At 38.9% G+C, this 72,089-nt stretch overlaps 1 protein-coding gene across 3 annotated transcripts; it reads left to right on the top strand.

Annotated features, from left to right (window-relative positions):
• The first annotated feature begins 22,096 nt into the window (after positions 1 to 22,096).
• ATP2A2 (ATPase sarcoplasmic/endoplasmic reticulum Ca2+ transporting 2) lies at positions 22,097 to 71,802 on the top strand. Of its 3 annotated transcripts, none has more exons than XM_067306869.1 (21): positions 22,097 to 22,465; positions 23,610 to 23,627; positions 23,719 to 23,801; positions 31,669 to 31,773; positions 34,898 to 35,036; positions 47,372 to 47,452; positions 49,338 to 49,423; positions 51,159 to 51,623; positions 54,686 to 54,774; positions 57,867 to 57,969; positions 58,490 to 58,621; positions 58,711 to 58,833; positions 59,026 to 59,244; positions 60,573 to 60,908; positions 61,160 to 61,380; positions 61,716 to 61,918; positions 63,188 to 63,273; positions 63,673 to 63,806; positions 64,857 to 64,974; positions 65,086 to 65,206; positions 71,502 to 71,802. In XM_067306869.1, exons 1-21 carry the CDS (start codon positions 22,348 to 22,350, stop codon positions 71,558 to 71,560), a joined length of 3,039 nt encoding a protein of 1,012 aa, XP_067162970.1. In that variant the 5' UTR covers positions 22,097 to 22,347; the 3' UTR covers positions 71,561 to 71,802. The 3 variants fall into 3 exon arrangements, with proteins under 3 accessions (XP_067162970.1, XP_067162971.1, XP_067162969.1); XM_067306870.1 differs by having other exon boundaries at positions 70,667 to 71,802; XM_067306868.1 differs by lacking the exon at positions 71,502 to 71,802 and having other exon boundaries at positions 65,086 to 71,463.
• The last annotated feature ends 287 nt before the right edge of the window (positions 71,803 to 72,089 follow it).

Raw genomic sequence — 72,089 nt, 5'->3', positions numbered from 1 at the left:
GATTTAGAATAACTGATTCACAACACAGCTCTGGTAACTATTAAATCTGGTTGAAAAGGAAACCCTTATTGGCACCAGGTACAAATAAAATTCATATCCTTTCAAAAACTTCCATACTAAAACCTATCGACCAGGAACATACTGAGACACATAAGATCCTTCAGAAGGATCAGAAGGCCCTCACACTAGCTGCAATTTTTTTTCCCATTTCTATGGCATATGTTCTACCAAAAATCACAGTAAAAAGAAATTTCGTGCTCAAAATTGAAATCTTTTCTCACATTTAACTCAGCCAAAATTCCTGTGATGGCAGAATTAAATTTGGGGTTGTTCTCAAATGGTAAGGAAGCTACAATATGGAAGAATTACCAAATTTTTTTACTCCTAACTACGAAGACTGTTACTTCCTCTGAACATTTATAATCATCTTAGAGAGTCATCTGTAGCTATTAGATAAGACCACTGTCCCTGCCCAGAATTTTTTATGAATTTTATTAGAGGAACTTGAGTATTTACTGATCTAGAAGAAATGATTAATCTTCTTTGGTTTTATAAAATGCAATGTGTATAGCAGATGGGAAATGATATTCACTTACAAACATTTACATACAAGCAACATATTCACCTCACCTGAGACTCTCCTTTTCCTATGGCAGATAAAAAGGTGGATGGCTACCTTAGAGACAGATCAGGCACTACATCTAAAAATTAAATTCCAGACTGGTCAAACTCAGACTGAGGAGAGAACAATTTCAGTGATTTCAGTGTCTCCTGCCAATATTTTTATTTTCTTGCAGTAAAAATATCCCTAGAGGCAGAGATCTTGCTGAATGTAACTGTTTTTTGCTGTTGAGTCATTCAGTTAGTTTATGTATCCTTTGTAGAGGTGTATTTTCACAAAATGCCTACTGCATGCAGGAAGAACTCCCCTCCGAACATCTCTACCTGAGCATCAGGGAAAGAAATGAACCTGTAACTGATGACATTTCAAGGGCAAGGAAAACTACTGTTCAGAGAAGAATTATCTGATTTGGTTCATGCTTGTTTTTACTTATATCTACCAATCTGCTCTCCAACAGAAGTTGCTTATTTGGGGAAAAGAAGTCTGTCTCCTCTCTGGACTGACGCCCAGTCTGAAGGAAAAGTGCCATCAAGGACAAGAGGTATGTTGTTAACATGTGTTAGTTAATATAATAGACTCCTACTGTTGGCAAGGCAATTGTACGGGTCATATATGTTAACTAGCTAAGGATAAATCCTGAATTTCCCATCATGCTTCTTATTTACCCACTAACATATGTTAAATCTGCCTGACTCTCAGGAATACATATTCCAAGCTAAGAGTTTCCACATGTGCAATGTTAGAATTAATTATTCCCAAATAACTTGTGTAGAGAAGCTCTAAGGTACAGCAAGGTTTACACATGCTTTATAATTTCACAAGAAATCTTTTACTTTCAGGAACAGTTTGGAGAAACTCTTCCAATCTTAGCATCCTGTAATGAAGGTCTGAATAACTACAGGTTGCAAACCAAAGTAAAAGAGATTGTAGCAGACTGCTGAACAGGTTAAGAAGCAGAAAAGAACTGTTACGTTTTGCTGCAGTTGAACAATTTAATAAGAAAAATGCCAAAGGATAAATGCAACTTCCACCTGTGTAAGGCTCAACCTTTACTTCCAGTTCGAGGCATTTTCTATTGTAGTGATTTTGCCTTGCAAACTCTTGTATGTTAGATATTAAATAATATTGATTTTCTGATGTACCAGCTGTGGTATCCAGTAGTTACTGAATATAAACCTGATTGCTTGCTTTCTCCAGGTCTGTATCTCAGTAATATCTTTAAACATAATAGTCTCTGCCTGTTGGCTTGATTTCTCATGTGGAGGGTGACAGAACATTTTGTGTTCTCTTATCTTCAATAGCAATGAAACAGGAGGAGCTCCACAATGCGAAACCAAATCTACTGCTATTAATACAACATCCCAGACACAGAGAAGAGATTTGTTTATTTACCAAAGCTAGAGATGCCTCTCTCTGACCTTTCCAGAGCTTCTGTGCTTTAGCTGGGAATAGATTCCTCAGAACTGGATGCTCTTTTTAAAAATATACAGTAAAAAAACTCCCCCCAAAACAACAGAGCCAAGGCTGTGTCCCCAAGAACATGAAATGTCACATAACTTTGAATATTTAGACTAAGACTAACCAGGGCAAGAGTCCATATTCAGCTTTGACGGACTTTAACTTGTACTGCACAGGGATTACTTAACTTTCCAAAGCCCACTTGCTTTTCTTACTGCCACTCAGAGACACACTCAGCTGACTATAACCATACATGGGCCCACTTTCTGCCTGAGGCCTAACATCTGTCTGCAGCCTGAGGAACCTGTCAGTAAAGGGTTTTTTTTCTTGCAGAATTAAAAAGTGCTTCAGATTGTACAGTGTTTGTTTTTTTTTTAAAAAAACACAACTAAGATTTTCTTCTGGAATTCACCCCGCTTTGCCTGTGCTTTAAACCAGTGAAAATCATTACATACACGAATCCAAATTCGTTTAACTATATTTTTCACAGTTTACTGTATTTAGTGACTTGCCTGTACAACCTAAAATAGACCTGCAAGAGTTAAATCTTGCAGTAAGGATTTGACCTGGTTTAACCTGAGAGACTTAAAATCCACTTCATTAAGTTGCTACATCTTTAGGATAGAAAGAGCCTCAGAGCCTGAGGCTAGCTTTGGTGATCCATGCTGGACAGTTTTCAATTTCAGTTCCCTGCCTATCTGCCTGCAACCCTGCCAGAAGTCACCTCCCTGCAACACAGTTGGCAAAAATGAATGTGGGCTGACTCCTCAGCCATCTAGTCCTCTAGCTCAGCGTATTAATTCAAAACACCACAGATTTTGGTACCTGCTCCATGGACTATTTTGTATTTTAGTCTAAGCAGACAATTTATAAATTACAGAAGCATATCTGGGAGTAGGAACTGGAAATGAGAGAAGGAACTGGCCCTGTGTGTCCTGATTCCAGAGCAATAATCACAAAACAATATATATACAAGGAAAAGTTGTGCCACCTCCTCTTCCCCCAACAGAGTTACAACAGAGAGCAGCACACAGTCCTACAAGGACGCAGTGTCATCTGATTGTCGGCTGTGCTTTGAGCGTGCTTGCTTACCTGAGCCCTTCCGAAGACCAAGGCTGCAGCTGACCTTCTGAAACCTTACGGTCCAGGTGTAAGGCACTGCAATCAGTCCCCCCTCCCGGCCACCGCCCCTGCCCTCGTGCAGCCGCGCCAGCCTTCAGTCAGGCTGGCACCCGTGCTCATGCGGCAGGACTGCAAGCCCCATCACAGAGCTGTTCGCTAGAAAAGTGATAGAGGAAAGAAGTTCAGCCAGCCTAATTCGATATTCAGTTCACAGTGTGACTGACCTGCCAGCTGTGCTGGTAAAATTTCTTGTGGGGCTGAACATTGAACATACCTGGTTAAAACCAACTTTTTTTCCTGGGTAACTTTCCTGCAAGATCAGTTCCCTGGGCCTGGCTGCCCCATAAAATGAGGTTAGGTAGAGGGATGGACACCAGCAGTGAGCTGTAAGGCAGGAGCATGACTGCTTCTTTTGGCTGAAGTACCAGATTTTGGGCTGCTCAAGTTGTTTGTTGAACTACGTCTTATGTCAAACTCTCATTTTAAGTATTGTGTTACTTACTGTTTTCTAGGTGTTACATGTAGGGTCCTGTGGTTTGTCAAAAAGAATCACCTGTAGAATTAGAAATAAAGGCCAAGAGTCCGAAATAACTTTCTTCCCTCCATAGCCATCGAGCAGTTTATCTATAAATAAAATCTTCCAAATATTGTTCTGAACCATATAGCATCTTGGAAGGCCAAAAAACTGTCTTCAATTACTCTAGAAACTACTTCACACTTTTGAAGGAACTGGTTTAGCAGTGATGCATCCCCTCATACTCTGACCAACTTCACACTTCATTTTTTATCTAAATCCAAGTAACAGCCTTTGGGGACCTTGTCTGTATTCCTTCCTACTCAAGTCTGTTCCCATCTGCCTGATCCCCTCAGTGACTTTATAACACTTTTTTCATGTCACCAGAACTACTGCTGCCTCCCAGTCAAACTTCCCACACTGGTCTCTAAAACTGCACTCTGCTTTTGCATGTTCAGTTTTTAATCTGTAAGTGCACGAATAAGGGCTTGTTTGTGTGCACAAAATTTACTACCACCATTTTACAATTTGGGTTTAGCCTAAGAACTCTATACATATAGCAAATTTCTGTCTCCATGGAAAACTGCCAAGGAGCGTCTGATCCCAGTAATTAGTGGAAGGTTAAGTGAGGAACCTGTGCAAAGCAGTCCATCACGATTCACAGCTGGGATTTCTCGCTGGCAGTTGAGACCGGTGATGTGAGAGGTTACTCAAGAGAGGGAGCAGATTCCACGACTGTGGGGCTTCACCAGCCAAATTCCTATCTAGCAAAAGGTTGCTACAGCAACTCTGAGCCTCCCGCGATACAGAAATTACTGCAATGGCTGCTGAAATGGCTCCCTAGTGCTCTGAGACAGGATAAGGGAAATCCAAAAGGCTTACCCACTGCCATGCTTTTCTATCAGCTCTGCACAGGAACCAGGTTTCCTGAAGTTGTTCAGGAGCTGATGGTTGCCCTCAGCCTCCTTACCTTTCATTCCAAAGCAAGATCCAGCTCCTCATTTGCATCTAATGCAAACATAGAAATAATAAACCAAAACACTACAAAATAAATACTATACTTCCAACATATTTTTCTCATGGAGAGAATGAGAGAGAGAACAAATAACGTGACAAAAATTAATACACTACTGAGTGGGCTAAATAGAATATAGAAACCTGTACGAAGCCAAAATGTGTCTTTTCCTGACTAGAGTTTGCGGTTTTCAAAAAACACATAGATATGAAAGACCACAAACAGAGCAAAAACAGGACAAAACCCCTCATAGCTTCTCAATGACGGTCCAGTAGTTTTTTGGCTGCCTTCAGCCTAAGCATGTTTTTCTCTGGCATTTTGCCTGCTCACAGGTCATTCAGTCCACTGGACTATGCAGTAAATACCAGTCAGAAATGATGCTTTAGACAGAATGGGAACACTTGTGACCTAAACAGGACCTTAGTCTAGAAAGGGGTGGACTGAGGATAACTGGGGCATGGATCCAGCAAATATCAGCATATTCCACAAGCACAAGAACGCTGCCTAAATTGCTCTCATTTCCTTCCCTTTTTCCCCTGAGCAACTCAATCTGCTCCAGAAGCCAAAATGAAAACAGCACAATCAATTATCTGAAATAGAACCTGTTTATACCTGAAAATAACTGAATGACTTTTAAAATTATTTCTTTTAAAGAGCAGTCATAACTTTTTTACACCTGGTCTGGTTAAACCTGAACATTATATTCTGGTCACAACAGAGAGGACCAAATTTCTCTGGGTACAAATGCAGTAAAATCGATGGAGTTACCTTCCGGCTGAATTTGGCCCAACACGCCTAGAATATCCTTTGGGATTGTTCAGCTCTAAGTATTGGACTAATGGAATCTCCTGCAGTTGCCAAATGTTGTAATGTTTGGTGTCAGCACGTGGCAGTTTCTGAGTTTTTGACACAAGCTGGGTTTCTTCTTAATAGACCGTATCATTGGTTTCTTAGCTTTTGCCAGGTCTGTGAACTTTTGGATTAACTCTGAAAAGATTGAGAACAAACTATGCTTTCAGTATGTCGAAATATCTTGCTCAAGTCAGAGGAAAGTATTTCTGCTTTCCTCCATTCAGTGTCTATGTGAAGATGATTTTCAGAGATTGAGAAAAGCACGTAATTTTTAAAACAAATCATTTGTTAACTAAGGATTTCCTGGATTTCTCTGCTTTATTATTTACACTATGTTCTGGACCTTGTGAAATCACTGTTTAACTTCCAATATTATTTATGGAAGCCAGCCTGTTGCTATTTCCAGGTCTTACAAAGAGCTTTCAGTTCGCAGTTTCAATACCAGGTGCATAGTCCTGGCTTAAATTAATCAGCTAAAAAGTAATCTACTATACATATTTAACTCTCTCCTACCCTTTCTGAATCTCCACAGGTAGAACCTTTCCTACAGGCTCTATGCTACCTCGGTACAGTCAGGTTCCTAAGTCCTCAAAGCTCCTTTTCGTGATAATTTAGAAATCATGATTGTACAACCTTCTCAGTGCAGCAGGGGTAAATGCTAGTTTTGGAGTATATCTGTTGTGCACAGAGAGGAATCTGAAATATTACCATCTCCCTTGCCAATACAAAAGACTAAATGCCTAAGCATGCAAATAGATTTTAGGAAACGGACAATTTTTATGAGGCTTTAAACCCTGCCACTATTGATCAAAACTCTTCCATCCACAATAGAAAGAAGTAGGCAAGGAGCAATGATTTAGCAAACTGGATCCAACTTCTGTGCTGCCACTGTGATCACTTTGACTTAGATCCATGGTGAAAAAATCAGTTTAAAGTGTAACCCTTCTCAGCATACAGGCCCTGGCTTTGCATGCTATAGCACTATGTGCTACCATTCACAGATGCATTAAGTGAGTAGAAAGCAGCTTTAAAATGCTAGCAAATCAGAAAACAACTTTTTAAATTAATTTTGCACGAGTAGAAATGACCATGCATATGGTGCAAGGCAGTACAGAATCAGGTCAAAGAAGTTTACGTGACTGCTGTCTAAGCGAGGTTGTTAATGGTTGCACAATACATACTATTAACGAGCAGAAGAGGATGAGAGAGCGCAATAATAAGTAACTTATTTAAAACTCAGTTCAGGTTCTCCTTTCACTTACAGTCCTCCTGGCTGACACCCACGGCTCTGTGTCACATGATAGAAGACACGTGGCATCACTGCGCAAACTTCGCCATCACGTTACCATCACGGTTACAGCCGCCCCGCAGTCTACTTCTAGGATAACAGGTAAAAGTTACAATCTGCGGATGACCCATGTGGATGTTAGTAGGATGGAATATCATCAATTGCAAACGTTTTTTGGCAAACCGAGAGAAATATATCTCCAAAGGCTTTTCTTAGAAAAGAAAGTATTAGGATTAAGATTGCACAATCAAATACTTGCTGAAGTCAGAAAATTTCAGGGTTAGAAAAAGAAGCTAGTAATGATGTAACTAAAGATTACCGTAGGGCATATGCATGGAAAAGCAACCTTTATTCTGGCATTTTCTAACTTCGGTGTGCTTGATTTTGCAAATTATTCATATTTTGGCAGAGATTTTGTATATGTAAAATGTATATATTATATATAGAACTGCATTCATCTCTGATAATATTTTTGCCTCATAAATACAGTTTTCTGTTTCTACGTTAAAATTGACATATTCAGAGGCCAGTTGCTAGATTTATTAGTTTCTTAATAATCCAAAGGCTGGAAGGAATGAACTGTAAATGGAGCCTGGATGTGCTCAGCCCACCACATTTCAGCCTTACCTAACATTTTTTTCTAAGCCACTCAGATAAATTATCTCAATGTCCTGAGGTAAAGCGATTGCTAGATTCTCTTGTCCAGCAGGTCTGGATTGCTCCATTTTTTTTCCCTTCTTCTGCCACAAAATTAGGAGGTCAAGTGTTAAGACTGATGAACAGAATGAGTTTTCTGTTTCACTAATTTAAATCTAATTTCTCAAAAAATGCAGTGTTGTACCACTAATTTCTAAATAATAGAAGTAGATTTAAAAATGCTTCTTTAGCAGAAGCATGGCCTATTTATTTCAGTACGTAAGAAGCCAAATGCAGACTACACAATGAAAGAGTAACACAGTAAATCTGAAATACTCTTCCTGTAGAATTAGAAAAGTGGAAGGAAGAGTGGAGAAGGAGACACACTAATTCTTCTTCTTCTTCCAAGTCATATAAGAATGACATATATTTATTTGCACTTGAACAGATTATTTAGTTCTTCAGAAGAAAGCAAAAAAAAAAGTTTCCTATAAATTTTTCCCCGTAAATGCTTGAAAAATCCTTCCAGTTAATAAATTGTTGTAAAAGCGAAAAGAACATATTTAACTTCTATTGCATTTGAATTCTGAATTATACATGTGTTTATAAGATTCATTGGCATGCATGTTCTCTTTCTGCAACGTAAATGATCTGAGAAAGCAGTGAAACACTGCTGCTCTTTGTTACTCTGTTACTGTTCATTATCTCAAAGTACTTCAGAAATAAATTTCACTGTATCTGTGCATACACTTTAGTCCCATTTAATTCAATGCAAAACTGAGACACACAGAGGCAGGCACTGAGACTTCTGTTAAATCTAAGAACAGAACACAGAGCCTGTATATCCATTCCTAAACCTTTCTTCTTCTTTCTTGCATATGTATGCACATGCATATATATCAGAGAAAAAAAAAGACAAGGCACTAAACATCCTCTGACACATTTAGAGAACTAATGTGTCCACAGACAACATGTTGAAGATGCCAAGAATGCTCAACATGTTAGTATCAGGAAATCCTGATTGCCACTGTTGAGAGGTTAATGAACAATAATTGTGTACATTTGCTGTTTGTTACTCAAATATCACTTCCTTATGACAATATGCATTACTTAATCTGCAAAGGTCAATGAATTACTCTTTAATTCCTTCCAAATGCCTGCACAATGAACTTTGCCATTTTTAATAGAGATTTCTTGGTAAAGAACTGGTGGTACAGGTTTGAGGCTTACAATGCCTCTCAACCTGAAAATACCTTTCATCGCAGTGTATTTCTAGATTTACCCATATAGCTTCATAATTATCAGACCCAAGCTGAGACTTCCCTATAGAGTTCATTCACAATTCGCACAGGACCTAGCACACACTAAGCACATAAAGAGTTGAATTATTGATGTCTGAACCCTCTTGCAATATAAATATGATCAGCCAATGTATTGATCTCCAAGCACAAACACAAAGAGCTTTAGGAAAAGTGAGATATGCTACCATCTGACATGTGATATTGGTTAACCGTGATTTGGGTGAACAACCTATTCTGTGTTGTCAATTGGATCACCTAAAAAAAGAGGGCCTAAAGTGGAGATATTGCAGATAAACAGTTTTATTGCAGATAAACAGTTTGTGAAAACTGCATAAACACACAGAGAATGGTATGAATAAGTGCAGTCCTAATCCTGCAAGCCATGCTGCATAGCTGCTGACTTTCCCTTTCACTCATGTGGTGCTCCATCAAAATCAGTCACGTTTGTACGGATACTCAAAGCAGCTTACAGGTTTGGGGGCTGTATTCTGAACCAGTGCGGATAGTTGGAACAGCACTAGAAATCTCCATGTAGAACCAGGACAGCAGGGTTTAACTTAGCAGGTAGTGGAATGTACAAGCACAGCACAGAGACAAGACTGGGGAATTAGGCTGCTGGCAAGTAGCAGCTGAAAGCTGATTGAATACAACAGATTGGGCTTTCACACTGGACAGATAGGCAGCAGCTACTTAAATGGAATATTAACAGTTTTGCTATTCATTATTTCCAATCCTTCCAGCTCATGCAACTCAGTACGACATGTATTTTGGCCTCAATTAATTATTTTCTGTTTCTGTATCAACCCAGTTAAATGAAAGCTGAATGGTTTGTTGAAAATTTAAGTCTATTTAAAATCATTTTCTTCTAAGTGTTTGGCTTCTTTCTTCAAACAGCTGTCATGTAAGTAACTGAATATATGCCTCAAAAAATGTTTATTTTCTCCATTTCAAGTGGAATTTCTTTCTGAAATGGCACTACCCTGCAAGCCAGAACAAATGTTAGTCATTGTGGCCCCACGGCAGGTGGAAGGCCATGAAACTCTAGAGCTAGACATGGAAACTTTATGCCTTCAGGAAATTTTCCTATCTTCCCAGTTAGGTATCATTTACTTCTTGGTCTGGAAGAACCTGAGATTGTGGCAGTTCTATGTATAGTTCAGCTTTTTCTAGAAGTTACTGAAAGCATATTAGTTATAAATTTTATCTTAGATACTTGTGTAGTTAAACTTGTGATAGCCAGAACAGCTGGTTTACACCTCAGAGAATAAACAATTACTAATAAAAATGCTAGACCTCTCTCAAACATCGCTGAAATAATAAAATGACCTTCCAAAGTCATATTTCATCAGACTGTTTTAAACTTCCAAAAGTGAGCACTTGAGCCTTATTTTCATATCTGTATTCTTTTTACACCCTCCATGATACTCTCTTTGTATGAAGACTGGGATCCCTTGTCAATACTAATTTGATCTGGATCAAGGGTGGACACACAATAGCATTTGTGACAAATGGGACAGTACATATTGTATGACATTTATTCAGCCTGTGAGAGGACAGACACATAAAGATTATAGCAGCCCAAAGTAAAAAAGGTTCATGTAGACAACACACAATCTAGCATAAAGACTGCCTGCTGGCACAAAGCTAACCCATCAAAAAATTTGAAGCATATTTTTACTGGCACAGTGAATTTATAGCTTGAGATTTTTGTATTCCCTTTATAAAAAATCTCGGTATCTACTTCTTATTTCATCATCATTGGGAAAAGAAGAATGTCACCAAACTGTAGTTAGAATGAATTTAAGTGAGTCTATTTCTTAATCATTATAAATTAATTGATTCTTCTCTGAGCCAAAATAGCAAAAGAGTAAACTCCTGGTACCACCTCAGTTTACCACGGTATTCAGGTCTCTTTTTGGATGGTTCAGAAGGAATGCAAATATGCAGAAATACTAACAAACCACAATCTCATATGTGTCAGCCAGGATCAAACAAAAGGATTAACTGGAAAAAGTCATGGTTTCAGCTGGTAGCCGCAACTTTCCAAGCAAAATTGTACACGTATAGGAGACAAGTGATTCCATCAAAAAGTGTGACTTGCCACCTAGCAACAAAGAAGATGAGTAGCATACCTCCCTAGCCACGTGGCAAGAAGTAGATCTTTCTCTTTCTCTCCATCAGCCAAGATGTCTGTACAGAAGGAAGAAACACAGAAGCAACATAAGAAGTTAATGGCTCCAGCACATTATATTCAGCACAATATGGCTATGAAATGGACAATTTTAATTATATTTCAGGGCCTTAACAGGTGTCGCCATGTAGAACAAGGCTAAATTTGTCTCGGCGTATTATGGTATTGAGCTCTGACCATGACTCCAAGTTTTCTTATGAAAGATGAGCATCCACATGCTTTGACAGAATGCCTGCAGGAAGTATGATTACTATGACTCAGTCTGTGTGGATGTTTTGAAGAAAAAAGGTACTTCCATCTCTTTAAGGGTCAGTCTAAGCAGTCAGGATCTTCCAGCTTCACACAGCAGCATGGAGTTCTGCATAGCAAATACGAATTAGCTCATGTGCTCATCCCTTCCCACAGCTGTCATAAACAGGTGCTATATGAATACGGACCAGAAACAATTCAGGTATTTCTCATTCTCAATGAGATTTTCATTCTGTCTTCTTGGTCTTTTCTGTGACATTTGAAATGTGAAAGCTCTCTGATGTGCAAAGTAATCAAGCTCACATTTGGGAATGGTACATGAATTCAAAATACAGCCCTAAGGCTTAGGCCTAAAGGAATTTCAATTGTTCAGAGATCTGACAGAACATGAAAAAGTGAAGAGAGAAATATGCGGAACATGTTGACAATACTAAATGTGAGAATAGATGGACATTATTAGATTGATAAAAATAGCATGGCGAGGTAGAGGTGCATGTGAGATATGAACAGGAACAGTAGTGATTTACACTTGTTTTGCACAGGTGTGAAGAGCTACATAAGCATTGTTCTAGTTAATGCTGCCATAAGACTCCCCAGATGAAGGCAGCACCAACCAGTGCAACTGAACCAATGTGGGGTAGCAACAATGCTTGCTGTATTCTCTGAATAACCGTTGCAGACATTCTGGCTGTCACACCTAAATTATTCCTGGAATACCTGGTGCTCCTCCTCCACCGGCTGCATGGTTGACTGAAGCTACAGCCTGGCCCTAATTTTGCAGCTAGTCTGAACAAGTACAGTAAAACAGTTCAAAGCATTCCTGGCACCGTGGAGCAGACATAAGCAAGAAATGTCTTTTACCAGTTGATATCCAAAAGAGACAGAATATATTTTCCAGTTATGAATTCTGGAAAAGAATTATGAGTTATGAACTCCAGATAGACAGTTTGTACTGTACCTTCCATTTCAGCCAGAGATGTGAAACAGATTCTTGAATTTGCAGTCAGAACAAGGTAGGACAATGCTTGCTAATGCTTTTGCTTTCTGTTTGTAAAGACCAGAAATGAAAATCGGTTTTCTCCCCAGTGGAGCAAATTTTAACCCAAGCTTCAGTTTACTATTCCAGTGAAGACAATGTAACACAAACAGGTCCAAAGAGCATAACTTGGGACTGTATATGTTTTTCACTTTTTCTGTGCTACAGAAAAGAAAATTAGATTACTTCATTTTTCATTTTACTTAATCATCCTCTCATACCTCATATTTATCTGGCTGGCTGGCTGTATATCACTATGCCATCTGTGATGGTTGTAGCTAAGTGCCATTATTTTTGTTTTACAAGTAGGGCACAGAGAGACAATATGCTTATCCACATAGGCCAGGGACAGACTTAGAAACAGAATTGTGGTTTGTTAGTTCTAATCCGGAGCTTATTAACAAAAAATGCAATTATAAACCATGCAGCATTTTCATCTGCTATGCACTTGGATTTAAAACGTTATTTTGCCCCCATTCAAAGATACATTATTTCTCCAGTTGGCTTCTTCTCAGAGCTATACAGCTGGAGTACAAAAGTGTTCTGAAAAGTCCCAACTGAATTTCAGATGAATATCAGAAATAGACAAGGATATACATGATACATGCAGAATATGTATCTAGGGAAATCACAGAAGATCTAATTTCCACTAGTTGGTTATGCATAAATTATTTAGGCAATCTTAGTAAGCCTGTTTAGCTGGAGGCAAAGATATCTATTTTAGGTGCACTTAGGGTCAGGATTAACTCATGAATCTTGGATAGCATTGCTCATAAAACAGCTAGAATCATATCAGCAACCTCATTCACAAGTGAGGCAGTCTCATTTTTATTATTACTTTAAAATTTTTTTTTATTTTACCTTAACAAAGAGGACAAGTTTTTTGAAAATCATGTGATAAGTGTCTTACAAAACTATACTAGAAACTATTTAGGGTGACTGGTGAAGGAACAGGACTGAGAGCCAGGAGACTATTTCTATTTCTAGTTCTGCGTAGATTGTGTGACTATGACTTTGAACTTCAGCTCCCGTTTTTGTGAAATGGGGATGATAATACTTACTAGTCTCTCAGGGATATTGTATAATATAATTATCATTAAGATTTATGAAATCTGTGAGATCCTTGATTAGAAGAAGTTGCAAAAGCAAATTATTAATCAAGTAATAGTAATCACAGTATCAGAACTAGTATTAATAATAATAATATTTGTTAATGTTATTAATATTAAATTATAATCTTGACAGCACAGTTCTCTTAAAAAGCCCAACCTGCTCATAGCAAGAAGATCATAGAAGCACATTTCTAAGAACAAGAATGCTGCCAGTATAGTTTCAACATGAGAGTGGAAAAGAATTCTTGAAGTTCTCAGTTTGAGTAGGTGGTAAAAATGAATGCCTTTTCAATAATGCTTTGTGACATAGGAGCAGAAGTGGCTTTAAGAGCTTAACAGTATTTTTAAAATATGACTCAGGAGAGGTGTTTTTTTCTAAGGGAACTAAAAAAAAAACAAACTAGGAGTCAAATAATCTTTTAGACACCCAGAACCTTGAAATAGAACAAGTATTGTAGGTCAAGATAATTTGAGTGAGCATTTAACACATATAGACATAGAAGAAGTCTATGCACAAACAATAGAGAAAAACAGGTCTCTTCTAGTAGAAGCCTTGAGCTCTGACAAATTAATAGTAAAGATTTTTGTTCTTTTAGTGACCAAAACCTACTACAGGTCATTCATGAGGTTAAAGCCCCTGCAACAATATATCATCTTCATGAAATAACTATATTGATTGTATTGAATGGTAGAAATGAGGTGAGGAAGTAGTAACATGAATATGGCAGTTATTTCACTAAAGAAAATGTGTTCAGATTTGGTTATAGTCACATTAACAGAGCGCGAAGGCAGCCCAGCAGTTCCTCTTTTCCTCCCGAAAAACCCATGTTAGGAAACAGTTGCAAAGATCTTAAGAGGGGTATGGGAAGCTGACAGGCACAATGTAATTGCACCCATTAATCTTACCACAGAAATACTGCCTTTTTAAAAATAAAAACCACATATGCTGTGTGAATCAATGATTCTTACACAGATTTCTGATAGTCCAAAGCAGAAGCATGTAACTGGTAAACCAAACAACATTTAATTTTCATCTCTAAATTTGTCTTATTTCATGGGAGAAAAAAGATTAAAAGGATTTTAAAATATTTTGGAAATTTTCAATAAATTACATAACTAATAGAAGAGCTTGTTTGATGGTATAGGAGGATTTTATTAATGTGTGAAAACCCAAGTGTGTCACTTCACTATGTCAGTAATAACTATGTATGAGTTTGGAGGAAATCCTTCACAAGACACACAGAAAGTAACTTCAGCTTGTGTCATATCACAAAATGTCACAAGTCTAATAAAAGTGGTAATCATGTGCCATTAGTCCCCAACAATGGTTGAAAATGAAGTAATCTCTATGACTAAGAAAGGCTTTTAAATTTTGCCTTATTGCTACTCACCTACATGGAGCATATACGGATGTCTTTCTTTCAATCTTGGAAAGCCACAGTCTGACTTGTCAGTTTGATTCTGTAAATACATGAAATGACAGCCAGCTGTTGCATAAGGGAGTTGTTTGTTATACAGTACTATAACACTAAAATAAAAGAAATATGTATTATTTATACCACCTTGATTATAGTCACTGATAGAATCAAGAGATGTAAAAAGAAAAGGTTTTAAAATTCAGATGGTTCATTCTAATCTAAGAGTCTTACTATACAACGCCTGAGTAAATAGCTTACGTGCTCAACAGCTCCATAGAAAGCGAAAAGATAGAAAACTGCCACCACTGAGCTACTTTCTGGTTGCCACTGATGTTCACAAAGTAGTATGAACACGCTCTATAAGCATGGCTGTTGTGTACTTTCCTTCATCCATCCTATCACAGGCAAGACCACACAAAGCACAGGGCATGAGTGCTCTCCATTTTGTTTTCCTGTCACTGCAGAAGACTTTGGTTCTATCCCCATAAATATCTATGAAGCAGGAAAGGAATCTGAATGTATTGTGCCCCTAGAGAGGGATACAATGGTACTATAAATCTACAGTAATTATTGCCCTGCCTTGCAGCTGCTGGTTTCCAGGACTTGTCATTATCCCATTAAGTATCAGACTAACTCACTTGAACCTAATGAATGTAAGCATCAGTGTGTATTACATGTTCAAGAGACTGCAAGGTATGCTCTGCACCATGTTAGCATTTTGCGTCTAATATACTCAAGAGCCACAAAAAGAAACCATCCTATATAGTTAAATGATGTATTAGTACTATATGAAACTTGGCTGGGTTATACGTGTGTATATGTGTCCAAGACAGAATCAGTACTGTTCTCCTGAATACCAAAGACCATAAACTGATAGCTTCAAAATTGGATTTTCTTTACTCAGGAAGTGGTATCCCATGGTCTATAGCAAGATAATTCAACTGTCATTGTGCTACTAAGTTCCATGGGGAAGTACTGTGTTGTATGACAACAGCTATGACATCCCAATTAGCCATCAATTTGTTACAGATATAAAACATAGGGCAGTTCTATAACACCTTGCCAGCAACAAACTCTGTTATTTTATAAATGTCATTGCTGACCTCACACATCCCTGCAAGCTTGGTAGTATCCCTAGCCCCTTCTACAGAGAGTGAAATTGAGATCCAGAAGCACACGAGGGATATTTCCAAAGCAAAAAAAAAAGGCAGCTGGCTGCAAAACTAATCAGAATTAGACCTTAATTAGATGGAAAATTCAGGTCAGGATGAGAACAGGATTAAAATCTCATGGGCACAGACCAGTGCTTTATTTCTAGAGTTGTTGTGCATTTTTTAAGATAGCAGTCAAGCTGATTTCCCTTTAAGAGAATTGACTTGGACATCGAATAAAGATAAAATTATTTTTTCAGATATGCATGACGGATCTCAGTTCCGATATAATGTTGCTCTCTCCCATACTTCTAGATCTCCCATTGACGTCACTGTTAGGATAGACAGATTTTTCCAAACAGGGGAACAGAGAAGATTGTGGCAAATATTCTAATGAAGTCTTCAGTGAGAAACCAAGTGACTACCACTAGGACACAGAAATAAAAGAAGAAAAGACATCTACCAAGCCAAACAGTGATCTGTTACAGCTAGTGCGACTGAGATCAGAATCCAGCTCACTGTCTCTTTTACACTGTCAAGGCAGCAGGCAGCTTCTCCGTGCAGGAACAGTGATCCAGTTCTAGAAATCTCCCAGCTGCCACACCATCCTTTGTGTTCACAGTCTCTGGGACTCTGTGGCTGTCAAATTCTACCTGCTGGTAGATAAAGGATACAGAAACATGCCTTGCCTAGGAATAAAAATGATAAAGAACAAAGTCAGATTATCTTAATTATCTAAATTCAAACTTCTATTTAATGACTGAATTTCCTACTGGGTTCGTACAACTGCTTCATCTCAATATTTTAAGCATTTTGCTGTTTAAGCTATAAGCTTCTTAAAGGGGGAGAGGGGAAAAAAGCCTTTGACATAATACCATGAAATCAAAGAGCAAGATGACTGAAAAAAACAGTTACTATATTTAAACTGCATTATCCTATCACAGAACTGCAGTTTTAAAACCTTTCCACTTTGATACAGCACTTTTGTGGTATTTTAATACATTTTAGTAGATTTCAAATAGCTGAAACATTTTAATAACTGTAATTTAAGAGGAATAAAATAGTACTGTAGGAGGAAGAAGCAATGCCCTCATTTGTCACTCATGAAGCCTCGTATTTGAAATCAGCAGGGGTACATAAGAGCAATGAGTTTGGTGGTCTCAACCTAGGTCCCATTAGGCAATTAGCCAATCTGCAAAAATCACCACGTAATTTGGCACAGTCAAGCAGAATGGTAAAACTTTGTCCACTGAAAGAGATCCTGGCATGAAATAGGAAGGGTACTGCAGGTCAGGACTCAGGTGTATTGGCTCAACAAACTGACATTTATTGCCCTGCTGTGTTGCTTTAGCTGTAGTAAAAACTATTAATCTTTTTCTTTGAAACTTGAGCTACAAAACATAGGTTTTTGTGTGTAGCAAGAGACAATTCACATTATGACCAGCAGTTCTACTGTGAATCTGTTTTGCAGCAATATGGATGAATTAATGTTATTGCAATTTGAAGGACCGCATCCTGCAGTCCTCTCTCAAGCCAAATTCCCATTTACTTCAATTAGTAAGCACTGCAGGAACAGTTTTAATGCTGCTGCCTGATGTGTTGGCTTCTTATTCTAATATATTACAGTGAAAAAAGATAGTGGGCCAAATGTGTGAATGGTGTACTTCCATTATGTGAATGGAATTTCATCAAGGACAAAGCTGGCCCATTTTGTTGTGTTTCTTTCCAAGGTAACACTTTAAAAACAAACTGCAACTTCACTTGGTAGTAGCAAAATAAATTGGTTTCCTTTTTCCTTGCAGATGGAGAATGTAAAATCATCTGCACCTGCTGGAAGCATTCATCTCCTGGGAAGCTTTCATGGACTTGTGCTGCTTAGTAAGAGCTGGGATGCCTTCATTCTGATTTAGGTCAAGATAATCATCTTCTTTAAGATACAAGACAAATTTCTTAGGAAACTTTATGAATCCCTGGAGAGCAATGGGAAATAACACTGATTCCAGTTCACAATTCTAAATTTATGTGATATCAAATGATGCCAAAATTATCAGGTACTGATTCTGCTACAGTATCTGCATGGGTATTTGTAGTTCATTCTGCACTATGCTGTCCAGACCAAGCTATCATATCTGTAAATGTTTTTTAAATGTGCAACTGTCAAAAACGATTTGGAGGGTATCACCTGCATAGAAATCCCCACTGGTCAACTAACATCAATCTTGCACATCTGCGGAAAGGTATGGAAATGATCATGAGGGAAATGCAGAGCTGCCTTCTGCAGTGACACTCTGGAGGAGAAAGACCTGTAGAACAGTCTTCAATTTAGTCATTCTTCTCCCAAAATTCACTGACCTGTAACAGCACACAGGGCAGAAAAAAAAAAAAAAAAGGATTATACTTTCAGTTTCATTTGAAATGTTCAAAAGATGCAATACATCTTTTCTTTCTGTTCTCAATGTATAAGAGAAAAAGAAGAAAAATGGGATCATTAAACTGTAGCTGAACTAGTGAATCTCACAGAATCCTGGAGAATGCTAAGAGTTCCCCAGCATTCACTAGAATGCAAACCATTTGAATTCCTAGTAGCATTTCCGCCTGTTAACAAGTTAGACTTAAAGGACACCACATCTACTTTATCATACACTCTGCCAAGTTCTAATTGCACATGCCATGGTTCTGGCATGCTTAAAATAAGTTTCCATAAGCCTTTTGAAGAAACAGTCACAAAAAGGAAACTAATAATGACATATGAAGTGTACTATCTAACACTAGGCATCTAACATCTTTTGTACTATCTAAAAATTATGCTTAAAAATGATAAGAAAATGAAGTGCAGGCTTTTCAAGCACTTTACAGGGGCTCTTATATATGAAGGCTAGTAAAATACGCTTGTGTGTAAAAACATTGGTGTGGTAAGTGTATGCAAAAAGGTTACATACAATGCAGACCACATGTTCATGTGCTAGAAGACAGCGATCTGTACAGGCATAGAAGCACTGCACTGTTAGTCGGTGAGGCATGTTAATTCAGGTAGCTTAGGTTATTGTATATACATTAACACTGATTGTGGGAAATTATGTATTTTTTAATGTTGCATATGCACATAATATGGGATTGACATTGAGTTTATTACGCAGAGAAGTATTTGAAGCTGTACAGAGGTGCATATGTGTATACTTATATGCTGGATGATACTGAAAACAGGTCTGGGGTAGCTAGGTTTGTGACAGGCATGGGTCAGTGTGTTGGTGTTGAGTGCGTACTTGCTGAGGCAGATACTGTTTTGTAAGTCTTAAATGGCAGATGCATGTGCACCTTGCAATTTCATATATTTTTGTTGTTGATGGGGTCACATGGCCACACAATTTCAAGGAAAGTATTAAAACAAGATAAAAACATACAGTAAGCTGCACATAAACTGTCATGTTGACATTCTCTACCTCCGTGACATAGGGTGTGTCTAATGATACATGCAGTGCCGTGTGGTGGTACCAGAAGCAACATCACTGTATTCAAGCAACATTTGGCCATGCTGATTAATCCTGCTAATAGGCAAGGTAAAATTAATATGTGCAGAGCATGGAATAAGTAATTCTCATACCTGAACTAGGTCATCAGAGCTAACTTAGAATTTTTCATTCAGCACTGCCCTCACATTCACAGTAGACACGCTGTCAGTTTATCCTTATCTGGGTATCAGCTAGTTACACAGCAATTTCTTTTGAAGTAGTCACACTTTTGCTAGAAAAGACACAGGGCAACACATCCACTAGAACTTTTAATTTTATATTGGTTGTCCCTTGTCCTTACTCCTTTTACCAATTTAGAGGTAAGACTAAGATACGTTTCTTCCAGATCAGAATATAGTTTCTTACAGCAAGCACTATACTGTGGGTGGCTTGTAATAGTGATGGATGTAGGGACTGTATGTAGGATTTGCATTTATGTAAGCCAGCACATATGTGAAGATCAGCTTTTATATATGCACACGCATATATAAAAGATGCAGAACGTTGACTCGCACCAAGTGCTGTTAGGGGAAGGTGTTCGTACTGTGACTTGTATTGTTTGCTGTGTGTTGTGTATGCACCGCTGGTGTCATTAATGTCAATTGGTGCTGATCTTTTTACAGCTTGTGTTGTGTTCGTTGAAGTTTCCGTGAGTTACTGAGTGCCTAAATCAGTCTTTTTTCTGTGTTCTAATACTGGTTTTTGGGTCTGTATCAGTTACTGAGATACTGCACAGAGGAGAGCTGGTGTCTCACGCTGCACACACCACTGAAATCACACTGCGCAGTTCATACCTCCTTGCCTTATCTCCGTGCAAGCCGGGGCTGAGTGTGCATGTTACTGCTATGCTGGCGGGGCAGGGTGCATGGCTGCAATGGGAATTTGGGAAGCTGGGTAAAAAACGTCGCTCAGGGTCAGCGCAGGTCTCCCAAAGCAGGGGTGAGGGTCTGGGGAAGGGACCCCTTAGGTGCTGCGGTGGAGGCAGACGGGGCACAGCACTCCCGCTTTTCACATGCCCCCTCTCTCACCCCCGGTGGGCCCACAACTAGACGGGGCTCCTGTCGCGATAGGGGTGAGGCAGCCCCACACTCACGCTTGGCTAAATGGGGCTCCTGTCGTGACAGAGGTGGGGCAGCCCCACACTCACCCTTTGGCTAGACAGGGCTCCTGTCACGACAGAGGTGAGGCAGCCCCACACTCATCCTCCGCTAGATGGGACCCCTGGGGCAACAGAGGTGGGGCAGGCTCACACTCACCCTCCGCTAGACGGGGCTCCTGTCGCGACAGAGGTGGGGCAGACCCACACTCACCCTCAGCTAGAAAGGGCTCCTGTCGTGACAGAGGCAGGGCAGCCTCACCCTCACCCTCCGCTAGACGGGGCTCCTGTCGCGACAGATGGGGCAGCCCCACACTCACCCTCCGCTAGATGGGGCTCCTGTCGCGACAGAGGTGGGGCAGCCCCACACTCTCCCTCCGCTAGACGGGGCTCCTGTCGCGACAGATGGGGCAGCCCCACACTCACCCTCCGCTAGACGGGGCTCCTGTCGCGACAGAGGCGGGGCAGCCGCGCTCCAGGCTGCCACTCCTGTCACGACAGGCGCCGGGGGCGGCTCCGCGCCACCCCCCGCGCTGAGGCGCCTACCGCGACACGGCAGGGAGCGAGGCAGCGCGGCCTCCCGCCTCCTCAGGGCTCCGGGCGGCCCCCAGCCCGGCCCGACCCGACCCGGCCGCCGCGCTGTCCCTCGGGCACGAGGCGCGGGTTGAGGCCGGGACAGAGGGCGGCCGCGGCGGTTCACGCCGGGGCAGGGGGGGCGGGAAAGCGGCCTCCCCACCTGCAGGCCTCTCCCCCGGCGGAGCGGAAGCGCCCGCGCCGCCGCACGAGGCCCGCAGCGCCCGCCTCCTCCTCCTCCCGCGAGCAGCGGGCGGGAGCGCAGCGCTGCGCAGGGCCGCGCCAGGCGCCGCCGCCGCTGCCGCCTCAGCGCCGCGGGCGGGGCCGCGCCTTCCCCCCGCCCCGCGGCCCGCGCCCCGCCAATGAGCGGCGTCCACATGCCGCGGCGGCGAGAGGGGCCCGGGCGGCCCAGCTCCCATAAGTTACATTAGAGCAGCCGCCGCCGGTGCGCGACCGGAGCGGAGCGGGAGCCAGCGGCGAGGCCGGGCGCGGAGCGGGCCGCGGCGGGGGAGGGGGGCGGCGGCGAGCGAGCCCGAGCCGTGTCGGCGGCCCGTGCCGGCGAGGGGAGGATCGGGCTGCGGGGGGGGCGATTCGCACCCTTCCCGACGGAGGCGAGGCGGGCGGCGGGGCAGCCGGCGCCCTCTTCTCCCCCCGCCCGCGGAGGCGAGCGGCGGTGAGGCGCGCCGTTATCGCCCTGCGCGGGGGCGGCTCGCAGCCCCGCGAGGCGACAGCAGGAGGGGCCGCCCGGCCGCGGCCCGCCCCGCGCAGCGCCCCGCAGCCGGCGCCGCCGAGACCCCCGCGCTCGCCGCCCCTGAGGCGAGAGCGGCCGCGGGGGCCCGCGCCTCTGCCCTCGCTGCCCGCCTGAAGCCCGGCTCCTCGGCGCCGGCGAGGCGGCTCGGCTCCCTCGGGGGGCGTGTGGGGTGGGAGGGGGGTGGGGGCGTTTTTTATTTTTTCGGGCGGTTTTCGCCTTTTTTTTTTCTTTTCTTTTTTCCCCCCTCCCCCGCCTTTTGGGGAGAGCGGGGCGCGGAGCCGGGCTCGGGGGGCCCCTCTCTGCTGCCGGAGAGGTCTATGGTGATAGCACGGGGGCGGCGGGGCAGAAAGCGAGGCGCCGAGGGGGCTGAGGAGGGGGCTCGCCGCCGCGCCCGCCGCCGCTGAGGAGGAGGAGGAAGAGGCGAGGCACCATTTGCTGCTCCCTGCCCCAGCCATGGAGAACGCTCACACAAAGACTGTGGAGGAAGTTTTGGCTTATTTCGGTGTCAACGAAAGCACCGGGCTCAGCCTGGAGCAAGTGAAGAAGCTGAAGGAGAAATGGGGCTCCAACGGTAGGTGCCGCGGCCCCCCGCGCCGCCCGCCGCCGCGGGGATGCTGCCGCCGCGAGTCGCCTCCTCGCCCCTCTTGCGCCTTTTCTTTTTTTCCTTCTTTTTTTTTTTTCTTTTTTTCCGCCCGTTTCTCCTTTCCGCCCGTCCTTCGCGGGGCCCTGCCCGAGGCCTAGCGCGGCCGTGCGCGCGAAGCCGGCATCTCTGGCAGGACGCGGAGCGAGGCAGAGAAGATGGCTGACTCGAACTCCACCTCGTGGGCTCCTTTCTGAGGCGGGCGCGCAGGGCCGCTCCGGCGAGGGGATGTCAGCCCGCTGCCTCCCTTGGCGGGGGCACGTCTCCGTTAGGGAGCGCGGCGCTGCCGGGCTGGGTTTCTCCCTCGCTCTTCTTCTTTTTCGGTCCGGCTTGACCTTCATTTTCCCCTGCTTTCCGATACCCTTGTTTTATATTCTTCTCTAGAGTCGGGGAGCAAAACTCACCTGATAAGATTGATTTTTTTTTTTATTTATTTAGAATCTTCATTGCTTAGCCGGCCTAGTCCCTTTTCAACTCCCCGTGCCATGGTGTAAAAACAAAAGGCTATGAGAAGATTGTATGCTTTTTTTTATTATTATTATTTTTATTATAGATTTTTTTTCCCCTGTAACACCCCTTTTGTGCCTTTTGTGTTACTAAATCTGGCTGTGGAGAAAAAAAAGGGGAGAGCAGAAATCAGAAAAATATTCTCAAATTAAGAAAAGAATTTGACATATTTTGAACCAAGTTGTGTGGCTTTTTTTTTTCCTTTTTTTTTTTGATGCGGAGGAAAAGCCTTGTCAGAAAGCCTTTGAAAAGCTTTCTAAGCCTTTGACCCTTTGTGTGCAGCAACAGCAGAAGTCACACAGCTGCCTGGAGTGATGACTTGGCTGAATTATAACCCTTAGCAGATTCCTGCGAACCTGTATGTTAAAATGCAAGATTTTCAGGCCTATTCAAATGTTTCAGTTAAAAGAGCCACCTTAACAGGGCTTTTAGTAAGGCTCTCAAATCCAGACCAGTTGAGTGTACAATTCAGAAGCAATATCTGGTGGATGCCTTAAATGCTGTAATATTTCTTTAATGATTTCTTTTTTTTTTTGACATGCTTCCTGGAAAAATCTGTGATTGACAGAATTACCAGCTGAGGAAGGTAAGCATGTTCATGCAATCTTCTGCAATTCTTGTCAATAACTCATCATTTTCTTATGTGCATAACTAAGTGACTTTGTTAAATATTGCAGGAAAAACCTTACTCGAGCTTGTGATTGAACAGTTTGAAGACTTACTAGTTAGAATTTTGTTGCTGGCAGCTTGCATATCTTTTGTAAGTATGAATTCTTTTTATTTCCTAGGCTTCTGTGTCTTGGGCTCAGGAGCAATGTATGTTCCAACTTATATAAACTATACACAGCGCAGTTATTCTGCTCCTCAAAAGATAGAAGTATAAGATGCAAGTTAAATTGCATGCTGTCTCTTAAATTAATTATCTTGTGGAGGGTTTTTTTTGTATGCTGAAAAACATAATTTCAGGTAATCTTCCACTGCGTGAGCTAGAACTACATAACTACACTAGACAGGTATTAAAAAGTATTTCTCATTCAGCACAGCTTATTGACTCGAGGTGGGATTTCCCAATGCTTTTGTTGGCTTTAAAAACTAACCTTGAGTAAGTAAGCATTTAACTGGTTATTCTTCTTGCCTTTGAGTTAATCGTTATCAAGCTCAATGTATAATCATTGGAAGACATTTTTGGATGCAACGCGGACTGTAAATAGAATTTGCATGGCGAATATTCCAGTTGCCTTCCCTTCCTGATAATAGCAAGGTGACAGTTGTTGCTTTTGACAGTGACAAGAATGATGACGGCAGTGATGGCACCATTGTTGACCAAATTTGGTAACTGACCTTTGGACAGTCTAGTCATAAAATGGACATCTTGCCTTGCATACAGGATTAAAAGAACAAGATCACTAACTTAATTTTGAAAAAGCGTGTTTAGCCAGTCTCTTTACGTAGTGTGTAAAGGATGTGCATTTGCTGAAAAACTGGAAAACTGAATCAAAGGTGAAGTGCAGAAAGGGAGGTGAAGGCTTGTGTGGTTTGAGGAGCTGGAGAGCAAACAAAAAGTGTGCAGAACACTAAACTGTTTAGGTAGAAGTTTATAGGACTTTGCCCTGGAGTTGTAATTGACTACTTAAAAAATGCTAGAGCTCTTAAAGGGGAAGAGAAAGGTGGAAGCTGTGCTGACGCTTTAGCCAAAGGCGAGGTAATCGTGATGGACAGAGCACTCTGAAGCCGTTCTGCGTGTTTGACGGGGAGGAAGGGGAGATGGAGCAGGGTCTTGCTGCGGTGCTCCTGGTTGCTGCAGTATACTGTGTTGCTTGGTCTAGACCAAGGGAGGCTTCAGCTATCCCCGACTGACACGTTGTTTCAAAGCGCTTGCGTTTTGGTATGCATATACTGTTACCGCTGAGCAATGATTGGTGGCATTGATCTTGAGCATGGAGTCAGATGCGCTTTACTTGCTGTGCTATTTCCTGGGGAGGAAATAGGGCTGGCCATAGAAAATTGAATAAACAGGTTACTCAAGAGCTTCTCTCTTCTCTTCCCCGTTCTCCCCTTCTAGCAGATGAAAAGGGGATGTATTTTTGTTCCTGAAAAGTTGGGAATGATTCTGTCATTAAATGAGATAAGTGACAATACAGAATTCTGTTAGCCTTTCATTCTCACTTATGTTGTTTTTGTTTTTATTGTAACTAAATAAGTGAAAAATCACATCACCTATCTTTAAGTTTTAGACTGCTGAATCTGAATATTCAGTATGGTACTAACCTGACAGAGGTCATATAACAAACACTGCCGAGCACACTTTGCAGACTTTATTAGCAACTGGATTAAATTCCTTTCTTCAGTGTGTTTAATTTTTCCATCCAAGTAAGGGGAGACTATAGTCTAATGGGGTGGGATAGATCTAGGTTCTCTGCTTTTCTGACAGTGACCTGTTGTGTGACCTTGGGCTACTGCTTTGCCTTTTTTATGCCTCCCATTGAAGAGTTATGGCTACCCACTGTAACAGCAGGTTGGGAGAAATGAGCATTTTTTCTTCAAATATATTTTTAATCAAATCTAAAAGAAGAATGTGACATTTTAATTTTGGCACTTTTAAAAGCACTTCCCTCCTTGTTTTTCCGGCATTTTCCCTGTTCAGAAGATGATCATCTGTTGTCTGTTTCTCTTAGGGTTTTGACACTTGTTCTTGATGAAAGCATATTAGAGGCTTTTGTAATAGCTGTAAGGAACTGCTGAGTGTGTTGATATAAAGATTTTATTGCTGCAAAAATTGCATGTAATTAACCTGACCTCTGGTATTTCTGGAAATGCTTGAATAGAGTATGTAGCGATGTTAGGCTTGTGGACAGTAATTGCTCCCTGAGAATACTTGAAAACAATACATAAAGACTGGAATTGTATATAAAGATAAGATTATAAATTATGCTAAGTCAGTCTTACGATAGAACCACTTAATGCTAAAGGTTAACTTCAGTGTGTGTATTGTACTGTCTTTTACAAGCCTTAGACAATTCAATTTTGCAATTTGTACTGTTACAGAGCATGCAAAACTCCCTGTACCTTAAGTATCTTAGAATGGGTAATTAGACTTAAAATGGAGTCAGTCAAGCTTGTGTTGGTTTTGGAGAGTGAATAATAACAATGTGGAGCTTCTCTTTAATCTAAGCCAAAAGTCAAGACTTTCGGCATTTTTTGAGGGCAGCATCAGATCCTCACAGAACCATATCACAGAATTTGGTGATGTGCTGACTTTCATTTCAATGACTGCTTTTTACTGTAATTTATTATTTGATCGATCTTAAACCATAGTACTTGAGTAGAAGGTGGGGCATTGTATTGCATACCAATAGAGGTAAGATTGGATAATGCCTCTTCTTGGAAATAACTGTCAGAAACTTTCAGCTAAAGACTTTTTAGGCCTGGTATACATACAAAAGGGAATTTTCCTCAAGATTGCTTAAATGAGTAGCTCAGTTTCCGTTGAATGACAATGAATGGGAAAAATGGCTTACCAAGGACTTAAGAAAACAAATGCCCCCAAAAGCCCAAAATTGTGCTAAGCCTTTGAGTTAGGGGAGAGAGGGTTGGATGTTGAAATTGGGTGTGAATATAGCACTGACTTTAAGGTTTGGTGTTTTGGTTCTTTTTTTGTTTTTTTTTTTTCTTTTGAGTATGTCAGTGAAAATTTGTTCTAAATTTGAGTTTGAGAAGTTGAATTTTCTGAGAATTCTGTGGAGTATGTATGTTGTGTTGCTAATGGCAGTGGACTAACAGTGCATGCCTTCAGGAAAGACACTGGTGCACATCTAATCTTTACAAGTTTTTTCCATTGCTGATAGGACAGTGAATGTAGCAGAGTTCTTCACTAGCTGTACACCTCCAAAATTAAAAGCTGCTGAACTTAGAGGTTCAGGTGTGAGGGGCCTCAAGGTATGCAGGTTACTATTTTGTGATATGGAGTGCTTTTCTGGTAATTGTTTGTGTTAGGATCTTAAATCATATTAAAATCTTATTGTTGTGATTATGTATCTAGATGTTAAAGGACAGATATGGTTGTTTCTGTGCAATCATTCATCTGCATTTTTCTGTAGAAACGTTACCCTCTTCGATATCATATGAACTTCTGTGTTCAAAGTGCAATTTGTGTCCTCTAGCTCTACACCCCTTGTCAGGTATGTGTTGGTAAAGTAAATCAGACTAATGGCTGAATCTGTGTCCCCCTGATTGTAGGGGTCATATGCGTAGTCAGCATATATTAGCTGTAGATGCTGTGTGCTACATTCCAAGTCAGAACCACTGTTGCTAGCTAGCAACTGTTTAAATTCTTAGACCTCTGTTTTTTTTTCTTTCAATATCTTCATTGGCCTTAAATATATTTTTTAAGAGGGGGGGGAAAAATGTAAATCGTTTCTGATTTTTATAAATGGATCTATAGGTTTGGGCCTCGCCTTAGTTCTTTTGGACTATGTGAAACCCCTGCAGAGAGTCTATTGCAGCAATTGATGGGCCTTCATAGTCTGACTTTCTAGGTGCAAGTAAAAGGATGCTTAATTTTACATTAACTTCAGCTTGAAATTCTTGCTACTTTAGTGTGTGCTCAGATCTGTGGTATTTACACAGAACAACTATCTTTGCCCTATAAGTGACTCTGACAGGTTGCAAAATGTTACTGGTGCAACTGGTATAGAATAATACTTTGATAAAATATGTATGTGTTAAACAGTGATGGATGCTTAACAGTGCAGTGCTACCTTTGCATCATTCTTCTAGTGAATTCCTTGTACTAGGTGCAGTGTAGGCTAGACCTTCTATCTAAAACTTGAAGTTTTAACTTTCTTTTAAATACCAGACTCTGAGAGTAGTCCTGTTTGTTTCAATTATTTCTTTAATGCCTAAGCTAACTTAGTGAATGTTCTGGGAATTTCTTCTACTAGTAGATATGTATGTTTAGATTAAAACTGTATGCTGTGATTTAGTCTGAATATGTTGATTATAGCTTGTAAATTAGCAAGAGTATAGCCTAATCTGTGTTAAGTGAGCAAAGCTATTGTTGGAGAGAATAATACTTGTTGGAGGCAAAAGATTGCAGGCTTTGCCCTAAAATCACCCAAAAGCTACATGTTAAGGTTAACAGCAGTGAGTGTGTGGCACAAGATAAGTATTGCTGTAGTGTATTATGCTGCCATGCTTTTAGCCAAACTCTGAATACTCAGGAGCATCCAAGATACCATCTGATAGGCAAGGGTGACAAAACTGTAAGAATCAGTTGTGACTCCATTTTAATAGTTTTGTAGAAATTTAAAAAACTGGGTGCCATATGTCTTTATTTTCCCTTTTTGCTACATTAAGAACACAAAGCATTTGTGTATTCAGAAATATGGAGTAGCTTATCTGATGGGTGCTTACAATCTGCTAACCCGATAAAATTCTTAATTTCCTTCTCATTAATGGCCAAGCTCCTTTCTTTTTTTTTCTGGTGTCAAAATGAAAAACAAACAGAAAAGCTTGTTAGGTTGCTGACAACAAAATGTTTGCTTCTTCTCTGTTAGCTGTAAGTGAGTACAGACTGCTGGGCAACAGATTTTTATCTCAAAACTTCTATTTGTTCTAATTCAATTTTTGTTACTTTATGATAAATAGTCACCTGAGACAACTTGCCTCCATGACTTATCTTGGAATACAGAGATGCTTAATTTGTAGAAGTGCAAAAAGCTAAAAGGACATTTCTGTTCTCTTACCCGTGTTGATTGCTAATCTACTTTATTGCTGACTAACTTCTGCATTGTACCTCTACCTCCTTTTTATAGATAACCATGAAAATTAAGTGCTTTTTGCCTAGTGTTCTGCAGGTCCGCCCCATTACGCTTTGGTTAAAACAGGCTTCTGCAAGCCATAACTCTAGCAAAATAAAAGCGACCCTAAATCAAATATGCTGAATGGAAGTTGTCCTCTAAGCTACTTACTCTGACTGCTGATATGGTAATATTATGTCTTGCTGTTAGTTATTTCCCTTAGATTTTAGACTTGCATTTCTCTTAACCTATTGTTTTATTCTGTTTATGATAACTTTTCCTACAGACCATATTGCCTGAACAGTACACTGGAGATCAATGATCTTGTAATTAAGCTGTTACACGTGTGAATCTTAACATGGTTAGGACTAATATACAGTGTGGCTCTTCTGAATAATAGTCAAATTAAAGATCCCACATCGTCAGTCTCTCCAGGATCTTGGAGTATACTAATGGAAACTTCTGGCAGAAACTTCATGCTTCTCACAGGAGTTGTCTGGTCTCTACCCAGGCTTCAGCATACAATGTTCTGTTGTCACTAAAAACACCTAACTAATACTTCTAAGCTTAAATGGCTTGCTATGTATTCCTTGTTCTGCTTTCTTTTTGTATTTGTTGCGTTTTGGCTGTTATTTACAGGCTACTGTTAAATAAGAAACTTAATCTGTTACTGCAGTATGTGTATTACGGGTATCCTAAATGGAATGTTAATACAGCTTTAGTCTGCTATAGCAAAACCAAGAACTCACTTATATGTATTTTGTTATTTATATGGCTATATTTATTAAAGCATTCTAGAGCTAGAGTCCAGAATTTGTTCCACCTTTACTAATTGTGTGGAAACTATTTTTAGTTTTAGTGCTGTTACAGGTTGATAATTTTGCCAAAACAATAGCGAAGATCTGAAACTACCAGATTTGTGCTGACAGGATTTCTGATCTAAGTTCTCCTGATCTTTTTGAAATAATGGCTGATTGAAAGAAAAATCCTTTTAAAACTTAATTTTGGTTCTCCTTGACATAGCCAGATCTTCTTGTCTTTGTAGCTACTTTCCTTAACTCTTAATGTTTCAGGCTTTCTCAATGTTGTTTTACAACCCACATGGTCTTCAATCTGTAAAGATTATAGTTTAGTACTGTGTAAAGCAAATGTTTTATTCCAGTTAACCTGGCAAGTAGCTGCTCTGTTAAGAATGCTACAAAATTATTGAATTCACTTGCTCTTTTGGAAGCAGGATTGGCTGTACAGAATTCCAGTAAGGAAAGGGAGGGAAGAAGTAGATGCTAAGCAGCTTTTTTTGATGTGCTAAAGAAACTAGAGTGTACCATTAGCCGTTTCTGTAGCTCCATCAGAGGCAACAATGCTGGTGCAGAGTAAAAGCTATTTATGGTATAAGGGGCAATGTGTAAAGTGAAAAGTACAATGTAAACTGTACAATTGCTGAATTGCTCCAGCAGGTCAAACGGCACAAGCTGTTACTGTAGATGCATTGGATTAGTGCTGCAGAGGAGGGAAGAAACACTGGGATGTAGCAAGCATAAGAGTTCCTAACTAAATCTCTTCTCCAGAGGGATTACAAAGATCCTCAATGTCGCATTGCCAGTTGGAACATTTCAGTTATATTAATCATAACCTGGATCTTACAAGTTTATTCTTTTGTAATAAAATTTGTTGTTGCACTGGATTTGCTTGACAGTTTTGGTTTTCTGCTTGAGGCTTTCATGCTGCTTCTCCTTCTTCCTTTTAACATCCTGGAGTGTTTCACAATTGAGCAATAGCTCTGAGCAGCATGTTAGTGGAATTACGGTGCTTGCTTTAGTAACGGTTTGCTTGCTGCAGTCTTCTAGTGATTCAGAGTGCTGTTGCCTGACTACTGGCCCTAATTATCTCAACACGTTGTTCCTATTTACTGTCACTTTCCAGGCTTCCTGTTGCTCAACATGCTGACAAAAAAGCTCTTCCTCTCTGGTCATGTTAGCTTGACTTCAGTAACTATAGAACTTTTTAGATGAGTAAATGTCAAGGCCTCCGCAGTCTCCAGAAGTCAAGTGAATGGCAGAAGCCTAAAACTTAGAGTGTAATTCTAAAGCAAATGGATTTAAAAAAATCTCTTTGGAGCCTTTTATGCAAGTTCTAAAGTTGATTTATTAAAAAAAAAAAAATCACTTTTGAGTTTTATCAACTACTCAGCTCAGAAGTCAACTTCTAATGTGACCACTCAATTCACTTAGAAGCTTTAATAAGTCACCACTTGTATTTAAATCAGCACATGGTTATTTTTCAGATCTACTCACTGAAAACATCTAAAGCTATTTTCATTTGTACACCTAACTAAACTCACCAATAAATAAGTTCTTTTGATAAAGAACAATTAATCTAATTAAGTCAGATTCTGAGTGTGCATGAAACTCAATCTTGCAAAGCTGTGGTGTTTTAAGTACTGGCACTAATCAGTCTGAGTCCTGTTTTAGACAGTAAGGAACAAATTTTTGCAACTTTTCAGTGCTGTAGCCATTGTCGCATCAACTTCTGCTTTCCTTTGTGAACCAAAAGTAGCAATGGGCTTTCAAAATAGTGTGTTTCTTTAAAAGAAGACCAGGCTTGTGAATGAACTCTGCACTACTTCAGTAAAGAATTTTTTTTTTCCTCCTCTTTCCATTGCATATTGCCAACTCATTCATGAACTGCACCTTGGAAGATTAAGGGTTTTTTCAAAATCATTCAAGTCTAAGGAGTTGAAGCTACAGCTGAAATTTATTGGGTCTTAAATATGCAAGCTGTCTTTGTAAATTCCTTTAGTAATTTAAATCCTCATGTTTTCTTTCACAGGTCCTGGCCTGGTTTGAAGAAGGTGAAGAAACAATCACAGCATTTGTAGAGCCTTTTGTAATCTTACTTATATTAGTAGCCAATGCAATTGTGGGAGTGTGGCAGGTAGGCAGATATTTTTACAATGTCAAATCTCAAATGCTTTGGGGTTTTTCTGGTTTAATAGAAAGGACTGTACAGTGCAGTGTCAGGTGCTTCAAACAATGCGAGTAATGTATGCTGTAACTTTTAATTCCTCAGAATCTACATACCATATAAATTCTGGTCAGAAAGTGTTGACTTAAAGATAAAATGAAAACTTTCAAACTATGGCCCATGAGGCAAAATACCTCGTCCATGTGTTTGGTCACATGCTGAAAAACATGTTAACTAAATAGTCCAGAATAAAGACCTAAATTCAGGAGACAAATCAAATATTGGAAGGTTAAGAAACCATATCAATTGGTTCAGTTTGCCCAAAAAAAAAAAAAAAAAAAAAAAATGGTCTCAACTAAATAACAAAGGAGGAGATGCTTGCTATCAAGTTTCTTGTGGCTCTTTCTTGTTGATAACAAATGCTATGTTTTAATAAATTTATTAATAAATGTAATACAGTATTTTTCCAATTTAATTACTACATTACCTGTTACATGTATGTGTAAGATGCATGCATCTATAAAAAGTAATTCTTATTGATGCATGTCTATAATAAATAATTCCTTTGAAGACTTCTAAATGTCACAAAACTCTTCCTACATTATCATTTGCGAGATGAATTAGATGGATTTTTTTTAAATATTATTGACAGTAGCATATTCTGACACTCCTTGAGATAGTAAAGTTATACCAGCAGTTTTGCTTTGCACATTTGATCATTTCGGACAGTGGTGTAAATCTTAGTGTCATCTTCTTGCAGAGGAAAAATATTCTAGGATTTTAGGGTGACTTAAGTTCTTGGTAAATTTCTTTTAAAGGGATAGTATTAATGCGGTTACTTGCTAGCTTAGCAGGTTAGGCTTAAGGCTTAAAACAAACAAACTGTCCAAAATAACGATGAAAATTAAAAGAAGAAAACCTATTAGTAAGTTTAAACATGTTAGAGAGGAGCGTGCACACTGGAAACTGCCAGAAGTGGCTTTCAGTGGGGTTGCTGCACATTACTACTCACTGCTTTGTGCTACCACTAATAAGCTAGTTGAAGACTAACTCTCAAAAGATTCATTTTTAGTAGGATCCAGCTTGCTGCGCGACTTCTAGAACTGGTACAAAGGAAGAAGTAATGCAGAGAGAGGGAGGGAAGGAAGGAGTGCCCCTTTAAGTGGCATCTTCTTGCACAATCGCTTTACAGATTTGAATAGAATTAAACTAATGCTTTCACATAACTGGAAATTTGAGTTAGAATTGTACGTGTAATAATTTGGAGCATGTAATGTAAGATAAAGGTATCTGTACAGTTTGGGAGTTTTCTTGCATAGTTGTGTACCCTGCCAGAGGAAACAACTAATTTTTCAAACCTGATAAAGTATGCAAAGAATCTCAATATATACCTACATGCAGTGAACTTAAGCTGTACAACTCTGTTTCACAATTAAATGAGTCATTTGCTTGCTTTAATGGGCATGGAAAATAAGTTGCAGTACATAGTCTCCACCCATAAATGTATCTGTTTCTACAAGTAGTAGATGTGAGCAACTGTGAGTCATGGCCTTAACTCTGCCCTCCTCAACCTTGCCTTTCATGTGCCCTTCTCCCAAAATGCCATCTCCTGATACTTCAGTGGTTGGCAAGATAGTGTGTTGCAACTCCCTTGACTTCCAGCAAACGGGAAACAACGCAATATGGTCTAACGCACTGAGTGGGCTGTCCTAGCTGAATCATGTTTAATTCTTTCTTATTTCTCTTTTCGAAGGAAAAATCCAGTTTAACCTTTTATTTAAGAGACTTTTCCCTTGTGTTGTTAAGGTTTTGCCTCATGTTAACTCTTAGTCTAAGTAAGAGCACTATCTGCATTCTTGTGCTGAGGAGCAGAATTAATTTACCTAGTGGAATATGAAGCTAGTATTTTAGGACCTGAGCTGGTATCTCTGCACTACCTGGCATTGAGTTGTGCCATGTAAATATAAGTCCTTAGAGGTAGCTTTGGTAATGTTGTGTGAGCTGAAGCGTTATAGGGAAATACCTAATATCTCAACCTTTGAATTTCTGAAGATTAAGTGTCTGCTTTGACACATGCTTTGAGAAAGTTTTTATCATCTGGAAAGGCTGGTACATATTTGAAAAACGCAGGTATTCTAAAAACTATACACACCCTTAGTGTTATCTGTAATCATCAGGATTGTAATGACATCTGTACCTCTCAGTAGGTTAGGAAATGAGAAATAAGTTAGTTTTCCTTGAGCTAGAGAAGGAGTAGTGATAAGCTGTTGGTTTCTTATGCTGTCCTCTGTCTAGGTGGCATCAAGATGTTGACTGCAATCTCCAGTAGTACTTAGCTGAGAGAACTGTACTTGAGAAAGCTATTGCATTAGTGCTTATGGAAATAAAAAGGTCTTGTCATGTGGGGGGACTCATCTCAATTTGTAAATTGTTAAAGATTCTCAGGAAGAAACTTCTAATCTATATGATCTAACTTCACTAAATTTCACTGAAATCAAGTTGATAATGTGCTTTTTGAGGAATTTTGAATTATAGCTTCTATGGCTAGCCCTGTGGTAAAATCTAATTCATCTTTAAATAGCTTAACTTTGAGTTTTGTCTTAACTTAGCCTTTGATTTGGTACCTCTAATTTCTGTCAGTAAGTGAACCTCAGTACTGCTAGCCCATTCTAGTCTGAGTCTAAGATGCTCCAGCTAGTAGTTTGCAGTTGAGGCAAGGCTATATCCATTAGTTTTAAGTCTCGATGCTTTTTTTTTTTTTTTTTTAATATCAAAAAGCATCCATATGACACCTAAAACTGTTTGTGTGGCCTCCCTGTAACAAGACACAGTGAATATTCTTGATGGGAAATGCTACAGAGTTTGAATAAACAGCTTCTAGATTCTGAATACCCACTAATGTCTGAATTATGTTGAAATGATTTCCAGTTAGGAACCTCATAATGGGGTGGGTCACATCATTCTCTGTGTGAATAAATGTAGCTGATCAGTCAGCAGTATTCATATGGTGCTGCACTTGGAAAATCAGATCTAATGTACTTATTTTTCCTTGTAGCGAGGGCTTTAAAAATTACGCATTTTTGTTGTCTTCTAGGAAAGAAATGCTGAAAATGCTATTGAAGCTCTTAAAGAATATGAACCTGAAATGGGCAAAGTATATCGGCAAGATCGAAAAAGTGTACAGAGAATTAAAGCAAGAGACATTGTCCCAGGTGATATTGTAGAAGTGGCAGGTAAGTTTTACTTATGTAGTACATACGTGTTTGACATGTATTTTAAAATTGTTAATGATCCAAGGCCCTAGAGGGGATTTTCAAAGAAGCTTAAGTGTATGCTTTACTTAGGAACAATCTTGCTTCTGTTCATCTGTAATTACCTTAAACGTGCATTTGCACTGAGGGATTGTTTTTTAAATTGCTGCTTTAACTGGTAGATTTAAAAGCAAATCATCTTAACTGTAGAACAGGTTTTAAAATTTTAGAATGGTGACAAATGTTATTGTCTAAATTTAGGCTTCAAAATGTTTTATATTACAACTCATCTGCTTTCTATTAAAAATATTTTTTTCCTTGCTTTTAAATGTGTTCACTTTAGTTTCTGGAATGCAAAGATTTCTTAGTTAGTTGCACTCTATCCTTTATTATTAAAAAAAAAAAAAGGCAGCTGTTCTTTTCAGCTTCTTTACAAACTTCTTCCTTTGTCCTCTAAGCTAATATATGGCTAGCATCTGATGTCATTATATTCTCATCATCTTTCATAATTCCTTAGTGCATCTATGTTTTGCTTGTTGCTCTGTGGGAGACCACAAATAGAAAAATGGCTGTACAAAGTAGAACTTCCTGTTTTTCAAGTATACACATTTGAAATTCTGTTTTCTTAAATAAAACAAAAAAAATCCTAAATTAGACTTTTGCATCACAATTTTTAATAATTTAAGCTTGCCCTAAAGGAGGTGTCTTTATATGGAAGGAGTGCAAAAATAAAAGTGTTGGATACTTCAGAAATATGTACTACTTTGTTTTGGTGATATTGTCACGGCAATAGTTTTTCTCTAAACTGGCTTGGTCAGTGACTTCTATGTGGGAAGGAACAAACGAACAAAAACATTAAAGTAGGTGATTCTTGTTAAATGTCAGGAGTAATTTCAAACTCATATTTTGTAGGTCATTATCAACTGTTAACTGAGTGATTGTTCCTTTGGGAACAAGTTAGGTTGTACATCAAACTTTCTTTCCGCTAGTGTCACTTTGCTTTTAGAGGTGGTAGCTGTCTCGGGAGGAGATAAATATATATCCTTAAACTTGACTGTCCTGCTATTTTAATTAGCAGGCAAAGAGAGTATGCACTCAAAATGAAGTTGGTTTTGGCTGTCTGCCCAGCTTTCGTTCCCTGAGAAACTTTAATGTTCCCTAACCCTGTCCTGAGCCTCTGTTTTGTACATAGGATGATTCAATTGGAGCAACCCTGGCTAGGGTAATTATGAGTGAGCGTGAATCTCATGAAGGCGGAAGCTAGTTTCCTCTTAGTATCTTTTGGTGAAGAACGAGTACAAATACAAAGTACTGACAGCTGAAATAAAGGGTGAATTATGATACCTTGTCACTTACTCTGCTGTTTTGCCTCTCTATTTCTACTTCTGAAACCATAAAGTCAATTTTACATCTGTGACTTTTGCAATGCCATTTTGTTTCAGCAGCTGAAGCTTTCTGCATCATCTTGAGGCAAACAGAACTGTATGAATTACAGATTTTGCAACAGGCTTCTAATCCAAATCAAGTGTCCTGATTTTAAATGTCACCAGTAGAATGGCAGTTTTGGAAGCAGTTTTTCTGTCATGGGGAATATATTGATTTTGTACTTCAAAGCAGTTTTGGTAGAACAGCAAATAGGGGACTGGTGTTTCATACTGCTTTGGGGTATCTCACTAAGGGAAAAAATGCTGGATTTTGTTCTGTGAGGTGGCTAGAGCACAGAAAAAAAAATGTTCTGGTTGCTTCTCTATTTCAGAAATGGTAAAGGGATAGCTTTTTCATCTTATGGAATAAAACAGCCCTCAAAGTTGTACATCAAATACCTAGGGGATGTTCAGGCTTTTACTCATCTTGCAGTGCATTGTCAGTATCCATAAAAATCAATTGCTTGACTTTAGACATCTCTTTAGAAAGCCTCAATCTGAAGCAAGAAATGAATTGAAAATGAACTGCTGACTAGCATATCTATAACACTAGGCTGTCTTTTTAACAAACATGGCACCCAAATTTTAAGGGTACTGTTGCGTTATTTTTAAATCTGCTCATAGAACAGTGTCTGATAGTCCAACATTTTTGGAACGAATTAAAAAGGCACATTTTAAAACTAGTGTGCTCAAGTAGAGAAATAAAAATAATTTGACTTGTATTGCTGTCCTTTCTTAATATAGATAGTCTAGCCTGTTGGTTGACTGAGTATTTTAAATAGCATGAGCTTCTACACTTGTACTGGTGGGTCAAACGGTCCAGTCTTAAGCACTCTATAGTCATCATTTTTTTTCTTACTGGCAAACACTGTTTCAAGCAAATACAGCTTCAAGCAAAGGTGACTACATAAATGTTCTGTTTAAGGATAGGTGATGTGGATATTTAGCACAGAAAATAAGTGCTTCAGCATAATATGAACTCTGATATTGAAACAATACATTCTAACTTGAAGATAGACAATGATGAAATTGTAATTGTAGCAAACTCAGAAAAGCTCCCAAGTAGAGAAGAGCAATACAGTGTGTACCAGTGTTGGTGTCGAGACCTGGAGGTGAGAGAGACTCTGTGCATGCCTCTGTCTCAAGTGTAAGAGTATTGCGATGGCCTTTGACATGGTGTTCGCAAAAAGATGACCATGTAGGGAAGTGACAGAGCACTTCATACTAGGATACATATCTGGGTATGGAATTCTAGGCAAAGTGCCAATGACATTTGTGTGTCCAGGCAAATATCTTTCAACTGAGTGGCGTAAATAACCAGGTGATGGGTCTCTCCCCCATGTTGATACCTAATTTTGAGCAGCTTTCTACAGGTCTTCATTACAGAGTAATTGTGTGTAATGCTGTATCAGCTTTATTAATTTTAAGTAACTATATTTGGATTGACAGAGAATGCTCTTGCTTGTAGGATTTCTACTGTGGACAGGTCTTGCAATTTATTTGGGGGGGTGGGGGGTGGGGAATGCCTCTTTACATTGTAAGAGTTCCTTGAGAACAAGTTGCAATGAAATGTTTCCAAAGTTTCTTGGTCTTTTTAGTAGCCTTCAATCCTTTAAAGGCACTTGAGTTGCTGAATATGTCCAAAAGACAATACAATAATGGTTTATACTATTACTTTTCTTTCTGGCTCCTTAGGCTATTTTCAGAGTTTGACTTCATTCCATAGACTGTTCAGTCTTTCCCATGGACTTCTAAAATAAAGCTACTAGAAGAGATTTTTTTTTTTAATTGTTTTGTCAGAGTAAACAGAGGCTGTGGTGTGTGTGTGTGTGGGGGGGTTGTTTGTTGCAGTTTTTTGAATTGGAAGTAATAGGGGGAAACTGCAGGTCTATGTTGTCACCCTACAGTAAATGTGCAATAACTTCAAGTAAATTAGATTACCCTGCAAGCGATGGGTAGCCTACTTGCTCATGTTGGGGATCACTGTGCATACGGATACTGCAGAACATTTGAACAACTACTGTTTACTATGCCTGGTAGCTAACAAATTCAGCATAAATGCTGCCCTAAAACTTCACAAATGTAACAGCAGACACCACACAGGCTCCAGCCATTCAGACATGAACCACAGACATTATTTCCTTAACCATATCTGTTTAGGAAGACTTTCTTCCATGTCCACTTAAGCAGAGTTGGTAGAAAACATACTGTACAACCAGCAAACTCCTTGGGATTGAGTTGGGGTTTAGGGGGTTGGGATATATGCCTTGAATTTGTTTGCTGACCTCTGGTGGGCATAGTTTTCAGGACTCTGGTGTCTAAGGGTTACTAAGCTACACTGTTTGTTTCTTAGAATTGATGAACTGAAAAAAAAATCCAGATGCTGTCCTCAAATGGCTTTTCAGTTTGTCTGTCTTAAAAAGGATTAAAACTCTGCTATAAAAGCTTAGTTTCCTGGAGGATGCACTCTAAATCTGTAGCTAGTGGCAAACTTAATAGATTAAAGATGTCATTTGATGCTTTGGTTGAATTTTTTGTTTACCTTGGTTAAAGTAACGTTTTAAGGAGAAACTTGAAACAGCTTGGCTTTAGTTCTTAGAAGTTATGTAAGTTCAGTCTGACAGATCGGGATATACTGGTTTCAAATCGCTTATTTTTAAACAATGTGTTTGGGAACCGAAATGAACTTTGTTCACTTTCACTATATTTTCCTGTCTAAAATGTTCTCCTTTTAGATATATTGTATGTAATTTTCCTATTTTTATAAATTAATACTCATTCGCTGTAATCTGTAAGTGAACAAATTGGAGTCACAAGAGTCCCTCTTTCCCTGAAGTGCCGAACAATGATTCCTATCATCTGCTGTTACGCGTGTGGGTACTCAGCAGCTTAATAATGCACATGGAGTTCCCAGAAGCTGCTGCTTATTAAGTTGGTGGATATTCTTGAAGATTTAGTTTTAAGTTTATACCTAGCATAAAGTGTGCTAGAACTACTTTACAAGGCTTGATTTTTCAGTATTTAGTATTCTGACAGATAACTTTTTCCTATGTGCTTTGTATCTTTTGTTTTGCATTTAATTCTGACTGTAGAGCTGTTCAAGCCTCTTCCTAAAGCATAGCTGCTTTTACAATTAAGGGAAGGTACATTTTGAGGTGGAGAAAGTTAGGAAGGAGGATTCTTAAGGTGTGAAATATGTCTGACTCCAGTGTGGCTCTGAAGAGCTATAGATTCTCCCTCTTGGCATGAGCAGCAAACACTGTTGCGGATCTTGCTCCAAAGTACCTGGGTTCTTGTGCCTATGGTGTGTTTTTGTTTGTTTGTTTTTGTTTAATAACTAGAACTGATCTTCAGACTCTGTGCTAAAGATATGGGTTTACTTCTTTTGGAATAGTACTTAGTTTGGAAGAAAATACATAATTTTCAAAACAGTGGAGTGAGAGGACAGTTAAGCCTAGAATATTGACCTGTTGGAGGTTTTCCTAAGAGCATGTTGCTGAAAGCATCTCTGATATGAAAAAAGTGAACTGCAAGCTTTTTCTTACCTATTGCAAATTGTCAGTGGTTGTTTTTTTAATAAGCATCTATGTTGCTTTTTCCATAAAGTACTGCTTTTGAACCAGAAAAAACATGACAGTGATTACTGGTTAATGCATACATGTGGTGCATAAATCTGTTTCTGTGGACTTCAGTGAACATTTTGGCTGTCAGACTCGTCTGACACCTCAGAGGCAGTTTTGAGATAACCAGATGCAGTCCAAACTTCATTCCCTACCCCACTGAAGTCAGTGGAGTTATGCGAGGTTCAAGCCAGGGCACAACCTAAACTCATGTCACCTTCAGCACATATTTGAGAACTTAGGAAAGGCATCTCAAATTATATTTCTCCTAATTCTTGTAGCATTTCCCTTTAGAGCTACCAAACTGTTAAGCTGTAATAGTGAAACTAATTCTATTTTCATTGTTGGAATTCACGACGTATCTGCTGCTATATTCTCTGAATAGAACTGATACTTCTGTGGGGATTTATTATCAGCACAAACAGTGCTGAGCAAAATGCTTGAACATAAAGATAATGTTCTGTCAATACCATATCACCTTGGCAAGGCAAGCTTTTATTTGGAGGGAGGGGGAAAGGTGGTAAAGAAAACTTGCTCTTTGGAGCTATGCTGCACTGTCAAAATACTTGCTGTTTATTCCTGTATTATCCAAACTCAGTCTAATTTGGAAACAGGACTCCTGCTTCAATGGGAAGATATCGCTGTCCTCTACTTAGTCTAGCAAAAGTTGTTATTATTTTAAATTCTACCCCTAACAGTTTTTAGATTTGGATAACTGCGCTTCTGCATGCACTGTACAATAAGCTCCAAAGATGCTTTCTGTCCAGAATGCAACAAGGTATATGATAGAGAAGGCTATTTTGTGAACATTAATTCCTTGCATTTAAAATGTAAGGAATTTCTCATTAACTTAGGTTGTTCTGTCTTCCTGGCAGTAAGTGCAAACACTGTTTGACTGTACAGTTAAAACTGAAGGGACCATTGCTTTTATCCTCATCTTGCTGAAAAGAGATGCTTCTTACTGTTTTTGAATGAGCCCAGGTTTAAATTATATTTCATTGTGAAACTCTGCTCAGGTTAACCATTTGACATTTTTGGCCTTGGATGAGAGTGTAGATGGACATAATCTTCCTGTTCTGTAGAGCTTCTGATTTTTGGTAGCACTTTAACACTTCCTGAACAGGGAATAATAAATACTTAAAATCTGTTATTACGGAAGAAAAATTAAATTTCTGATGGCATAAGGAAATCAAACACAATAGAAAGGCTAGAGTGTATATATGTGAGGAGGGAAGAGGAGCTAAGCTCAGCCTGTATTAAGGAAGTTTAATAGCAAAAACTATTATGCTGCAATAAATATATTTCCAAACAGAAGCAGTCCATGTATTTTTACTCTTGTTCAGGTACAAATTTCAATTACTGTCCCCCAATGGCTCAGTTCTGGTTGATCAAAGTGTTTGGAGATATGTGGGTTGCTGTATGTGTTACTTAAGCCTACTCATTTCAGTTTTTAAAAAAGCGTAACTATTGCCCTAGGGTTTTTAATTTTTTTTTCCAGTTGCTTGAGTTTCAGCTGCCTCAGTTTCAAAGACAGTTTATTGGTAAATGTCCCCCACTGACGTGTACTCTAAAATGGAGGATGAGAAACTCATTTTTAGGGGGGAAAGGGGACTTTGGCTCTTTAAGAGGCTAAAGATCTCATTAGGAAAAATGGCTTAAATAACTGTATCCATAATAATGTGTAATGTTGGAAAATCTGAAGAATAGTTGATAACACTTAATGCTCTGGCAAAAGAATTAATATGCCTTCTTTATTTCTTTTGATGGTAACAAACATCAGAATGTTTGACATCGGTGTATTTTGAACCAAAGGTGATGCTTTAATAGCAGTGTAGTATGTTATCTATGCTGAATTTGGTAAGATGCTCTAACTCCAGGCGGAGATGGAAATCCTGACAAGATAGGAGAAAGAATGTAGTGTCTTAGGAATTAAAATACATGGAATGTGTTAACAATGAACCTTAATCTATTCAAGTATTTTAATTTAAAAAAATGGGGAACAATTTTGTGTGTTTCTGCAATCTCCATATGGTGTTGGATGGAAGCTGTTCTTTTGGGGATGTTTTCACTCACTTTCAAGAACTTTTCTTTCCAGAACTGTTCATCCGTGTGTCGAAACAGTATCCCAGTTCTTCAGAACTTCCCTGAAAATTCTTGCAAAATGAGGCAACAGTGGCAGAATAGTTCAGAGCTGTGATGCTGAACTTCATTTCAAAAGTCCAGTTCCACCTCCCTCCCCCTCCTCCCCCCACGATGCCACAGATAGCAATTATAGCCCGTGCTAACTTTGGCTAATGTTAAACATGGATAGGAAGGTGCTGGATGCATGCTGTACAACCATTCTGACTTCCACATGAAAAACTACTATCATTAAGCATGATCGTTTAGGTATATGTTCTTTGCAAACAGGTCACTTTCTTTATGAAGAAGTGAATTTTGGCTTAATTTAAAGGGGAAACAAAGGTTTGGTTGGTTTGTTTGTTTTAAAAAGGAAACCTAAGTCTACAAACCTCCTCTTAGCAAGTCTTCGATTGTAGGAGGGATCAGAGTCAGTTAACAGAACTGATAACAGTGTTCAAAGTACATGTTTGAAGTAGTGGCTTTGTTTTGAAGACTCTTGTACATCAGAATGGCTTTTGGGGGGTAAAGCTAACACTGCTTCCCGAGCCTACTCTCATCCACAATCTTCATTAGACCTGTTAACATCCTTTGAGACTTGGAAAAGAACTATGGTCCTCTTGCAGTCTAAAGTTCTTTGACTCCTAACTGTAGCTGAAAATATAACAGGGACTGAAATTCAAAGAGCTTTAATAGTTTCTCTTCCCTCTAGCTTCACTGATCGTAGAACAAGTGCCCAATCACTTCTTAGCTTCCTGGGCTGGTTAAATCACGGACTGATTTAACCTGCAACACGCTAATAGTGCGTTTCTGCTCTAGAGGTTTTTCACTGAATTTCTTGGCTTCTAATGGGGATCCTGAAAACTAATGTTTAGTATTACTGCTGTCTTGGAAACTGCTGAAGTAAAAGGGTACGTTATCAATGCCGTCATATAATATCTAAATAATGAACTGATGATTCTAGTCCAGGACTTAGTCACAGTAAAACATTAAATCAGGACTAATGTTTCTTAATATGCTCTATACTTGAAGTCAGTTTGGAGACTTAAATCCTCTTCTCATTCAGGGAAACTTTCCAGGTTGCATAGGGCAATCTGTATTCTGGATTGTCCTACAGAGGCTTTTGTTTGCGAGGAAGCTCTTTCGAGAAGGATTGGAGTTGTACCTGTGTTTAAAAATGCTAAAACTGAGAATTGTAAGTGTTAGCAATGAAATAATTCCAGGGTTTCAGAGATGCCAAGATTCTGTATTTTCACTGAAATCTGTTGAAGGGTTCCCTCCACTGAAGGGAGCTAGGTGCTTAAATTCATTTTGAGGATCTAGGCTGCAATATCTGCAGCCATTTTAGTGGTTTAAAACCAGTATATTCCTGGCCTAACCAGCCCTTAAGAAAATTGACAAAGTATCCTGCTGACTTGCATGGTGTTAGACAGCAGTCAATTTTTAGGCGTTTCCAAAGTATGACTGATTAAAGTAGTGCCAGCTCACACAAATCTGAAGATTTGAACCATTTTACTGAAAAAGACCAATCTTTAAGGTACCGCAGTCATTTCTGCAAACACTTGAGGCACTTGTTTCACTTCAGGCGTGCTCCATTGATTAAACAAGACTGTTCTAGGCTTAAAATTGAACATAAGTGTAAATGAATGCAAACATGGAGTGGCGATTGAGCTGTAATACTGCCACAATACTGGGAGGAATAAGGTAAGATATGGGGAGCTTTGAACTTGAAAAGAAAGACTAGAAGGTTAGGTGTAACCAATGGGAATCTTGGCAAATTAACATTGCTACGTATTTACAGGTAGCTGAAGAACCCAGTATTTTCAGGTATTAAATTGTCCATATTTTCATTGAAGGTATATGGCTTGTTTAAAAGGAAATAATGGTTGACGTTAACCTTAAATTCATATTAAAACTAAATGTGACTCCAATTTTTATCAAGAAGTGAAAGCTGTAAATTGCCAGCTTCAGAATAGACTCAGGCACAGTTAATAAAAATGGAATTTTTTTTGGACTCCCTTATAAGGGTTAGGCTGTTTTTAAACAGATTCCTTGATTGTGTGCTAAAGCTCAGTATTAAAATTCTGAGAAAGTGTTCTGTGTGTGAATAAAAGGATTTAAGGATAGAGTTGTAATGACTTGAACCAAACCCTGTTCCTCCTCTTCTAAGAAGCAGCCCCTTTCATAGTTAGAGGGGCTGTTTTCATAAGTAATTTGACCAAATGTGTAACTACACTTTAAGAAAATGCATCTGGACAGTTTGTAAACCAGCTTACTTGATTATTCTGAGCTGTTACAGAAATCAAGTGACTCTTCAGCATTAAAAACTTAAGTAAAAATAGTAGATGAAAAATATTTCTGCAATTGGCTCATCTCTTTAAACATAAAGCTGAGGGATTATATCCATTTAAATTGTAGCAATGCTGTAGTGGGCAACATGCATGCGTATTCCGCCGTTAGTTTCTTGTTGTCTTGCTCCCTTCCAAGTTAGTAGTCATGGATAATATTTTTACTGGTTCTGTGGACTGAAGTATAATTGAATAAACAAAAATAACCAAACTTGAGATTGGTTTCTTTCCCAGGTTAAAGTGTGTGGAAAGGAAGACTTTTACCTGTGGGTGAGACCTGCCCTAGACTGCTTGCTACATTTTCTGTGTCACATCTATCATAACTTTCAGTTCATGAAAGTATATTCAAGCTATAAATGACTTGGTGTCATAGCTGTTATTTTACAAAGAGCTGCTCAAAATAGTTTTTAAATTGACCCTGGTGCAAAGCTTTCCTGTCCATTGGAAATGTCTTGAATATTTTCTTAGAGCCTTCTAAAATGGAGATGGTGAGGGAACATACATGTCTTAAATTGCTGAGATAAACTGACAAGCTGGGGTATTTTGACAAATTTAACATCTCTGTTCGGTTGTTTTGGACAATTGGTAGTGATTAGAAGTAATTTTCACGGAAATACTGTCACTTAGATATCAATAGTCTACTAGAGCAGGGGTTGCTCCTGACACTTTAGATTTTTAATGTTGCATTTTTGTGTTTGAACAATTTATATCTATTCAAAAGCAGTATATTTAAAGATGACTCTTGCAAGCTTTCTTAGAGCCCTTTCCCTTATGTTCTGTCCAGTTACTTGAATGTTTTGAGGTATTTGTTCACAGCTTCTCTTGTGTGTTGCAAAGTGATTAAGTTTTTAAGTCTTGTCAAATGTAATAGTGTAATTGAGATGGCTGTAGTCTTCCAGCTGCTAAAAGTTCGGTAAAAATGGATACGCACAGATTGACAGGCCTAACACCACACTGCACTGAGGTATTAGCCTGTTGTTCAGTGATAGCTGAAAACCAGCTGCTATTGTATGTCTACATACAAACCCCCTCACGACATCAGAGGAGCATATTGAATAGTTTTCCCATTTTTGGCCTAGGTCACTGTTTGTCTAATGCTATTTTCTCTTGCTGCTCAAGGGCATTGTGGCTTAAATTAGTTTTCACATGCTATAATGATACAAAAAGGGAATTTGTGGCTTTTCGTTGGACCCCTTCGTATACATAATGGTTACAAGAAGATATGTATAACCCCTGAAGCCAAGCTACTTGGTCTTTTGCTGATTTAAATGGTGGTTGGGGCTTTTGGGGGCCTTAGGAAAAGTCATGGAGAACAAGTTTGCTTGAAGTTCAGAGAAGCACTTAATGCTCCTCTTCAGCTTTCCGTTCTATAATTTTTCTGTCCGAGCGGTTGTATGTTCTAAAGTTGTAGCACTGCTCCTGACGTTCTCATGGCGTTATTTGTTAATGTGCACTGTTGCTGGTCGTTGCATAAGCAGTTCCTGCAGGAATTGCAGCTTGTTTTCATTTTACTGCGGGGACAAATTAGAGTCTATCTACTGACGAGATCAGGTCTTATTAGCTAGTGATCGAAGCATTTTCCCTCCTTTGTATGCATTATTTCATAATAAATATGAAGTTGATGCTTAGATACTTGCACCGTTAAATCCACTTTACAAATAAGATTATACACATTTGTTAAAAATACTGATGTGTAGAATGCAGACACCCCCCCCCCCCCGCACATGAGTCAGAAGTGACACTCATACATTTAACAAGTTAATTTGCTTGTGCAAAAACACTTATTTGGTGTGGAGCTTTAGTTCCTCTATTGCTTTTCTTATAAACCAGGAAAAGCCAGATGAAGGAGACTGGAAAGGTGGAAGAATTAATTCAGTGATGATAAAGATGCTAGAGTAAAACTGGCTACACAGCTCTGGCAACCAGTTCTGTTACTCTCTGCCATCTTCAGGAGTGTCCTGTTAACTTCTCGTTCTGGCTGCTGCCTGGGTGTTGGGAAGCGGCTTGAACGCTTGCTCGAGGGGGGTTTCTTTCCTCTGCGTTCTACAAAGTAGAAGTAAATGTCATAAGACAAGATAAACACAGCATAGAGTTCTGCCAAAAATTTAACTGGGGTTTGGGCGGTGAGTAGCATTACTGAAAATAAAGGTAACGTATGACTGGGATTTAACTTCCAGCTCTAAAATATATAGCTGTATTCAGGGTATAACATTAAACAGTAGGCTTGTGGAAGCACATTATTCTCACAATCGGTGCCAAAGAAGAAGGAAGTACAACTTCTTTTAGTCTAAAAATAAGTAAATAAATACAGGTGACTTTCTGATCTTTGGACAGCAGAAGACTGACCGTCACATTTGGCACAAAGAAAGCAACCAGGAGATTTGCCAGGGCAGTGCTTCTGAAAAGGAAACTTGGTTCATCTTAGCTACAGGGCTTTTCTTTGTGTGTTTTTTGTTTTTTTTTATATGTATTCTGAAATTGGTATCTTTCTCTTCAGAATGTTCTCCCTTTGCTGTCAAATGGTAGTCATGTGATATAAAAACAAGAGTTAGTGAATTACAGCTTCTTTTTTGAAATTGGGTTGGGGTAGAGGTCTTGAAGGCAAGTCTAAATTGCCTGAGCAATCTTGGACATTCATACAATTAAAGTATTGCAATCCACAAAAGCTGTAAGAAGCCGTTAGTAATCTTACTTAACTGAACAGTTACTGGAAAATCATTTTCCTGACAAAAAGAGGTAATATTATGTCTAGTTCGAAATCTTTCAAATAACTGCATTCTGACTTTCTCTTACTTGTTTTCTTGTAGTTGGAGACAAGGTTCCTGCTGATATAAGAATTACTTCCATCAAATCTACAACTCTAAGGGTAGACCAGTCAATTCTCACAGGTGCAACTTTTGTGGCTTTTTTTATAATTATGCACATATTTGAAAATGCCTTTTCACTATTTGTTTGGAATAGTCCCTTAGGGACAAGCCTGTAGCTATTCAATGTGTGGCATTCAAGTACAGTATATTTCTAATCTAGTAACTTAAATCTTAAAGTGTCTGAATGTGTTTCTTGGTCATTGACTTTATGTGCTCAGTTTCATGGGATGAACATTCTTACTGAGGCTTGTAATGCTTTTTTTGGTGTATTTTTATTAGAGAGACACTAAGTTGTGGGGAACTAAAAATTAAGAATTTCTATTCTAGTTTATGAAGTCGTCTAGATCTGAACATCTTGTTGCTGCTCAAATATGAAAGTATGGGAATTTATTAAATGAATTTTGCTTTCTGTGATGCTTATTATTCTTTCTTGTAAGACAGAAATGGATAACTTGAAATACAGACAGCTTTTAAATTGCTGTTATTAAAGGCTGGGTGCACTAAAGCCTTATTTGCTGAAACTCTGCATGCACATTCATGTGTTTTGTGGTACTAGCTCTGGAATACAGGAGCTATATTTAGAGCACTCTTCAGACTCGTTGAAAACAAAACAACCTAAAACTACTTCTGAATATAGGAAAGAAACTTAGAGGCAACCAAGCATGCTACAAGTGTTCTCTCAGCTGGAACTCGAAGATCTGTCTGCCTGTTTTGGTAGCATAAATTTATGTCAACTCGCCCTGAATTTTAAAACCATAAATTATTCATCAGAAAACTTACTCTTGATCACTGTCTGTCTTGAAACAGGCTCCGAAGTTTCTCAGTACAGATCTTGAGTAGCGTAGGACTGATGTGTTGCTGACCTGTGAGCTAGTGTCTCAATTTTACTTGTTTAGCATGTGAAAATGTAGGCAGTCCGTGTTTGTCAAGGAATCAGAACTGAAATAACTAGAAGAAAACATCCACCAGAAGCCTCTATAAAGGGATTAATGATTCAGTGCCTATGTTTAAATAACTGAACAGATTCTTCCCCCCACCCCCCCAAAATTAGTTTTCTGTTTCCAGCCTATTTCAAGTTAATACTTGGGTCTCCAAACAATAAAAAAGGACAGAAGTGTAAGATGCTATTTATCAAGGCCTTTTAATAGGAAGCTTTGACTCTCTTGTAGTGTGCTCTTAGCTTCAGTCACTGAGTTACCACCTTAATGAAATTTGATGTAGTCATTAAAATCTGTCCTTATAGAAAGGAACTTTTCTATTCCTATGTGACATATTTATAGAAATTGATATATATTTAAGGTTTTTATGGAACAGTTTTCTGAAGACTTTCCCACTAAAGATGTTAACTGACAGTTGACTGCATAAGACTGTAAAAATCAGTAGAAAAATTTAAGGCCTGCCAAAGAGAGTGTAACACTAGTAAGATCTACCTATTTGAATGAGAACACAACTCTTCTAATGCACAGGGAATGGAAGTATTTGTTAGTGCATGAGAAGCGCACAAAATAACGCTCTAGACAAAAAAGATCCTGGTGAAATACTCTTGAGGGTTGACCCTTTATACAGTAGATCTTGCTGTATTAAAATGTGAAGTATCAGCTGTTTATTTGATCACTTCTTTGTCCCTTGAAAGTAAAGGTATATGCTTCATTAATTCTAACCATACAAAATGGTTATTTTAATTAAGTGCTATCCTATTTTTATTAAAAGCTAGCCATTCAATTTTTTTGATCAACTGGAATATTTCATGTTTCACCTAAGTGATTAAGTAAAGTCATATGAGGAAATATAAAGGGAAATTTATGACATCCTAAAAATTTTTAGGATGGAAGATGGTATAATCTTGTTCTGTAGGGAAGTGAAAAGCTGTGCGTATAATCTCTTCTTAAACCTATCTTCATTTTAGGTGAATCTGTATCTGTTATTAAACATACTGACCCTGTGCCTGATCCTCGTGCTGTAAACCAAGACAAGAAGAATATGCTTTTTTCTGTAAGTTATATGTTTTGGAATTTTTAAAACAATGTAAAATAATGCAGGAGCTGGTAATTGAAAATATGCAGAATTTTAGATCTGCACCTAAAAGCTGTATTGACTTCCTTTCTGTATTCTGTATGCATATCACCATGTGCATCAAATCCAACGAATTAGAAATTAGAAGGAACTTCTATTAAAAGGTGTCCTCAGAGAGGATGCTTGTTGAAACCAATTTTTATAGGGAAACTTATTCATGTCCTTCACAGGAAAAAGTCTTAAAAGTTAGAGTGCCTGCACTTAATAATTTAGAAAGAAGTTTTGTTCTGTTTTTTTCTTAAGACTGAAAAGAATGCCCAACTTAACTGAGAAAAAGGATTGAAGTGGCTTATTCAAATTTGTTTCGTGAAACTGTTTGAATTATATTACTTGTCTTCAGATATTGAAATAATTTTCTTATTGTTGGTAGATTTCTTGTAGAAAATCTAATTGTTCTTGCTCATGTTAAGTATGTTCATTCAAGGAGCCCCACAGAACACAACTATTACCCCTAGTAAATATCCCTATTAAGATTGTGTTTTGCCAGATTAAAAAAAAAAAAATCCTTAAATTATTCCAATAGAAATGCGTTCTACTTACTCAGCTGCTGGCTTTAGTCATGCTGCTGCATATAATAGGGCAATACTGATTCATTTTGATGAGCTATAAACAAAAAACTATGCCAGAGTACTGAGTGTCTTGCAAATACTGGGAGAAATGTCATTCTCCCCTCTTCCCCCCCTTTTTGCATATCCTAGCTGAATCTCAGTCTCTGATTTGTGCTTGCATGAGGATTCTTTCTTTGAAAGAAAGAAAGAAAAAAAAAAAAAGCCATATTGTAGACTTATTGTAATAGGCTAGGCTTTAAAAGCTTTACTTTACTTCTGTAAACCAAATAAAACTAAAATGTTGAAAGATAGCAACAACTCCAGTCTTTATCTTCAAGCATTTGATAGGAAAGATGTTTGTCTTAGTGTGTCAGGCTTCCTGTCAACTCCTGTTTTCCACCTGCTGTCTCAGTAAAGGTTAGTTTTCTAAAAAGGCAAGTGTTTTGAGGGAAGATATCTGGGAACTACTCATTGCAAATATGAGAATGGTGCTAATGTACGTATGTTCAAACAAAAAGCCTTTCAGGAATTATGCACTGTAAATTATAAGCAATACTTAAGAACTCTTCAGGATGGTGAAGTTTGTGGAGAGAGCACAGAGCAGTTTATTTTTATTAGACAAATTGATATAGTGAGGGGCAGGGTAACAGATGAGTTTTGCAGGCGTCCAAGCCTGGCTTTTGCTGTGGGGTATTTCATTATGGATTTCCTTGCTGTGCTAGTTTTGATATGTCTGTTCCATCTGACTGATCATGTTAAAGTATTGTATTTAGTCTTTATAGTGAGAGACTAAAATAAAAAAAGAAAGTGGAGTCTAATGATGCCTCTTTAAGGACTAATGCTCCTTTACTCTCCCCTTTCCCAAATTCTGAAAGAATGACTGTCAAGATAGAATCCAAAATAAATTATTAAAGCTGATAAGAATGGAATATGTGAACCACAGGATCACTGCCTCACAAATTAGCCAGAATAAGTGATAAAGTCTGATGCTTTCTGCTGAGATCAAATTCCAGTTAATCTCAGAATCTGGAGTAGGCCTGTTGAAAGCCAGTATGTTTACAGATTCACTGAAGTTTTCTTTCTCCCCTCTCCTTGATTTGCTTCAGGGTACTAACATTGCTGCTGGTAAAGCTATGGGAGTGGTTATTGCAACAGGAGTAAACACCGAAATTGGCAAAATTCGTGATGAGATGGTGGCTACTGAACAAGAGAGAACTCCGCTCCAACAGAAACTGGATGAGTTTGGAGAGCAGCTGTCTAAAGTCATCTCGCTTATCTGCATTGCTGTTTGGATCATAAACATCGGTCACTTCAATGATCCAGTTCATGGTGGCTCCTGGATTCGAGGTGCTATCTATTACTTTAAGATTGCTGTTGCTCTTGCTGTTGCTGCTATTCCTGAGGGTCTGCCTGCTGTCATTACCACCTGCTTGGCTCTTGGAACCCGCAGAATGGCCAAGAAGAACGCTATTGTTAGAAGTCTTCCCTCAGTGGAAACCTTGGGGTGCACCTCGGTTATTTGTTCTGACAAGACTGGTACTCTGACCACGAATCAGATGTCAGTTTGCAGGGTATGTTGAATTGACTTGCTCTGCTTTTCTTTTTCTCCTCAGCCACTCTGAATAGTCAGCATTGCTCGAATTCTTTTGATCCTGAGTTTTTTGGTTCTCATATCATCAAAATCTTGCTTTATTTTCCTAAGATAAGCTTCCACTTTTAATTCAGTTTTCCACTGTGTAGTGTTTAAGGCCTTTATCTCTTCCCTTATTTAGTCATGGCTAAAAATAGCTGTACCCGCACTTGATAGAAGGCAAAGTTGTTGGCAAGCAGCTTTCCATTGGCTGTCTGTAAACCATTTAGTCTAATATTATTTGGTGTGATTTGTTCACTGCTTCAGAAAGGTAAGATAGGTTGTATTATAGAAGGGGTGTGTGAGCGTAGAACACTTTGACCTCTTTACATAGCAAGATAATGCTATAAAGTCTTCCTTTTGATTTAGTTCAGTCTGGAGCAATCTTCTTCCCATTCCCTCTCAAGCTCTCTCTATAGCTTGGGGTACATGAGGAACCAGCATTAAATGGAAATCCGAAATGACAGCAAAGTCGGTACTCTTTCACACCATTTTCAGGCTTGTTGCTTTTTAACCTCCCTCCTGTAACTTATTGGCACTTGCCTCTGCTACGTTGAAGTTGTATGCTCTCTGCCATGTTTCAGTGGTGGAGAATCTTAGCAGTGAGAAAAGGGTGGAAGCTTTACTAGAAGCAACTTGGATGTTTGAGGTCACTTTCACTACTGAACAGCTCCACCTTTGTTTGGCTCTCTTATCTTCGGTAGCTTTTATTGCTTTGATGTAGGTCACTGTAATGTTTTCAATAGGTAATATTGGATGACTAATAGGGTAACTTGGAGGTGCAGTTGACACCACCACCTGCATTGCCAGGGTTACCTTCAAGGTATGGCTTATTTTTAGGTTAGCGTAACAGTCCTGTACCTCTTGTCACGTCTTGCCCCTGCTCCCTTACTCCCAATATTCTTTCTAGTGCTGATTAATTTGGGACTTGTATAGCTGGTCACTTGACATGGTGCATGTTCTGTTGCCAGTTTTCTGTGCTTCCCATTTACTTAATATTCTGTGTCAAACTTAATGTTTTCTCCATAAAAATCCTTCAGTTGAATAATTGTAGACGATCAGCAGCAGAGCAACTCTGTGACATCGAATGTTTGTTCAAAGCCATTACTTTGGGTTAGAATTCCAAATGTGTAAATGTTGAGCACTACAGACCACTGTTTCTGGCAAAAGTTTAAGCCTTAAACACTTTATTCTCACGTGACTGATGGTTTTTTCTTTTTAATTGGTGGTTGACTTGTTCTGCTTGCTTAAGTATTGTAGTATTTATACCTAAGAGACACAAAGCAGCTGCTCATCAGTATTCTAGAGGAGGTTACTTGCAGTAGAGTTGCATAACTGCCCTAGTCTTTGCAGGGATTTTTTCGTCACACAGATGCCAAAAGCAGGCAGCTTCCTTGTTAACTCTCATTTAAAAACCTCCAGATCTGTTTATTTAAAAGCTCAAAATGCTCTACTCCTTAAATTTAGAGGACCAAATGTTTTAAATGTGGTGCAGTACAATTTCCTTATGTCCTTGGTATCTGTGGCAGCTACGTAATAACCTTAATTGCAGGAGGTTGCAAAAAGTAGCAAAATCCTAACATGCATAAACAATACACTTACTCTTTTCACACTAAGCAGAGAAATTGCCTAGCTTTTCAAGTAGTCTTTTCTGCAACAGTAATTCTATCTGCAGTTTTAACTTTCGTAATGTTAAGTAGTAACTCCTAAGTGTCTAAAGGAACCCTATACTAAAATGTTTCTGTTGAAAGTGACCCTTCTTCAGGTGAAGACTTGCTGTCTTTTTTAATGTCCTCCTGTGGGGTCTGCCTCTGACCAGAATGCGGTGACGCTGCTTTGTGGGCTTTTAATTTATCTGCTTGTTTAGTTGTTTTATTTTAAACCACTTTGGAGATTATAAGGTCTCCAGATACCGCTGCAGATCAATTGTTAATAGCCTAATTAGGCTATATTTTGTGAAGATGCTTGCTTAAAATGTAAGGCAGCACAATGAAGTGAAAGCGAGATGTTGCTAAAACATGATATACAGAATGGTTTATACAAACAAGGTAGTAATTAATTCTAGTAAGGTATACGATCAATCAGTGAGTCATTGTTTCTTCTCTGCTACCACTCCAGCAAGTTGGATGTCAACAGATTGGCCACTTGTCATGATGAAATATCACAATTTGAGGCGCTGTGTTTTTTTATCTGTCTTCCCAGATTTGGTTCTGTCCGCAGCTCTCCTACAGTGGAAAGAGAAACAAAGGAAAGATTAAGAGATGCAGATGCCTTATGGGGTACAAATGCATCCTTCAAATTAGCATATTCTTCACTTGAAAATAACACTCCAGTCTGTGCTACAGGGGCACTTGAGCTGTCTGAATGTTTCTAATCTAGCAGTGTACTGATGGCAAAATGACTTATGAGCAGAAAACCAAGACAGGACATGCTTTCACTTAGCGGCTGGTATTAGGGGGAACTCACCATCGTCTGGCTCTTGCCTAAAACCTCCTCTCCTACATCTAGAAGCTTCTACTACTATTTGTAGATGCTTTGTATATTTGCTTTTGCGAAAACTGTCTGTTCCCAAGCTGCCCTATGCTGCTTTTGATTGGAACTGCTGTTTCAAATATATATTAGAATTAGTTTACAAGTCTGAAGCCTAGGAAAAACTTTGCTAGGGTCAGTATTGTCAGGTGAACCTATGAGTAGGCCTCACAGCTAAAGTTAATGGTGTACGCAGCGTGCGTATTTTTCAATTCTTTGACCTACTTGTGCCACAATCGTTAGACACATCTCATTTGAAAACTGAAGTGCTGTTCAAGTACTTCATGCTTAAATATTAGGAGCTGTTCAGACATGTATGGGATTGAAATTCAGAGTATCATATCTTGTTTTGTCCACTTTGCTTACTGAACTTGAGGACTTGCCCTTGTACCTGCTTGCTTAGAATTAAGCCTGTTTAAATCTCTTGTGTTAAATGTTTTTCAAAGGCAGTAACACTTTTAACTTTAATTTCAGATGTTTGTCCTGGACCGAGTAGAAGGAGATAGCTGTGCTCTGAATGAATTTACTGTAACAGGTTCAACATATGCTCCCATGGGAGAAGTGTAAGTGTTTTGTTGAAGTTAAATATTTGTCTATTTATCCATTGACTATTGCTATAGATTTGGAAAGTGATGCATGTAATATTTGATAACACTTGCTTATACATGCAAGTTTTTCAGCCAGTGAGAGTACAGACTGAAGGGTTAGGGGGAACAGTAATGAACAGTAAAAGAAAATTAAATTCTAGGGAAGTAAACTCTCATGTGAAAACCTTATTTTTAGACTATTAGGCATTGCAGTATTGAAGAATGTAGAAAAGTTAAAGGTAGGTTGAGAGGATTTCTTTTACTGCAATTTTTTTTAATTTTTTAGACTAAGATTAGTTATTTTAATGTGCTGCAGGTTCCTGCTAACCCACTCACTTTGGAAAGGAAAGATAATTCATGTTTTACTTTCTCAGTTGCAAGTCTCTACCAATGGGATAGGGGGTTCATCCTGACAACTTCAGGAATTTTATAGTTCTGCTTCTAGAAGGAGAGCCTCTTTTTACTGGAATACTTACAGAGTTCTCCTGTGCCTGAAGCTGAAATAGATTCCATTATTGTAAACACCTCGAAACCTTCTGGAGTTTCACATGCATACCTCTGACTTCATGCAATCTTTACCAATCTCGGTAGTGATTATCTCTGTTTAATTTCCATAGCAGTTAAGACCACAGTGTTCCCAGCAGATGGAAATCTTAATTTTCCAAGTCTTTTTTTTGTTGTTGTTGTTTCAAAGCTAACTGCTGTGAAAAGCTTACGCTTTCATTTCAGGAGACAGAATTTACTTAAGCAAGATGACATTCTAGATCTTGTAAAGCATCCAGCTATTATGCTCTAGCTGGTCTTGTAAGAGCTCTAGGTAATCAAAATAATAAAATATAGCATAGTGACAGATGTCAAGTATAATAAAACAGTCATCAGTGTATGTTAATGTTCTATTTTACTTGCTGAAACTGGGAAATGTGAAAAAGCATGTTAATAGCACTGCATTTACGTACGTAGAGAACATTCTATGGAAGGGAAATTACCATAGAAAAGCTGTTTTGGAGCATCAGAAAATGAACAGCTAAATGCTCAAGCCTTTAAGGCTAATAAATGTATTTCAGTGTTTATGGATGGAATTTTATGAATAGAATTTTTTCTGTCACTGACTTTGTCAGGATTTTACTAAAGTGACTGACTTCACCTTGGATTCCAAACTGTCACTGAAAATAAAGTTTAACTGACCTTAAGAGGTCATCTAGTCTGCACTGCCCAAAAGCAGGACTTGTTGTAGATGTACACCATTCCTGACAGATACTTGTCTTCCTGTACTTAACTTCAAGTACTTTTTTTCTACAGCTGTTTAGACAGCCTACTGTCATTCCTGAGTATATTTTTGCAATAAATCAATAATTTTCACTTACTTTTAAAGTACTTGATACATAACTTTGCCTTCAAAGAAGCATTTGGAGTAAAAATTACAAAAATTCCATATTGAAACACTAAAATTTCTTAGCGACTGATTTCTTGGTTAGGAAATTGCATGCTTAGACCTGACAAAACTACTTCAAACGGTTCAACAATGTGCATGGTTGCAAACTGACGGCACAAAACTAACAATGATTATTAAGGGAGAACTACAGCAAAAGCTAGCAGATTGTATTTGAACTTCAAGCGAATTAATCTCTTGCTAATCTAAAAGCCAGAAGTTTAACGGGGCAGGGGAAACAACCCTTCACCCAGAACTGACCCAGCAACTCATTCCACGTGCACTTGCCATTCTTCAGAAATTGTGTATGATAAAGGAACAGGTAGGCAGGAAAAATGGCATAACAAGCTATGAATATTCAAATATGCTGGTTGTCTTCAAGTTCAGGACAGGTGAAAACAAGAAGTGTAAGCTGTGATAGATGAGGCTGACAAGTGGAGAGCTGCTGAGAACTTGAAAGAGATAAGAGCGTAAAATTTCTAAATCTTGTTTATGGCTGTAGAATTGTATGCAAAACGATGTTTAAAAGGACGAGGCTTTTTTTTTTTTTTTTAAGTAAATTTTGTTCACATGCTATGTTACACAACCTTGGAATTGTTAGTAATACTAAAAGACTGAGGAAAGGTTTATGTAATGAGACATGTCATAGGCTGTGTTATTAATTCTTATGGAGCAGAGACCAATTCTTTCTACCACCAGTTGTCCCCCCCACCCCCTGCCCGGGGCTTTAATTAAATTTGTTATATAGGAACTGACTGGTATTAATTTGTTTGGGGGGGTGGGGGAACAGTATTGAACATTAAATCTCACTTCTTTCATGCTAGTCTAGAAGTATATTGATGTTCTAGAAAATGAATTCATTTATTATCTAACCGCAGTTCCAAAGGTGAAAGCTAAGAAATCATTTCTTATCTGTGGTGTTTAAAAGGTGTGTTATCTTGGGAAAATGTATGTTCCCTCTCTCTAAAAGAGTTCAGATATTTATCATTAGGTGTCTATGACTACCAGAAAAGAGTAATATTTCTCTTCTAGTGCAAATTGTGTTGTGAAATGACTTAGCTTTTCATTGGCTTAGAAGATTCATATATAGTACAGATTAATTTTTAAGAAATGAAAAATGCCAAATCATCTGCTTTTATGCTTGTCCAATCCATGCATAGCAGTAAATCTGCAGAAAATGCAGTAAAATTAAGGAAGGTAGACTCCTAATTTATCCAGCCATATCCCTCTCCTTCTTGGAACTCCCCTCTAAGTCCTGCATACTCTTAATACTGCTTTCATATTCTTCTTTTGCTAAGCTCTTCACTTCTGTTCTCCATTACTATATAATTGTCACTGGAGGAAATACGGTTTTGTAATTCAGGTATTGATTTCATTGATAATCGTATCATTCTGTTTATGCCTGTTTGCCCTAAACTTCAAGTCTCGCCTTTATAAAATCAACTCTTAGTAATTTCTAATAAGAGTATGTTCTTTTTCAAGGTAGTTAAATTCTCTGGTGATCTCTGTAGTGCTAAGTCCATAATTAATAAACACTGTGCTAAGTGAAAATACAATAAAGGGATTAAAGAGGGGAAATAAGTGAGATACTGATACTAGGTAACTGACTTAAATCTCCCCCTTTTCTTCCTTTGGAAAGGCATAAAGATGACAAACTTATTAAATGTAGCCAGTATGATGGCCTTGTGGAACTTGCAACGATCTGTGCACTCTGTAATGATTCCTCTTTGGATTACAATGAAGTAAGTATTATCTATCAGAACAGAAGAGAGTGTGAAAGTGAGGATAAATAGTCTCATCTGTCTATGTAACAACTTTCAGTAGTAAATTTTCTGTTCAAGGGAGAGCATTTAGGTCTTTTGAAGTATTAATTCTGGGAATAACTTGCTTGTTTAACACTGAGAAAACTTAACTCAAACCGCAAGAGTAATCTGAAACTAAGAAATGTGTTGCTGTGTAGAATGCACGGCTATTTTATTGCCTTGCCTCCATAAAATTTCTACATCTCATCATCACTTAATTCATGATAAAACACTAACATCCTTCTCTGCTGGCCTTAAGAGGAAAGGCTTGAAGCTTCATATAAACTGTACACTCCAAAGTTGCTTTTTAAAAATAGCTTTGCATGTTTCATAAGATGCAGTAAGACTTGTTAAGCACTTCTTTTCATTGTGAAACTTGAACTTTGTCTCTGATAGGTCCATGGTGAGATTTAAAGTAAACTCCTATGGTTTTTTGTGCTTTGCTTTGTGTTAACTAAAGGCTAAGGGAGTATATGAAAAAGTTGGTGAAGCCACAGAGACGGCACTTACCTGTCTGGTTGAAAAGATGAATGTATTTGACACGGACTTGAAAGGACTTTCTAGAATTGAACGTGCAAATGCTTGCAACTCGGTCAGTACTCTTTTATTTGGAATTTACTGGGGAGGCAGTTATAGTATATATTATCTAAATGTATTGTTATGCTGTTGTTTCTTCATAAGGTGATAAAACAACTTATGAAGAAAGAGTTCACCCTAGAATTCTCAAGAGACAGGAAATCAATGTCTGTCTACTGCACACCGAACAAACCAAGCCGCACATCCATGAGCAAGATGTTTGTTAAGGTGAGCTCCACATGTGAGAAACGCGATTACGAAGTGGCTGCAAAGGCAGCACAATACTAAAAATTATAGCAAAGCTAATTGCAGCTTGAAGGTGGATTTCTTTAATTTGAGGAAATATGATATGATAGATAGTGATGGATATGTTATGATAGAAAGTGATTTATAAGACTGAGATGATCTTTGTCTCTGCAGGGTGCTCCTGAAGGTGTAATTGACAGATGTACGCATGTCCGTGTCGGAAATGCTAAAATACCACTAACATCAGGAATTAAGCAGAAAATAATGTCTGTTATTAGAGAGTGGGGAACTGGCAGAGACACCCTGCGCTGCTTGGCTCTAGCAACCCATGACAATCCACCCAGAAAAGAAGAAATGAATCTTGAGGACTCCTCAAATTTCATCAACTATGAGGTTAGTTTAGTAAAATCTCCTTTTATAGTTTCCCCCTCTCCCATGGTGATTCCTTATGTTTGATTCTTTCTTGAGGAAGTTACGGTTGAGAATTTTGTCTTACTGAGTGTTTTTGATGTTGGACACAACAGTTAACCACATCTTGGTGGGGGGAGCCATTAATTTAAATAGCTATATATGCCATTGTGAAGAAACTCAAGGGATAAAATTTGGGTGTATTCTATCAATTACATTATACCTGTCACCCCTACTCTCCTTCCCCAGTTTATTTGGGTTTTAAAAGGGGGGGGGGGGGACTCCTGGCTGGCATACTGCTGCTTCTTGACTAAAAGCATAATAAGATATTAGCAAAACAGTCACTTGCCAATCATACTATTATATTTATATACTTAAATAATGTTCTTATATATAGGATCATATCACCTTAAACTGTTTCTAGAGACTGACTCTGAAAAATCTTACAAAAAATGCGTTGTAATTTCATCTTTAATGGTTTCTAATTTGACATTGCTCAACTGCAAGACTTTGGGGATTTTGTGATGAAATATAACTGTCGGTTTGTACTCTGAAGGTCAAGCTCACTTCCCCTCCTTCATACTGTCAGCTGCAAAAACTCTGTCCATGATTATCTTCTCAGCTACTCTGTAATTTTCCAATGAGATCTGTATCTAGGATTTAGAGGAGGGAAATGACAATAGTTACATGGGAGTTTTGGCTTTGTACGCTCTACTCCTGGCACCAATTCTGGAGTGGGGGAGACTTGACTGTTTGCAGGTTGAATTGCAAGGCTGACAACTAGATCACCTCTTAACTATTAAAATGAGCGTATCTGAAGGAAGAGAAATTTGAAAGTGTACCATCCCATTTCGGAGTGTGGTCATGCCTCGGGAATTGACTGTCTCCTCCCATATGCCTCTCGTGCAGACAGTGCCACGCATTCCACCTTTCCTTCTCTGTTAACGTACCTCCAACTTGTGACCTTTCAGTTGTTCTCTAGCTGTCTGAATCAAGTGTCAGAGCTGAAGTGCTGTGAAGACTTGGTATGGTGAAGCAGATAACCCCTCTAAAGCAACTCTTTCAGAATGAAAACTGTCTTAGTAAGAACAAGCATATCAAGTATAAACTGCTGGTTTTGACGAAATGGTGGAATAACAGGCCTCTGTGTCTAATCACTTAGTGTAGAACCACTGAATATTGTGGGAGAAAGGAAAAACAGATGTTGTTATGCTAAGACTTAAATTTAGCATGCAAGTAAAGTGATTATTTTATGAATTTCAGATGAAAAGCTACTGAATTTTGTGCTAAAACTCTGTGCTATCTTGTTTCAGACCAACTTGACCTTTGTTGGTTGTGTGGGTATGCTGGATCCTCCGAGAACTGAAGTAGCTTCATCTATAAAGCTGTGTAAACAAGCTGGCATCAGAGTTATTATGATTACTGGTGATAATAAGGGCACAGCAGTAGCCATTTGCCGTCGGATCGGTATCTTTGTGGAAGATGAAGATGTTTCTACAAAAGCCTTCACTGGTCGTGAATTTGATGAACTCTCACTAGCTGCCCAGAGAGATGCCTGCCACCATGCTCGTTGCTTTGCCCGTGTAGAACCTTCCCACAAGTCTAAAATTGTTGAGTTTCTTCAGTCTTTTGACGAGATTACAGCTATGGTGAGTAATTGAACTTTTACTTGGTTTGAAAGATAGACATTGTGTATAAACACAAGTTATACCATGTCAGACAGATGTCTCTCTCTGGAAAAACACTTCTTCCACTGTTTTTCCTCAACTCAAAGCCTCAGAATAGTTCTGCACTTAGCTGATTTTAAAGATCCAAAATGTCACACCCAATGTAAAATTCCTATCCAGTCCTGCATGCAAGTGTCCATATTTGTCTTTTCAACTTCAAATTCTTGTTTTAGACTGGTGATGGTGTCAATGATGCTCCTGCACTGAAGAAAGCAGAAATTGGAATTGCTATGGGGTCTGGTACTGCAGTGGCTAAAACTGCTTCTGAAATGGTTTTAGCAGATGATAATTTCTCAACTATTGTAGCTGCTGTGGAAGAAGGACGTGCAATTTATAACAACATGAAACAATTCATCCGTTACCTGATCTCCTCCAATGTTGGAGAAGTTGTTTGGTAGGTTTAAGATGGTCTTTTCTTTGCACTAGAGTAGTGATGATGATTTATTTTTTATTTTTTATTTTTTTTTAATTTCCAGTATTTCTCACCAAAAAAGGAAAAAGTTCTCCAAGTGATTATTCACTGTGATTGTGCAGAAGCCCATATACTTGTAGCCTTAGTAGTATTCAAAGGAGAATTTTAGTGTACTGCAAAGGATGAGAATTGTCTTGCATATAACTTTCTACCTCAGTAGATGGCTAGATACATATAACTGGTTCTATGTTTTGAGATATGAAAGATATAAAAGACTTACATGCACAAGAATAATTGGTTGGTGGGTTTTCTTATAGTATCTTCTTGACTGCTGCTCTGGGTTTTCCTGAAGCTCTAATTCCTGTCCAACTGTTATGGGTAAACCTTGTGACGGATGGTCTCCCTGCTACTGCTCTGGGCTTTAATCCTCCTGATCTTGATATCATGAATAAGCCTCCCCGCAACCCAAAAGAGCCACTGATCAGTGGATGGCTCTTCTTCCGTTACCTAGCTATTGGATGTAAGTAGAATAGCTTTTTATTTATCTATCTATTTTTAAGCAAGTTTAGGCATGTAGACTTTCTTGAGACCTGTTTGAAACTAATTTGTCTGATCTCCTTGTACGTTTGAGTCTTGAAAGCTAGAAATAGATGTGCCATGGAACTGGTATTACCCTCCCCTCTTTTTTTTGATAAGCACTTTTTGCTCTGATACATGTATTTGCAGTTAGTGCATATAGGTAAAGTAGTGATATTACTCTTCTATTGGTAACAGCCTAGGCAGCAAAAGCCCTAGTTACATAACATCATTATGACACTTAACACTTCATCAGAATCTCTTGATTTTGAGAACTAAGGAACCACTAGAAATACAACTGCCATATTGGATTAGCCCTCCAAAACTGTCTGACACTGGATAGTGTTAGTCGTCACAGGACAGAAGCCTTTTGGCAGTAGGTGAACTTAAGCCTGAGTCTTACCTCTGCTCGGGAAGAGGCAGTAGACTCGACTTCTCATTTGACCCATTCCAGGCTGAAATACTTCCCGCTCAGTGCAGAGCGCAGGACCGCAATCTTAGCTTGTCCCCGCGCTGATCCTCAGGAGAGGCTGAGGAAGAGAAGCATGTGCTGGGATCAGGAATAAAGAACCGAGACCAGCTGTTAGTGTGTGCACTAACATTAGCTATTGAGCTCATACGTAGAACTACTTTTAATCTGAAAATGACAACTGTCTTTTTTTTTTTTTTTATGCTCAAGTAGAAAAGCACTATAGGATAGTTGGTGTGATCAGGAAAATAATACCAATTTCTGAAATCAGTGGGTGTAAATTTAAGCTTTGGAGAGTAAAGCTGCGTTAATGACTATCTACAGGGATGCTTAACGAACATTGCCTTCACACCAGAAGTTGCCACCTTAATTTTCCAACTGCCTTTGTAGGCCTTATACTTAATTGGAAGTAAACAATATTAATGTAAGTACAAACACATTGGGTTCTAGGGGAGGGGGGGAAAAAAAAATCACATGCTGATCACCTGTAGGGAAACCCCTGTTTGCCTTAAGTTTCAGTTGTCTGCTTCCATAAACAGATATCAGATTCTGTGCAACACTACAGTATTCTACTGGTTATTTAACTTGCAGTTGTTGGAAGAGGCTTTTTGCACAGGCGATGGTCAAATTAAAACCTGTTCTACAGTACTTGGAGCTCTTGAGGTAGAAGTTCAAGTGTGGCAAGTGAGGTCTCTTCTTGCGTAGAGTTCACAACACTGAAAAAAGCACTTTGTTTTCCTTAAGGTTATGTTGGAGCCGCTACAGTGGGTGCTGCTGCATGGTGGTTTATCGCTGCTGATGGTGGTCCAAGAGTTACCTTTTATCAGCTGGTATTTGCTGTTTTTTTTTAAACATACTCCTTTTATACTTGTTACTTAAAATGAATGTAGCTAGAGTAAAATGAATGTAGCTATTTTTTTCCAGACTAGTTAACGTAAAATTTATTCATGATTGTTTAATCTTAATATTTTATTAAAGCTCAAAGGTGGGATACCTGAGCTTCTAAATAATTTGAAGAACTAGGTCATCCATATATAGATGACATCTGGTGTCATCTATAGAAATTTTTATACCAACTAACAGGAATGTTTCTGAAGCTGGCAAAAGTTAAACGCAGCTTTATAGGAGCCATATTGAAAAGTCTTATTCTTAAAGCTGTTTGCTTCATAATTGCCTATTTTACACTTAACAAGCTGTAGAAGTAATGAGTTCACGTTACTCTGTTCTAGAGCCATTTTCTGCAGTGCAAAGAGGACAACCCAGACTTCTCTGGAGTCGACTGTGTGGTTTTTGAGTCTCCATATCCCATGACAATGGCTCTTTCTGTTCTTGTCACTATAGAGATGTGCAACGCTCTCAACAGGTTAGTGTCTCCAAATGGGAAATCAAAGCTTCTGCTTAGTTTATCTAAAATCATAGCTCTTGTGCAGTTTGATTATTAGTTCATGGATGGCTCAACTAATGAATAATAATGAGTCATACTTCCTTTCTAAATCCTGGTAGTGCAAACAAAATGACTCTCCTAGATAACTTTTGATCTCTTATTATAAGGTATATTTTTAGGTCTGCCAGTTCATTCTGGTATTTTACTAAGCATGAGCAACTGAAATATTTTCCATTATTTTTAATTTGAGCCTCATCAATCAGATTATATCCCTCTTATGTTGGTATGAAGTGATATCAAGGAGAACTAAAATAAGAATGTTGAAGACATGGAAAATAGTTTTTCCTGCCCTAAGGGAGTGTGGATTCAGCCAGTTAATATTAGATTATAAATGGAAACCACTAAATAGCACAATGTCAAGGGTATATTTCCTCAAATAACTTGGAGGTCAGTTAATTTAAAAACAAATAAATTTTGAATATGAGTGTATGTGGTGGCCCTACGTAGATACTGTTCTACATCTGAAAGTCAGGTTCTCAACCTTTCCTGCAGAATAGCCTAAATGCAGATTGAATGTGTGGAGCACTGATTTAAAGAGTAAGCATTAAAAAGGTGCAAGTACTTGACCCTTTGTATATCCAGACTAAAAGTAAACTTCAGGGGAAGTGGGGGGGCACTAGGGCCCCACGCATCTGATACACAGGGGAGGATTCTGTCTTAAGCTGTTAAACCCATCATTCCCTTATCCCTCATGTGGGGAGGATGTTTGAGTCTTAGCAGAGAAGCTAGACTAGATCAGGAGTGGGGAGAATGCACCAAAGCTTTCATAAATAGAGACACTGATGTGAACTGCAATCCCTTTGCTAGGCAGAGCTTCAAGGTGATGAAAAGTTGCAAGCTATTTAGATCCCATCTCAGCATCTTCCTTTCATTCATGACTGGGATAATTGTGACTTGCTATGCTGCCTTTCTTTCCAGTTTTCTGATTAACTTCCTATTAATCTTATGAGTACAATGTTTCTGTTGCAGTTTATCAGAAAATCAGTCCTTAATGAGGATGCCCCCATGGGAAAATATCTGGCTGGTGGGCGCTATTTGCTTGTCCATGTCACTCCACTTCCTTATCCTTTATGTGGAACCACTGCCAGTAAGTGCATGTATCTTATATGCATCTCTAAACTTAGAGCAAAAACTTGCTGGAGCTTAAGGCAAGGGATGGAGGGGGAAGAAAAGATGTAACGCTTGGCTTTTCTTTCAGATCATCTTCCAGATCACACCTCTGAATGTGACGCAATGGCTGATGGTGTTGAAAATCTCACTACCTGTCATTCTGCTGGACGAAACACTTAAATATGTGGCCCGTAACTACCTGGAACCTGGTAAAGATAGTGTGCGGCCTGCCACCAAACCGTGTTCTTTGTCAGCATGCACCGAAGGAGTCTCCTGGCCGTTTGTGTTCATTACTATGCCCCTGGTTATCTGGCTTTACAGCACAGACACTAACTTTAGTGATATGTTCTGGTCTTGACTGACATGGTGACAGTTTTACATTCAAAGAAAAAGTTTAACTTAATCAATTTTTTTATTGTTTAGAGCAACTGTCTATTTCTGCTGAATTTTCACATGAACATATTTGCCGGTGATGGAGGTTTCATACTCTAGATTTTGTTTTTTTGCTTTTTCTGACTTCAGTGGGGGCAATATATTCCTCTTTTATACACAGTTAAAGTGTCCATTGACATGTACAGAGAACTAACACTATTTTATGCAAATATTTTTTTGTAGATGAAAAGCATGTACAGTGTTCTGTTCAATAGTCTATTCATCCTGTAAAAAAAAAAAAAAAAAAAAATTTTTTTTGAGCCAGCGGACACTATCAAACTAAATTGGCAGCAGATTTTAGGGAATGAATGTATGTTGTCTAAAACTAAAAAAGCATGTAACTGTTTGTCTTCTGCATGATCATCCAAACTTAATTTGTCATACAGTCAGGTTTTACTCATAAGCCGAACTTTCTGCACTGGGTAGAGAGTACTGCTACCTCAGTCAGGATTTCTTCTTGGTTTGCCCCTCTTCCTGCTCCCTCACTTTCAGTTCTTGACTGTCCTTGTTTACAGCAGTTTCTGTATGAGGTATGCCTAATCTTGCTCGTGCAGAAAATACCATTCCAGGTGCAGCCTGCTGGGTTCTTCCATACTCTCAACATGCATAGGTGTTTTTTTTTAAAGATTATTTATTTAAGTGTCTATTGTATTTTATTGTAACAGACCTTGTTTTGCCAGTGTTGCCCATTATGCAGGGATAGGGAGGGCTACTTCAGTCTACTAAAATCAAAAACGAGCCTTTTTACCAACACAACCTGTTTGAATTCCAAAAGAGGATTTAAGTTGAGTTTTAATACCTTATTTACATATGTCAGATCTCTTCTTTGTGTTGCTTTTGTTTGGTTTGTTTTTTGTTGTTTTTTTCCCCCCCTTAAAGATCAAAACTTTTGTAATCAGACCTGGAAAAATAACTTGCACTGCATAGCTAGAAATTGGATTTCCTACACTTAGGGCACTAATGATCAGTTGTATACATGGAGTTACTCTGCTGGCCTGTTGTTAGCCTGACTTGAAGTAACAAGCTCGTGTGTGTTTTTTGTAAAATCTGTAAATAGCACATGACCAAATTGAACATATTGTATAGAACTATTTTTATTTTAATGTGGCACTAACCACCTTCATTATTACGATAAATGTTAAAGCATGTTTTCAAATTCAGTCCTGTATCAACAATGTGTAAGTCATTAACAGTCCTAACTGTGGTGTTTTTCTCCAATGCCTTCCAACTTTCATCGACTAAAGTGAGTATTTCTCTTCCATTTCACCATGCCAGTGGTGACTTGCTGTAAAATAGCATATGCTGTATACATGTCAAAGAATAAATAGTAATTTCCTTCATTCCCATGCTGTGTTTTGTCAAACTCTGCTGTGCTACATTATTATCACCACTTTAGACTCTGTTTTGTAGTGTGAACAAATTACTGATTCTGAAGGTAAAGCGCTTTTATTGTAGTGTATTTTAGGTCTCACTTTATAGCACTCAGGAGCCTTAGTGCCCCAAGATCTCACAGCTTTTGGTCTTAAGTTTGAGATAAAATTGGACGAATATGTAACTTAAGACAGTGACAGCTGTTCATATGAGTGTTTAGTATCTAAACCACTCTGGTACTGGTGGTCAGGTGTTGATTTATTCTGATGTTTTTTCCCCCCTTTGGAATATGGGATGCCCCTCTGAGCAGACTACCTTTCTCTGTGTTCTGGTATCTGCACCGCTCAAAATGCGAGCGCTCCTTTATGCAAAACAACTTACTGGTTCCAGTGAACGGAAACACTTTATATAGTGGTCATATGAAAACACAAAAGAACAGGCTTGACTTAACAGGGTTAGTCCTTGTAAATTGTACTCAGGTCAGTATGTCTTTGTAGAGTAGCAGGTGCTGTGTTATCTTGCATTGGCGCTAAATCTGCTTTTAATAACCAGATTCAGCCAGCTTTTTGATTTCTCAGAGGAAAATGATAGTTAAGAGGTATGTTCTGTTGGTGCCAGCTGGAATCCAGTGAGCACAGATAATTCTCTAGGTTTCAAGCTTTCAAATATAGGTGCTAACCTCAAAATACACAAACCCTATTTGAAATTCCACTGTGTGGTGAATGCTCACTATTTATATAGATGTTACATTGGCAAAGTTGGCATTTAGTTGGCTTGTTTCAATTGATGCTGAAGTGACTCGGGTAGAGTAGCTGGATCTAATGATCTGATAGGTGTGTTGCAGAACTGTAGGCATTTAGCTCCTGCTGAATGCCCTATTTAGCATGGAGGAACCTGTCTTTGCTGAGCTGGAGGTTTTGTACACCATAAAACCAATGGCCTGCACCAGTCAGATGCTTATTAAATAAGCAATATGAGACTGTCTTTGTTTCTTGAAATGGGAAACTAGTATGTCATGTGATTTTTAGGATTCTCTGAGAACAAAATGAATACAAGTGCATTATTCTTATTTGTTGGAATTAATTATTAGGAAGTTAGTTCTATGTGCTCCCAACTTTGTGGCCAAACCCTTTCCAGGATAGGGACAGCTACTCAATCTTAGAACACAGGTTACACGTATACCTCTAGACTGGTAGAGCACCGTATCACTTGTAGGATCTCTGTCCAGCACACTCAGATCTACATGTTGAAGACAAATCTTGCGGTTTTAAGTGACATGGATTTAAATACTGACATCTGAGAGCTCACTCGTATAAGATGTCTTAGGGTACTCATTAGGGCCTTTTGTTTCTTAGAGTTTTAACTTTCAAAGCTAGATGGCTGGGTAAATGGGGTGGTATTCTTCCCTTACTGACTGTTCTGTAACTTCAGGAGCCTGGTTTTATAGAATGCTCCTAAAGAGCCCAAGAAATCAGGTTGTATAGCCATCCTAATCCCCCCCCCTTTTTTTTTCCCTTGTATTTCTACCAGTCTTGTTGTCCAGATTCTTGGGTTGAATTGGAGCAATAAGGTCCCATACGATCAGCACTTACTTGCCTTTCACTCTACCTCAAGTATTTCTGTTTTCCAAATGTTGCCACTACATGATAGATGTCAACTTAACGTGGTCTGGACTGGCCAAATGTTAAGACCTACCACGAGCTTCCTCCTGGGTCAGTCAAGCAACCTGTCCTCAAACAGCTGTCTGCTGTGAGCTTTCGGGTGACCCTGGAGCTGAAGTGCTGAGGATCCAGCCTTAACCTTTCTCCAAATGAGCAGTCTGGGGGAGGCTGCTCAAGTGTACCTCTGTTGTCAGACTAGCATAGGGCAGCTAATGGCTGGGCTTCTTAACTGCCAAGCTAGAAACAGAGTGCGAGGCTGGGGAGGCACTGTAAGAAAAGAATGTGTTAACTAAAATGCTTATCTCTTAATTGTGTAGATTCTACCACTTTTTTTAAGCTATCGGTCCTTTCATCTAGAGAAGTCATGAAGAGATGACTCTTCACTTTAGAAGACTTATTTGCCAGTCTCAAAGTTGAAACTCTCACATAGTAGTTTTTCTGTTTCCTGCATGTTTTTCTCTCCAGCCTCCTCACAGTACCAGAGTCGACTGGAGATAGAAATGGAACTCCTGAACTGGCAAAGAGAAACCCCCAGCTGCTTACAGGGGGGAAATTAATACATACTGCAATACATTCACTCAGAGGAATCTATTTTAATGTGTTTGTCCTATGGACATAGTAACACAAGCACTTATTTTAGGTAGCAGCAACTCAAACTTAACTAGATTTATCTCCTGCACCCAGTCTTTAGAAAATAGGTCCATACCTTTTGTTTCCCTTTGCTGCCATTTCAGTGACCTTTCCCCTCTCTGCTGTCTTCTGGATTCATTAGTAGCCTAACATCTTGCTACTTATGCTGTAGTCACAGAGAGGTACATAAGATTGATATCAGTCATGTAAGCTGGGTAACAAACAACTTTTGTAAAGCTTATGCTGGGAAAACCGGGTTTTGGTGTGACGGCAGGTCCTCCTGAACTAACTGTTCTGTGGGCTGGTCCAAATCGGAGCAAAGAAAATGGTCAGGCAACTGCAGTCATATGTCAGAAACCCTCAGACAAGGGCTTCTATCTTCCAGTGCCCTTCGGCCCTCTCTTCTCTCAAATGCGAGTCGAAGTACTGCTTGTAAGCTACACAGCGAGCTGCTCTTTAGTGCTTGGGTGCAGGCAAGAGAAGTAGTTCATACTGATTTGAAATAATACTTTAGGAAACAGTATGAAAGATGCTGCAAAAAAAAATGCACACCATTCTGTCAAAATGCTACAAGGCGAATGTTTGTAGGGAGGCCATGGCAGAGAAGGCTAATGGTAAGAAAATGAGTTTTTAATCTGATGATAAAATGCAGTACAGCAGTCCTGTCGTTCCAAGAACACAGCTGATGCGTAGACTATAAACGGTGAACAGCTTAAACAGGAAAGATGGTTGAATTTGCTGAGATGAAGGGAGGTAAAACTGATAAAGTTGTCTGTCTCTTGCACCTGTCTTGTTTACTTTTTTGCACTCCTGACCATTAATTGTTTCCCTAATCTCTGCTAATTACATCTTTAATTACATTAATATTATGCATTCTCAAATCTTAGCAGGAGAGCCTACATTTTCTAGTGCTGAAGCAGTGTTTTGAAGAGCCAACATCAAGTTCTAGGGAATCAGAGTACACTGTTCTCTCCTAAACGCAAGGCTAACCTTATGCTACAGTAATAGTTTGATCATGTTGTACTCTGCCCTTTGCCTATGCATTAATCTGTGTAGTTTAATGACTTCTTCAAAGCTTTCCTACTGCTTCCCAGAATGAGCTGCATAACTTGGAAAAGGGGACATTTTTAGGTCACTTTAGGGCCAAACTTACAATATAATGCCTTGATCAGAAAAAGCTCTTAATTTGAGCTCAAACTTTGTAGTATGAAAACTTGAAAGTAAAAATTACAATTAAGCAAAGTGAGATTTGTCTATTGCCACTAAGCAGGCTGAGACATGCAAAAACTATCTAAACCTATCTTAATTTTTCTTCCCACGTGTGGTATTCTGTAGGAAATGCTGGCTTTGCTGATCTTGAGAGCTCTGCTGAGTTCAGAAGAGCTGAGACTTTATTTTTGAAGCCTAGACCACTTTGAATTAAGTAACCTGAGAGTGTCCCTTCAATGACAGAACAATCAGTTATCAAACTTAACATTCTTTCTTCTGTCACTGTTGATCTTAGTCTTGCTTTTATAATGATACTTAGCATTCATCCTTTCATTAACTGATGCCTTTTCTTTCTTTCCTTTTCAGCAATACTGGAGTAATCGCTTCCTAAACAATTTTGCAGAAATGTAAGGTTGTTTTGTTGCGTGCATGTGTTTTTAGCAACACATCTACCAAAACTTCTGCATGTATCATGTATAAAAATTCTTTGCTTTCCCTAAAACAAAACTCATTGTGTTCTCTGTGGAAGAAATGTGTGGTACCATTAGGACTTCATTATACAGATGTACAGATGTGCAATATAGCTTATGGAATTGGAAACTCTCTCCAGGGAAGTTTGGTTTCTTTGCTGCATGGAGAAGAGTTTATCCTTGAACAAGAATTGCGGAGCTGTCAGCCAATTTTCCATATTTCTGTATGTAAAATGTCAGTTTATAAAATGTACAATATCGAAATAATGCATGCCTTCAGTTGTAGACAAATCTTTCTCTGTATTGTATCATCCAAACATACTTCTATATAACAGCTTATGTACAATGCTATCCTATTTATAAAATTCATTGAAAAAAATTACAAATGTTGAACGTTAAACTGTAAACCTCCAGTTCATAACTTCAGATTTTTTATCATGTGTGCAAATCAACCTATTTTGCACTGTAATGTAACTTATTTAAATTTAAGGCAGTAAGACAGATGTTGGTGCAATACAAAATGTTGTGATGCATTTATCTAAAACGCAACAACCAACTTAGCCGGTTACCACAACTGCATGTATGACCTTTAGAAGTTGTAAATAAGATCAATTGTCTATTTACATGCTGACAGTAACAAGCATCACACCTAGTTTCATTTGTATCAGGTAAATAAATTTATTCTACAATACATGTTTTGCGTGTTATTTTATGCACTTTGTTTTCTGCAGGTACATATGTACATTCTTCAACGCTATCTTATATTAAGGCCAGGATGACACTTAACTAGCACCAACAGCATTGCAGTCTTTCCTACTAGAACTATGCAGATGCCAGCTGCTCTTCCGGCAGTATTGACCTCCTCGCTGGTGTGATTTTTTTGTTTTTTGTTTTTTTTTTCCTCTGTCCAGGGGCTTGTGTGTGTGTTTAAGGGACACTGTCAAGTACTTTGATCACTCAATTTTTTTAAAATGCTCCATTGTTTGTAAAATCCCTCTGAGAAACTTAAAATAAACATTTCTTTCCCAACTACATCTTTATTTTTTGTCCTCTTCTATTTTCTAAATTGCCCCAGCCCTAAGTAGCTGCTGTCTCCTCCCTGTTTCATAGGCAAAAGGAAGATTAACCATGTATATTTGCTACGTGTGCTTTTGTTAGTCATGGTTTACTTCCTCTGTTGCTCAAAATGCAGGTTATTCCACCATCAAGTACTCCACAGCAATGCAACTCTTGCAATAAATTCATGGAGTAAGGAGCCTTGTTAAATGTTATGCAAGATGGAAGCACTGCAGATGTAAAAGCTAAGTTCTCCCCAAGCA

The sequence above is a fragment of the Apteryx mantelli genome, chromosome 17 (assembly GCF_036417845.1).
Source record: "Apteryx mantelli isolate bAptMan1 chromosome 17, bAptMan1.hap1, whole genome shotgun sequence".
NCBI lineage: Eukaryota > Metazoa > Chordata > Aves > Apterygiformes > Apterygidae > Apteryx > Apteryx mantelli.
This window is presented reverse-complemented; position numbering and strand designations above follow the sequence as displayed.

What these genes read in the sequence shown, in the direction of transcription:
- ATP2A2 (XM_067306868.1), top strand. Translation starts at nt 22,348, where the DNA reads ATGGAGAACGCTCACACAAAGACTGTGGAGGAAGTTTTGGCTTATTTC. An exon ending in CAAATTTCATCAACTATGAG is followed by an intron (nt 59,245 to 60,572) that starts GTTAGTTTAGTA and finishes ATCTTGTTTCAG; the next exon opens with ACCAACTTGACCTTTGTTGG. An exon ending in ATGTGCAACGCTCTCAACAG is followed by an intron (nt 63,807 to 64,856) that starts GTTAGTGTCTCC and finishes TTTCTGTTGCAG; the next exon opens with TTTATCAGAAAATCAGTCCT.